The sequence below is a fragment of the Corvus cornix genome, chromosome 10 (genome assembly GCF_000738735.6).
Source record: "Corvus cornix cornix isolate S_Up_H32 chromosome 10, ASM73873v5, whole genome shotgun sequence".
In the NCBI taxonomy this organism is placed as follows: domain Eukaryota; kingdom Metazoa; phylum Chordata; class Aves; order Passeriformes; family Corvidae; genus Corvus; species Corvus cornix.
The window spans coordinates 6974598-7045050 of record NC_046340.1 but is presented as its reverse complement, the minus strand read 5'-3'; the positions used below and the strand labels follow the sequence as shown (position 1 = coordinate 7045050).

Here is a 70453-nt window from a genome sequence, read left to right as displayed (position 1 = left end):
TCCAGGCTGAACAACCAAGTGCCCTCAGCTGCTCCTCCTATGGCCCCTCTCGACCCTTCCCCACCATCGCAGCCCCCTTGGATCCTCTCTAATAAGAGCTGGTCGTGCTGAGCGAGAGAGCAGCGCCGGCCCCAGCAGCAGCGGGGCCCACGGCAGCGGCGGAGCCGCGAGAAGCTCCGGGGGCGGAGGCTGCGGAGGCCCCGGCCCCGGCCGTGCCCGGCCGCGGGGCCCCGGCGGCGGCGGCGGGAGGCGGTGCCTCTCGGGGGGGCGGGGCCGGGCCGGCCGGCGCTGCCTTCCGGGGCTCGGTGCGGCCGGAGCCGGAGCAGCCGGAGCGGGCAGGATGCGCCCCGCCGCCGCCCCGCTGCCGCTGCTCGCGGCCTCGCTGCTGCTGCCGCTGCTCCTGCCCGCCGCGCCCGCCGCCCGCGGTAGCCTGGAGCCGCCGGCGGGCAACGGCAGCCGCCCGCCCGCCGCGCCGGGCCCCGGCAACCACAGCGGGGCCCGGCTCAGCCCCGTGCCCGGGATGCTCCGCGACCTCTCCGCGCTCAAAGCCGCCGTCATCGGGGCCTGCGCGCTCACGGCCGCGCTCATCGCCTGCCTCCTGCTCCGCGTCTTCAGGTGGGGACCGCCCGTGGCAACCCGGGACCCGGCGGGGCAAGGGGGGACACCCGCGATGGGGGGCACCGGCCGGAGGGCCGGAGGGCCGGAGGGGGGAAGCTCCTCCTGTTTTATTGTTTTATTATTTATATATATAATACGTATCTTATATATAATCATATATAATCATATATTATATAATAATAGCGTGACCTGCCCGCTAATGATGCATTCAAAGCCCGGCCCCAAGCGTGTGTGGCTGGCCCAGCAGCCCCTGGGGAGCCGTGCGGGGCTGCCGGCCTGGCAGACCCGCGCCCTCCTCCGCTCCTGCAGGAAATCAGGGCAGGAGTTGGGTTCCAAGTGGGATTTTCCAGCGTGGGGTACACCCGCTGCGTGCGTCCGCGGTGGGCGCCGGGACTGGAGTGGGCACGGAGCGAAACGCGTGAGACTCCGCTGGAGCATTTGGGGATGCGTGGGGCTGGTGGTGGTGGTGGTGGGTCACTGGGATGGGTGCCCAGGGAGCCATGGGGTGCTTCACCATGGAGACACACAAAGCCCAGCCGGAGATGCAGGCCCAGATGGCGAAGTGTCACGGCTCAGTGTCCGGTTGCTGGGCAGGGGCAGCCGGAAAGAGACGGGAACAGCTGGCGCTCGGCATCGGGAGGAGGCGAAGCCATGGCTCAGGTGACAGAAGCAGTTAAACAAGTGGAGTTGGCAAATTCTTCCTTGTTCTGTCTTCAGGCAGCTCCTTTGTGCATGGCTGAATGCTCTGCTTCTCCTGCTTCGAACTAATTCCATGAAGGAAGGGCAGCGCTCTCGATGGTAGTATTCCAAAGTATGGTCTATAAACCCAAATGATCAGGGCTGGTACTTTATGAAGAAATTGACATTTAACTGTATTCTACTTAAGTGTGTGCAGCAGCTGGCAAAGGCAACGCAAATAAATGTGCTCGTAAAGTGAGGTGGTTTGGGAGAGCCCAATAAAGTATTGAAGAGATTTTTTTTTTTTTTAATCAATATATTTGCTTCGCAGCTGTACAATGTTGTCACGGACAAACAGCAGAAATGGTAGAGGTTATATGAGCTAGAATTAGGAAGTCTATAACCAAGGTTTTTCATTCTGAGCTAAGTTTCTACTCCTAGTTCTGTGTCATCTTGGAGACTTTATTTTCTTTGCCACAGTTTCTCCAGAGTATAAAGCAAGATCTTGTGTCAAGGAGACCTGGCGTAAGGCTGAGTATTTGTAGCCAAAGAGGGCAAACGTATAACCTTTAAAGGCCTTCCCTATACCATTATCAGCAAAAACAGGTCCAGGTTAAAGTCACCTTGGGAAAGATGGATTAATTCTCCCGTGCCAAAGTTGTCATTATACAGCTGATCAGAGTTAATGCAGCATTAAAGATACGTTAAAATATGTTAAAACCCTCTGAGATGTCTTGTATATCTTTGGTAGAACCTGCTGGGGAAGTGGAAAATTAAGCTATTGGCTTCTGAGTATGTTTCTTTATCTGACAGAGCACTTGTTTGTAAACAGTTATCCCAGTTGCAGACGAGACAAGAATACCAACAGGTATGTTTGTACAGCATCACACTCGTAGCTGACAACACAGATCAGTGGAGATTCTGTTGCAGCAGAGATAAAGGATTTACTCTCAGTAAATGTAAAGCTTTTCTCCGTCAGAATAAGAGCTTTGTTCACACTTAGTCAAAAACATTGCTATTTTTTTTTCTGAAGAGTCATGGATTCCTATTAAAGAGATTTTGCTGAAATCCGATCTTTGATTAAACTTTCACTTTGAAATTGTTCTGGGTTGCTGGAAGTAAATTATCCTTTTATGTATGGGTTGTAAAGATGAAATAAACCAATGAGTGGCCAGATACTCATCACAGGCATTGGATTAATATTTTATACATTTTTCATATACATCTCATTTTTACATATTTTTCTGTTCATATTATTTTCCTTTTTTGTTTGAGCAGGAATAGATACATTTCTCCAGTTTTCAGCTCAGTTCTTAAGGCAACACTCAGAAATTCCTCTTCATTCCTTTTCGAAATGTTATATTTTGAATTCATCTGATGGTTCTCTAGTTCAGAATGTGGTATCACCCAAAGTGGTCTGAATTTCCTTTCTCTTTGTGGCTGCTGGGGTCTATGAAGGCCAGCCAAGACTTGGCTATTTGTCTGCATGTGGCAAGGTCTAATTTGCTATAGTATTTATTTATTTATTCTTTTTTGCAGGCTTGGTTCTGGGTTTGCTTTCTTTCCTGTACCCGCGGGCTCTGCATGCCCCCAACCCAAAACCATTTCCACAACAAACCAAATTCCATGTTATTCTCAATCAAATAGTTGGGTAGTTTGCATTACTAAGAAGCCCAGTGTCTTGCAACAGATTGTGTGTGGCTGAACTCACTCTTTGATCTGTGTTTTGGATTTTGCCTTTTTACCTCAGTGTTCTGCCCTGTTTCTCTCTCCTGGTGCAGCTCGGTTCATTCCATTGCAATGCAACTCTTGGGATCAGCTCACAGGAAACACAATTTTTCAGATGTGGCCAACTGTGCTGGTAGACCATGTGCCTTCTAGGGAAACCTGATAAGTTGCTTTTGTTCCAGTGGGCCAGCTGAGAGCAACCCAAAGCTTTAGTTGCAGAAAAGTCTGCTCTATAAGTGTGTGCTTCATGTCTTGACCTGCCCTTGAACAAACAGAATCCAGGGTGGAAAAGCTGCTGTATATCTAGATTTTTAGAGAGAAGCTACCTGCTTATTTTGCATCTCCTTGCTTTGTTATTTTTCCACTTGTTCAATTTTGATTTCTTCCTCAAATACCATTTTTAGCTTAGTTTTCCAGTAATAGCAAAACTGGTATAAATGACTGAGATTGAGGAGAGAGGTTCAAGCATATGATCATAGGATACAAGACCCTTTGTTCTGTGAGCTGGACAATTGCTTCGGGCCATCCAAGGCTTAACCCCAGAGAGTTTTACTGATTTAAAATTAATTGTGTTATAACCAGTTAGAGTACTCCAGCAAAGACAAGACTTCTGCCAGCAACAGGAAAGAAGAACTCAGATTAAATTACATTAAATGGAGAGGGAAAAAAAAACCCAACACAATCAACCAAACATCCAACCCCAAAACATATTTGTGACCTATGTTGAAAGCCATGGGCAGGCAGCACCATTGACTGTGGAATCGTGGAATCACAGTTGGGGCTGGAAGGGGCCTCAAAGATCTCCTCATTTCAACCCCCCTGCATGGGTGGGGACACCTTCCACTAGACCAGATTGCTCCAAGCCCTGTCCCACCTGGCCTGGAACGCTTCCAGGGATGGCACAGCCACAGATTTTCTTGGCAACCTGTGCGAGGGCCTCACTACCACCCTCACAGTAGAGAATATCTTCCTAATACCTAATTCAAACCTGCTGTCCTTTAGTTGGAAGCCATTCCTCCTTGTCCTGTCACTACATGCCCCATCTCCAGAAAGCACGTGAGGACTTGGCTAAGTGCTTCAACTTTGCTGTATTCAGCACCATCCAGAGAGCAGAGATGCCCAGAGAGATCAACAGTAATGAGATATTGCTGATCTAATTCATCAGCTGGTAGGAAGCCTGGAGTTTCCTGAGGTTTATAGTTCATAATTTTTTTTTTTTTAACTGTTAAGTGAGTCCATTAACAGGAAATAAACTGGTCCTAATTCCATTCCAGGTATAACATTGCTTTAGTTCTAGGAGGGACTGGATTAATCAGACTTCCAGTAAGCACCCTACTTAGAGGGGATAAGGGGTTTTTTGAGGTTTGGTTTTTTTTTCCAGGGGATGGTCCCCTCCTTCTACACCTCTTAGCAGGAGGTAAGAAATGCAGAGACCTCTCTCTCTGGGTCAGGAAAAGAATAATCCTTGAATGTCAGGGTTGTGGACTAAAATAGATTAGAGGCGTAAATAATACAATGAACCAGTGAGTTGATTCGAGCACTTACCCCACCACATGATGCTTCAGAGAGGAGGATGAAGTGCTGCATGTGACTGGTGCTTGATCAAAATAGCCCCCGGTCAAAGTACAGACACAAAGTCAGCGTTCTGTCTCTGTGTGTTGTGTTTCCCTGCAGTCTGGAGAGGGATGCACGTCTCATTTCGGATGGACCAGGCAGACCCTGCTGTGGTGTGTGGTGCCTCAGCACTGGGTCTGCAGTCAAAGGTTAATATCCCTGTTTCCACTTAATTTGGGTTTTCTTTCCTCAGAATTCTGGGCAAGAGCTGTAGGACTCCCTCCTAATTACAGGGGGTGGCTGAATCACTAGGAGCAACAGGATTTTGTTAAGTAGAAGATGGTTTTCTCTGCTAAACTACCCAGAACCACTTCTACCCTGGCTGAACCACTTGAGGAGTGCATTGTCATTGTGCTAGGGCCACACTCTGACCACAGCTTCCAGCATGCTTCTTGTTTGCTTTTAAAAACCCCCACAGAATGAATGTGTCTGGAAAGGAGATGGTCTGTTTGCCCATGAGGTCTCGTGCGTCCTGATCCTGTCCAGGAGGTCTCCAAAGTTCATGAAACATTTGTATTCTGTAGTTCCTGCCCTGTGCTGCTCCGCTGACTCTGTTGCCTGGTCCCACCTGCTGAGTAAAATGGTTTTTAATTTTTGTGCTGTTGTTGCTGATGGTTACAGGGATCCCACTGAGGTTCAGGAGTTTTAATGTGAAACAGTTTCCTGACAGGCAGCCTTATTATGTGTGCATGTGGGGAAACTCCCAAGGCTTTCCTGCAAAGTTAGCTCGGGTAATTCTTCTGGTGTTTATGAAGCCTGGGGGAGTTGTTCAAATGAGCAAATGAGAAAACGGACAGCTGGAAAGCAGATTAATGACAAATTAGCTAGATAATCTGGGGTGGAATGGATTGAGAAAGAGGTGGCAAGGAAAGACCTTTTTGCCTTATCAATGGCAAACTGGTTGTAGCAGCTTAGCCAAAAACCAGCAGCAAAATGAGCTTTCTCCCTATCCTGGATGAGCACCATCATTAAGTGAGGTTGTGGGGATTAATAGGTCACTGTACAGTGAGTTTTTCTCCAGGTCCTCTTGAAAGTGTAGCCCAAATAGACTGATTAATGAATGGCTGAAGGCAAAAGGATTCTAGTTTCCCCTTTCTAAAAATATCTGTTCTTCAGTAATTTCTTCAACCACTCCTTTATTAACTGTTTTAAGATGAAGTCTGTGGAATAAGTTATGTTTTGTAATGGAGGAAATGAGGGAGGATGGGTCTCAGTAAAGTGGGCCTGATACTTGGGTAGGATCTTAAGAGGAATCTATGGAAACCCCTTGTAGCCTGTATGGGAGTGCAAAGTGGTAAAGCTGTGCTTGGTTAATTCTGACAGGTTAGTCTTGGTCTATATTTAGGCTTCCCAGCATGAGTAAATATTTCTTGTAAAAACAATGCATTACTTGCAAGAGGAGACCTCCCTGGATCACTTTGCTGCTAGGTTTTAGCAGGGAAGCAGAGTAACAGAGAAGTGGTTTCAAAAGGATTTTCAAGTGTTTGGGTTAAGAGTCCTGCTGCCCTGGATATAAAATTGCTTGTTTCAACAGAACAAACCACCCTGTGCTCTGCGTGACACAGCAGCACAGATCGCTCTAAAGATTAGACCAGGAGGTGACTTTCTCCTCACTCCTGATGCAACCTCAGCCTTCAGAACAGGGAGGAAATGCAAACTGCTTCCCAAGTTTGGGACCTGTTTGTTCAGCCTTGGACTACTGCCCAAAAGCAGTGCTTGGCAGAGGTACTGAGATTTCCACATCAGAGCTCATCACTGATTTAAATTTCCTTAACTTTAAGCTTGGAAGGGACCATTGTGGTAGAGATGCACACTCAGGGCTGGAGTCCCAATGTCTCTGCAATGCTCACACCCCAGTTCCTGTGGCTGTGTAACTCTTTTAAAGACATCTTGAGGCAAAATTTGTGCTTTTGAATCCAGCACAGCTCGCATGACATGCCAGGGCAAGGCTTCTTGTTGGTGAGAGTACACTCGTGACGTGCTGACTGCTCAGAGCACTAGCTGTGATTACCAGAAATTAGGGCTGCTTGCTTGTGCCTGCACTAGCTCCCTTCTCATGCTTGGCAGGTGCGAGTTTTATTTTATAAAAGGCGAAGGGGAAAATTCTGCATTTTGTTAACCAAAACCACCCACTTTTCTCCCCGAAGGCTGGCTGGGTACACAACACCTTCTTGAATGTGTAATCACAAAAATGCATTCATGCATGAGCAGTGTGACCTTCCTAGTCTGCATGAAAGCAGTAGGTGAAATTAAAAAAAAGGACCCATGCAGTTCAAGCTAGAGGCAGAGAATAAGTTGAAAAGCCACACACCAAGTGTTTGTTAATTGAAAGTGTTAGAAAATAGATCTCCCAAAACCGTGGGATGTGCAGGTGTGTGAGCATCTCCATTTCCAAAGGAAGGTGAGGCTGGTGTCTGTGGGAGGAGGGGTGGTAGGTACTGTTAGCTTTGAATGATGGCTGATTATTTTTCATAGCACCTACACAGCATGGAGCCTGAAACTGCTCAGATGAGACTCAAGGTTGTTGCTGTGGGAATCCTGAGCTTGGCCTGGTTGGGAAAGAGAGCAGGCTATTTGTACCCAGACATCATCACCTCCTTGCTCCTAATCCTGCCTAGAACATTCCCGTGGCTCAGCAGGGCTTAACCTGTGCTTTCTCATCTGAACATGTTCACTAAACCAGTGGCTGCTTCAGCTGATTAAGCCCATGTCTCACTTATTGAGTGTGGCAGCAGGAGGATGTGGTGGCTGCAGCGTTCATGTGCCTGCCCTGTGTGCCAGAGCATCTCGGGTTTGTCAGCAGTGGAAAGACTGACGTTGATCTGGATTGCAGCTGACGAGAAACTGCTCCACAGACAGGCACAAACGGTGGCCTTGGAAAGGCAGCAGGAGGGGATGGAGGCTGGTTCTGCAGTGTTCCTCTTGGGAGGGTCTGAATCAGTCAGAGCTGGTGGGAACAGCTCCAGCCTCTCCAAGGAATACTGTATAAAGACAATCTTTCCCACCTCTGTGTTTCAGGTCTGGCAAGAGGATTAAGAAGACCAGGAAGTACGACATAATCACCACCCCGGCCGAGCGGGTAGAAATGGCTCCTCTGAACGAAGAAGACGACGAGGATGAAGATTCAACAGTGTTTGATGTGAAATACAGGTACTGCTGCCATCCATCCAGTTAGACTTGCTCACTGAGCTCTTGTTAATCGAGACAGCTCCTTTATTTCTCTGCTGTGCTAACTTGGCAGGGATGCGGCAGTCACAGTCTCCCTCTTTGCCCCAAGCATTATCCCTTTCCTTTGCAGCCCCTTGGCCTGTTCCCAGCACACACAGCTCTGTCCTCCCCTGCTCCTGCAATAACCCTGTCACTGCCCCCGGGCTGTCTGCCCTCCTCTTTCCCCTGCAGAGCAGCACAACGGGATACACGTGTCCCAAATAGCTGACAGGGTTTGACGGACTGAACTTCCCCTCTCGGGCAGCTGCTGGCAGTTGTTCTGTGTGCTCGCAGTGGATGGAGGGCTGTGGATCAAGGGTCGTGGATCCAGGGCTGCTTTCCCAGGCACTGCCGTTGCTATGAGCCTGGGAGAGAAAGGAGAATGAATCGGCACGAGATTTTTACCAGCGTGCTCCCGTGTTGGTCTGTGACACAGAGAGGACTGTGGGCCCTCACTGATGCTGTTAGCACTTATCCCTTAGCAACGAACTTTCCTTAAATATGTTTGTCTTTTTGAGATGGAAGTGGTGTGACAACCCAAAACTTCGGGTGCCTATTCTTGGCCTGAAGATTTATGGCAACAATTCAGCACACAGAGATGCTGCTTGTTGATTTATGGCATCAGGGTATCTGCATCTCTTATTTTTATTTGCATCAAGCCATCCACACTATTCGAGTTGTGTTCTCATCCAAGCAAGGCCTACTCTAAAATCTGTCCTACTTTGGCTGAAGTAAGCTCTCCTAATTATAAAAATGCAGATCTTGAGAACTTCTAACTGGAGATTTTACAGACTTTACTCACACTGCCCATCTCCTGGCTTTGGAAAAGGGGGAACACCACATCTGCTCTGAGCACATGCGTGCCAACATCTGAACCACGCACCACTGTATGCTCCATTGGTTGTTTCCAAAATCACTGCATTAGTTCTCTGTGAAAATCAGGAAATAGTTGGGAGCCATGAAACAATGAAGGGTGTGAGTCAAGCCTTTATGTGTAAACAACTAGTTCTTGATTTGGAAGACTCCTATCAGTCCTTACCTGACTTTTGCTGTTCCCTGTAGCTGCCCTGTGTTTGCTCTAATAATTTCAGCTTGTGCAGTTTGTACTTTGGGATCGAGCTTTGTTAAACCCAGAGTGCAGAGATCTGAGTCACCATGACCTGCTCAGATAGCCAACATCTACCACCCTTTTCCTTTTAACTCCTACTTTCTCTGTGAACTTTTGGAAATGGGATCAGAGGGGTTTTTTCCCAAAGAGTGAGAACAGAAGAATCTCAATCATGGCAGTGCTTCAGGACAAGATGTCTAATAGTAAAATACTGGATGAACAAAGAGAGCTTTCTGGAAACCATTTGTCTCTTGAGAGGTGTGTTCGTGTTATCTGACATTGCTTCCCTGGAGCAGGCACTCCACCGCTATCACCGAAGGTATCGGCTCATCCTGGCTCCCTGTTCTTGGCCACCCAGTCCTCTTTTCAGCTGTGGGAATTCCTCCTTTCTGCCACAGTGCAACAGCTATTAAATTCCACATTTTCTGCAGTCCTTGCTGTTTCAGGCATACTTTTATTTAGCTCAAACAGAGCTACTCACTTTAGAGGGGGAGATCATCTTACAGGCAGCCCCTTAGCACTGCTGATTTTGGGAAAGCTTCTTTGGGGATACATTTGCTGTAAAAGGTGTCAAGCTCTCTGTTTTTTTGTGCAGCTTGGAGAGTATATCCCAAACAGTTCACAAATCCTGTCTCCAGTAAAGAGACTTCTTTGCAAATTTGTTTTTGAGTTTGTTGCTGAGTTTGACCATTGACAATCCCATTAAACTAATCAGGAGGTTCTTTGTAGGTGCTTGTGTTCAGATAGGAGGAGAGGGATAGAGCTGCAGAAAGGGCAGCTCAGACTTGCCCACAGTGAGTCAGGGAACAAACTTTTAACAGGTCTTCTGTTGGGGTGCCTGCCCCAGTCCTCCCCTACCCCCAAACTGGCATTCATGGTGTGGGAGGCTCTGGGCTGGTTTGTTTGAGATCCCCTCCCATTGCTGAAAGACCTGTGCTTTCACTTGCATCTGTGTTTGGGGGAGTAATTGAGATTCTGTGGTCTCTCCCTGTGTAATGCAAATAGCTCTCTAATTAAAAGGCAGTTGGTGTGGAGCAGCAACAGGGGAGAAGCCACATTTACCTCTCCAATTGTTCTTGTGCAGTTAATTTTCTTTCCTTTAGTGCTTTGTCCTTGTGCAGATTTGTTTCCAGTCTTACATGAGGCATCAAAGAACAGCAGACAGTGTAAATTGGACTGTTGGGTGAAGGTTGTTGCTATTTTTTCCTTTTTTTTTTTTTCAGGAGGCTTTAAGGTTTTAGCTCCCGGTAGATCCTCCTCCCCCCCCCCCCCCTCCCCCAGATTCCTTTGGGCAGTGGAGCAACAAGAAATAACCACCTTCCTCCAGTAAGGCAGACTAATGAGACCACTTCAAAATCTTACCCAAACACAGCCCTTTCTGTGCATATAAAAGCCACCCACTGCTGCCTCTGTCGAATGTGTGCTGGATCAGATCCCCTCTTTGCAACCTCATTCCAGCAGCAGGGAAGCAGCTCTGTCAATGGCCTCTCTAATGCTGCAGGCACAATTTCTGTGTGCCAAGAGGGGGAAAGTATAAATCAAAGATTGTCGCAGAGTAAAGGTGCCAGATCACTTGGACATTGACACCTCCTTAAAAAGCTTCATGGAAACCACTGGTTTAATATGTATGTTTCTGTACGTATTTGCTCTAGTATTGAGAGAGGCATTTGGATAAAAAGTTCAGGAATTGTTCTGAAATTATTATAGAGCTACACAAAGAAAGCAAACTGAGCAATGGAAAGAGTGTTTGTTTCGTGATAACCAATTCAATCTGTGCTGGAGGCCGAAAAGCATCCTTGTCCAGTTGATTCCTGAACCATATGAACTGTATTGGTCATAATTTCCCAGATGTCAGATGTTTTTTCAAGTTTTATGATGGGATTTGCTGCACATCTTCAAAAATGAGTTAGTGGAAAGCTAAATCCCATCCTCCAAATGTGCTCTTTCTCATCCCATAAATAGATCTTGATTTGAAGATTTCCCTCTCCTCTTTGCTCCTTCAGAACTTTCTTTCAAGAAGGCAAGGGGAATTTGCACGGGTTCTGTGATCTCCGTGATGGAGCTAAGCCTTTGATTCATCATTTGGCACTGAGTGATACTCGAGTAGAGAGCAGTGAAGTAAAATAGGTTACAGGCAAATGTCCCCAACAAACTGGTGTCCATCCCCCACCACAGAACACTCTGCTTGTTTTGTGTAATAAGAGAAAAGAGATTAAAACAGCTGCAAAGAGAACCAGTTTCTGAAAAGGTAAATAAAATTGTTAGCTTGTTAAGCTTATTAACTCTAGTGTAGCTCATTGGGGGATTTCTTGTCAGCTTCAATAGGAAACCAAAAACAAGTTCTGAATAAATTCTGTGGCACCTTGTACATGAAAGGCTTTGAAAGCGCTTCAGTAATCTGGGATATCAGCAGTGACTCCTCTCCCTGCTGACTTGCAGCTGTTGGAGGCAGCAAGTTCTGCTTTTGCTTCGCTTGCTGAGCCCAGCTGGGGGAATTTCACAACTGTCCAGGGCGATATGTGCCATGTGACAGCCCAGAGCTGGGGAAGGAGCTTGGAATTTAAATGCTAGTCCTGATGTCAGGCTCCTAAATAAATACTGATAGAAAGTTTTTCTTGGGGCAGATTGAAGCCTCTGTCCTTCCTGTTGGCTGAGTAAAATTCCTCAGTTTGTTTTCCCTGTGGATTGTCATTTTTCCCTCTAACAGCAGCAGCAGCAGAACGCAGAAGCAGTTTAGGAATGCATCTTCCAAAGTGCTCTTGAAAGGAGAAAGATTTATGTGTAAGGAGCAGTGGCAAGCTGAGGGAAGAGGACAGGAATATTTATTCAACCATCGTGGGTCTAAAGGGCTTTTGAGAGAGTGCAGGATGTTTTAGGGGAAAGATGCACCACATGTAAGGGCTGGATTCTGGATTCATCCCTTTTTCAGGCACTGATAGCATTGAATTGGATAGAGACATCTTCAGCACAGTTGCAGGGTTCAGCCTTTGATGTACTTGAGCCTTGGGAGTCTGTAAAATACGGGTTACACTGTTGGTGTCTTCTCTAGGACTACATCCTTTCCAGATCCTGACTGCCTGTGCAGCTCTGAATGGAGCATGGAATTGTTCCGTTTGTTACTGCGAGGTGTTCACTCTCAAGGGAGCAGGTCTAATGGATTTTTTTTCCAGTGAAAGCTGCAGGCAATTCTGGATGATGCCAGGTGAATTGTACTGGGGTTTATAGCAGCTTATTTTTTTTCCCCAGCAGGCAGCAGTGACAAGTTGTGTGTAAATGGAGGGGTATCATTTATCCTCATCTGAAGGGAGTGCAAATCACCAACACAGGCAGCAGCTCACTATAAATACAACAAATTGCCAAAGCTTTGGTGCTGCTGTTAAGGATTTCCCAGAGGTTTCACAGCAGGGGAGAAAAAGAGATAGTCAAAAAGCAATTTTTGCTGGGTTTTGAAGGCCAGTTGGTCCCTGATGCTGCTGTAACAGCTGTTGCAGAGCACACCCTGTTCTGCTGCTCTGCAGTCCTACCGGAGGGCTCTCACCTCTTTCCTGGAGTGTAGTAAGTTCCTATTAAGATTGTTTTTTAACCCTGAAGCAGTTAAGGCAGTAGGGTGTCAGGAGGAGCATCCATAGCAAGGAGGATGGTCCATGTGTGTTGATGGGTAAGGGGTGAAAAAGCTGTGAGGTCCAGAATGGGTTCCATGTGCCTCCCTGTGCACATTCCCTTCTCTGCTCTGCACAGTGACTGGCCACAGGATCTTCCAGCGTCTGGGCTTTGTCTCATCTAATTCTGCTTTTGTCTTCCCTTGGTGTCTCTTCTCCTGGCATGGCACTAACATCCCATCGGTGCCACCAGATACGTGAGCTGCTGGAGGGGACCGGTGGCAATCCCAGTGAATGATGCTGCCTTTTCCTCTGTGGCCATTGGGATTTTTTTTTCCACTTCACATGTGGGTTCTCATCTCTGCCTGTGAGCTCTTTAATTGCAAATCTCCAGCTGTACTAATTCTTCTGCTTTCCAGGTAAAGCAGCTCCGTGGAGCGTCGGTGCCCTGCAAGATGTCATTCTGCTGTCGAGGGACCTGCTGAACCCATAACTGTGAAAGGGAGGCTTTCATCTCTGCAGCATTACAACCAAACCAAGCCTCACCTCCTCGAGGTGCTGTTTGTACAGCAGGCTGTGGATCTTCTGACTAAAACAGCACCATTTGGTTCCCTGGTGTCCCGACTCCTGCGTTGGAATGGCCAAAGTTCCTCTTTGCAAACTCGGCTCTCTTGCTTTAGGAGGGCTGTAGTGTCACCAAAGCATGACAAGGTGCAGCTCCTTACGGTCTAAATAAGTTTTGCAGAAGGAGGAAGACAAGGAAAATTAAACTGAGCTGCCCCAAGGACTTATTTTCTGAAATCCTAATTCAACACCTCAGTCACTGTTAAACTTTGGTCATTGTTAAACAGATCATGTGTTTAAAAAAAAATCAGGAAGTATTTTTGGGCCTTACAGAGGTGACTTAGGACTTTAAGATGGTAAAAATGTAAGCCATGCTGAAATGCCACACTATGTTTGGTGTAGGGTTTTGGGTGGGAAGGGGTTGGGACATTGACTCATGTAGGAAATTTTCTTGACTTGCTACTGATTTTTTTTTTTTTTTTAACAACAATTGCACTAAGTTTTCACTATGACACTCTCATTGTCCCAAGGAGCTCTGATCAGACCAACTTCAGTAAGTGAGACCACAGGGAAATAGGAAGAATCAGACATGCTCTAAACTACAACAATCTTGGATTAAAGAAGATATATTTTTGTAATTTTCTGCCCTTCCACTGGGAGTAAAACCAGTGTTTTGTACTGTTCTGTGCTGACTGTAACTTGTCTACAATTCATCTATATTACCTTTTTCTAAGCAAAGTAAGTCCTCATGTGGAATGATTGGATTGCAGAGAGACCATGTCTTATTTTTCATGGAAGCTTCATGTAAGTGATCTTATTCTCTGTCAAACTGGAAATTTTCCCTTACTACCTGCTTGACAAAGCTCATTTAACCCAAGGACACATTTTTACCCGTTGCTCCCTGCTGTGCTTTGTGCTGCAGAGGTCAGAGCTGTGGGATGACAACTGTGGGAATTAGATTGCTGCATCTGGAAAGGTCGGGTTTGGGAGACCACAGGCATCCAGGCAGCAGGGCCAGCGGTAGAAAGGGCAAACCTAACTGGGTTAGTTTCTCTACTTTGTGGTTTTCCTTTAGAGTAACCACAGATGAAGTTCAGACCTTACTGTTTACTGCCCTCCTTAACACCTTCTATTTTGGGTTTTTAAGCTGGCTGGAACCTTGCTTTTCTTGGGGAACACATATTTTCCAATTGTTTTAGGATTGTCCCACTGTTTGCTTGACCCTCTCCCAGCCTTGCAATCCCTCAAGGAGACTGCAGTTTCTGGCCAAGCACCAGCCTTGCAGGAGGCTGCCACTTTTGGGATTTTTATCTTTTTTTTTAAAGCCCTGTTGAGATTTGAGGTTTGTTGAGAAAACCAAACTGCTTTGTCATGATGTCATGACCTGCGCCAGTTCTGTGTGGTTCCCCTTGGCCCTTCAGTCAGTAAAAGGAGGTGAAGGGGAATTTTTTTCCTTTCCAGCAGCCTTGTGCATTCATCCCAGCAGCTGCCATACCACAGCTTGCTTTCCCTAGCTGTGACTCAGCAAAGGCTTTGCAGACAGCCAGCTCAGCCTGCATGGAAAAATCCCAAAGCAGACTGTTGTGTTAATATTAGTCATCAAGGCAATATAAAATGCTCTGTTATTTTCATTCATGGAATAGTTTGAGTCATTCTGTGCCACTGTTACCAAGCAATATTTGACATGTCAGCTGCGAGGTGAGGATGGGCTGGGCAGGTTGTTCTTGCTGGTAGGAACCAGAGCAGAGAGTGGAACGGTGCTGCAGGTTGAGGTAAGGTCTGGAGCTCTCTCCCCACCTCGGTAAAGCAGGTTTCAGACTCTAGGCTGGATGCTTCAGAAGGAAATACTGAGTTTCTTCAGGGCTGCAAGACTTTGAAGGCTGGGAATTGAACTTCTTGGGCAGACCAAGCCCTTTTGAAGTCAGAGAAGTGGCGATGCTGAGAGGAGAAAGGGAGGTTAAAAGCTTCTGTTGGTGTTTGTGGAAGGAGGGGACAGGGTGAGGTGGCTGCCCTGTCTGTGCAGGCACCATGGCAACATATTCATGGCCACTGTCCTGCCACGCTCATTAAACTGAGCATCAGGCACTCTCCGAGTGGGGGACAGGGAGTGAAACCATCTCTTTGCACAAAAGAAAGGCAAGACCAAGTTATGTAGGAGAGAGATGAGAAGAAAAGATGCATGAAGGGCACTTCTCCCTTCTGAGGGCAAGTCAGTTCTTGATATCAGTTTTTCCAGCACCTTCAGGTCACTTGTTGAGTTAGGCTGGCAAAGGCCTTCTGCTCCCCTTGCTTGTAGGTAAAAAAAACTAAAAAAAAAAAAAAAATCCCACTGTTTTCACAACATGGCCAAATCTCAGTGGTGGACAGGGACCAGGTATTTAAGATGTTGAAGATGGAGGTGCTCAGTGGCAGCTGGGATTTCCTGGCTCCTCGGGGAAGTCCCAAACTGTGTGCCATAAGCTAAAAAGTGCTTATAGGAAGACAGCAGCTGCTTGGTGGAAATAAAGGGTCAACCTGACCAGTTGCTCATGGTCATGAAAATAATTGGAATGCTCTTTCTGATACTCAGTTGCTGTTGCAAATGTGAGGCAATGTTTACCTCTACAGAACTTGCTGTATGTGATTTAAAGTGTCTGGTTAAATATTCTATAGCTATATTTAGTTAAGATTTTAAGAGCACTTGATGTGACTCATCTAATAGGATATATATATATGAATATTTTTTTAATAGTAGAAATCAGTTTAAAACATAGTTTTAATAATTTGAACTGTTTGGTTCAGGTAGTTGGAAGGAGTTCATCAGAGAAGAAATAGCCATTAACCACTACATGAGTTTTTGACCTTTATGTTCTGTGTATCTCACACTGCAGATTTAATCTGATTGTGACTGTAACATGTCTTAGTCTCTGCTGCTAGTTTGTGTTGCATAGTCAAACTTGCTTTGTTCAAGAGCATTTTTAAAGGCATATTTTTTGTTACAGAAAATGAAAACAGAAATGTTATTACAGCTGTCTGCCTGTAGCTCACTTACTGCTTACAGAATACGCCGACTCCTGGTTGAGGCAAACAGAGTGTGTGAGTCAGAGGCTTTTCCTTTGTGCATGTGGAGGGAAAACCCTGCACAGAATTGCAGCTGCTTTGCTCCAGGCACAGCCCTGTCACCAGAGATTACACTTGAGAAGCCAGAAGTCAGTGTGCCATGCTTACCTGCAGAACTAAGTACACAGATAGCTTTGTATTTGCATTTTCTCCCCTTCTGTTCCCTGGAAGTTGCAGAGATGACTGCAAAAACTTGTTTAGCACACTGACTTTGTAATCCCCTAGTGTTTATCTTAAGGCCAAATTTACGTGTAGGAGTTTACAGGCACTAATGAAGCTTGAACACATAGACACTAATTAACTCAAACACTTTGTTTATAACTGTTCCCTCTAATTCCATGTACATGGTATAATCTCTGCAGGGTGGTAGGCTGTGGTTTTTGTTAAAGATTTTTCCTTGTTAGATGAGTTTCTGCTGCTGCAGTTTGTGTGTCAGGAGGTATCAGGACCATGTGTTCGGTTTTGTGCAATTGCTTTGAAGTTTTTTTTTTATAAAAGAATTTGTCATTGTGACCAAAGCTTCTTTTTAAGAAAAAATTGGTTGCGTTTGAATGGACTTCATGTGTTTCAGTAGAAACTGCCATCATTAAACATGTTCTTGAAACCCCTGTGCTGTGTGTTACGTTTATAGCAGCAATGGGAGAGGGGTGTTGCATTTTGGAGTGAGGTGCATGTGAGAGCACCTGTGTGATCCATTTTAGCAGTTCTCAGAGGACTGTTTTCCTCCTGGTTATGGAGAGCAGATGCTCCTGGGCTCTGGAGCAGCTACAGGACAGACTGGTCCAGCACCCTGTGCAGGAATTAGCTCTGCCTCTCTCCTCTGCCATGTACCACATGATTCCTCTGCCTTCATGTCTTCATCTCTTCAGGAACAGTCTAAGAGTAATTCAGTGCTGCAGACAAGAGGCAGCTGCTGTTCCATCTCTGCATTTTAAACTATGTCCTGCCAGTAAAGTAAACCTCAATCTAATTCAAAATACCCAACAAAATGCTGTCAGCCTTGAGTCAGCTGTTGAGCAGCAAAGCTGGTTTGTGTAGGAAGGTATAAGACCATTCAAGGTGAGCCCCAGCCTAATGCTGGCTAAGCAGGACAGGCTGCTCTTAGCACAGGCTGCAGGAGTGAGGATGGCACAGAACAAAAGGCAGAGGCTGCAATCGCTGGGGTACTTACCTTTCTGATGAGGTCTCAAGTGGAAGATGAGCAAATGACCAAAAATCTCGGGGGAATTATTACCTAAGTAAGAGCTGAAGAGCTGAGTTTGATGAAGGTGATTGCAGCTGAGGCTGTGTGAGGCAAGGACAAGACTCAGCTTAACCCTTTCTGAATTTTGACATGGGGAAGCCCAAAGCTGCAACAAAGGTTTTCTCAGGCAAGTCTTCATAATTTTTTTTTTTCTAAATGGATCCCATTAAAGGGTTATTTCTGCAGTATCTAGAAGAGTTCTGCATGGGCCAGTGTACAACACAGCTTCCCCTCTCCCGTGGGTGGCTGTTACCACCCTCGTACAAGCTGCTGCTCTTATTAGTGAGTCTGTGTGCAAGAGTGAGGTTAAGTGAACAGAGCTAATTCACATTTATAACCCTGGGAAAGGCGGGGGGGGGGGTGTCTTCATTGTGTCTCAGTGTTAGTGATCTCTGGATGCCTTGATACTGATAACTGCAAAATTGTCAGCGATGTGTGGCAAATGCTATCGGAGACAGGAGCTGAACACTGAGATGATTGGAATCATGCCTGACAACAAGCTCTATTAAGAGTATGAAACAGCAACAGCTCTAATTGCTTAAGACCAAGTAGTCTGTAACTAAGCTGCTCAGAAACATTGAGGATAGTTAAACTCCCTATCAGGTGGCAATTACCAGTTTTGAAGAGGCCAGAAATTCTTCTAGCTCTGGTTTCAAACAGACGCCCACTCCAGGTTGGCTCGGTTCTCCCGTGGCCATTTGCTCACAGCATGTTAGATGAGCCAAATATATTTCAAAACAGTACTTGTAATTCATGGAAAACAACTCTTCAGCTCAAGAAAGCAGCATGGAAGGCGTGGCCATTGCTTTTAAAGCTAAGAAGCAACAGGGATTAAAAATCCAGATGCAGTTTTTGATGGCTTAGGAGGCATAAAGCTGTTTATTAGGCTTTTCTCTCCCCTCATCCTGGTGTCTCCAGCCTTCTTGTTCCCTCCCTTGCCTCCGCGTTGGGGGACCAGCAGCACAGGGGAGCCCAGCTCCCCCCAGCTCTGTGGGGAGAACCCACTTAGGCTGCATATGGACAAGGAAGGAGAAGGCAGGTCCTGAGGAGCTTGAGCAGCTGCTTCAAAGCTTCAACCAGCATGTTTAATCTCTATCTTGGAAGATGTTACAATCCGAATTGCCAGACTTCAAAGGCTGCCAGCCTTGGCTTGAGAACACACTCCTGGTTGTTGCCTGTCGCTGCCCAATCCATCCTGCCCAGTGATGGAGGGAACCCACTGATCTGAGTGTGAAACAAAGACTCAGATTCCCTGGCCAGGGCAGCTCTGTCATGTGCAGATGCGGACTGTTGGTTTGAAGGATGAGGAGGGATAAGGATTAGGTGACCTACTGCACCACCTCAGCCAGGACAATTTATTTTACGGCTTTTCTGTGAAGGGTAACACATCACCTGCTTACAGCTCGTCCTGACTCCTCTGGCCTTCTTGCAGTGGCTCTTTGTAGATAATTTAATTCAGTGCACATGTTGTTATTGTGGCCTATCAACAGTCTAGCACCAGATACCTGCCCAGGACCTTTACCGATTCCAAAAGCCAGATGAGGCAGTTTAAACATCTTCTCTGACTTGTGCTGAGCAGCACAGAACATCCTTGGGGACTCCTCTGCCAAGTCTAAATGCCAGTGAAATAACTGTGGCAAAATTCCCTCTTACATCCAGGTTGGAAAGAGACTCTCTCCAGGCTGTAGGATCACAGAAGCCAGCCTCCCTTCCAGACTCACTATCCCTGCTCACAGTGAATCCTCAGCTGTGAGTTTCAGATGTGCATTTCTTGCCAGGGAACAAGTCTGTTAAAGGGGCCTGTGTTGATGTGGCTGGTCCTCATCAGCTCTGATGCCAGCCCAGAATAACCACTGTGCTGCTGCTGAGCAAAAATAAACTCTTTGTCATCAATTCCTTGAAGCATCACTTCCAAATCCTTTGCCTCCCCCAGCTGTTTCCCCTCCACGGATTTCCAGACTGTGACTCGATACAAACATATTTATCTGAAGAGAAGCTCTTCTTTACAGACACATTTCTCTCCCTCTGCCCTCAATTCATAAAGGTTTAAGCTCAGGTCAAGAACATTTGACATTTCCCCACTTCATTTTTGCGTGGCTGTCAGCAGAGTTGTCTCAGTCGCGCCTTTTGGGCAGTGTCTGAAATTACCTGGTTCTCTCCATCTCCTTGCATAAGCACTCCTACAGTGCAGATTCCAGTGGCACTGAGATGATTCTCAGTTAAACAGAAAAAACTCCAGTCTGTTTAGGCAATTTCCCCTATTTCCTTTACTGTGTATTATAACGTTTTTTGGGGTCAGACCAGTTCTTCTTGCTGATGGTGCAGCAATGCTTTCAGAGCTCAGCAGTGAATGCAGTGGTCCCTGGCCTTCTTTTGCCATCCAGCTTCCCGTGGCATTTCTGCCACCAAATTCCCAGTTTCCTGACTCTCGTCCCCGCTGTGCATTACCTGTGGTACAGATTAACAACGCCCTTGTGGATAAAGCTGTGGCAAAGGAGAAAGAAATCTGTTTATTTTGGACTATTGAGGCAAAACATTGCTGCAACAACCTACTGATGAGGATGGGTCTTGCTAGAAAGACAGGTGTTATCCAGAACAATGCCGAGATCCTCAGGAGCTGGCACTTCCCATGTCTGACTCAACAGACCCATCGAATATACATCAACAGAACACATCGCACACACCCATCGAGCTGCATGATCTTTAAGGTCCCTTTCAATCCAAACCACTCTGTGATTCTGTGATTCAACGTTCCAATCTGAGCTCCTGTAGTTAAGAGGGAGGAATATTTAGGTGCTCTTAGCACTCCTGAAGCTTGCTAAGCTTAAATAAAAGAATGGTACTGCTCAGGATGCTCGAAGACAGGGCAAGGCTCTTGCTGAAGAGCTTCTATTTAATGAGCTGTTCAAATGAAGGACATGCTCTGTCCCTCTGCTCATACATAATATTTTAAAAATCACATATTTGCAGTGCATTGTTCATTGCTGTTCAAGGAAACAAATGATTTGCTTTTAACATAATCACTATCAGAAATAAGTTATTCAGCATTTACTGCTTGGAAGTTAAAAAGGGAGTCTGAATTTCTTTTTAGTTCCTTCCTCTTTTTTATAATAGATATACAAGCTGCAGGGCACACTTTTATGCTCCTGTAGCCAAGATTTTGTAGAATTGACTAATAATCTATTTTGCATATTTATAAACACTTTATTATTTATTAATGGTGCATTTCAGGAGCAAATTTATAATCCTGCCATGTGATCTCAGCCTTTTAGAGAAAAATGGTTGCTTGTGTCAAAGAGCTGGAAATTAGAGGTAGCGTAACAAAGAAATGAGTGAGAATATCTCATTAGTGTGAGAGCAAACAGGCAGGAGCCTCCATGAGGATGAATACACGCACACGAGGTGCACGCAAGGAGATATCAAATACAGAACACAGCACTCAAGATGTGTCAATTCCTGCTCTCTTTGCTCTAAACCCACCAGAACATAGCAGAGCCCTTCAGTCATGTGAAATCACTGGCTCAGTACACCCAGAGCTCACTCTCCAAGCTGACATTAGTGCCCTTGGCCACACCACCTCCAGGTATTTTAAGCTTCAGGAATTTGAAGAGTCCTGATGTCCACCTTGGTGGGTTCAAGCCTGAAGATCAGATACAGGTGACCAATCACCTCACTACTACTGGAAGTCACCGATCCCTCACCCATTTCCAGTCTCAAATCTGGATGTCTCAGGCATCCCCTCTTCACCCTGAGCATTATCAAACCACTTGGAGAGGGGTACCAGGAGCAAACAAGCACACGTACAAATGTAGTGTCTGATACCACCATTATTTCACTTAAAACCAAAACACCTTCTGTGTGCTCAGAACAAATATGAGCTACTTTTTCTACCTTACCTGTCTCTAGGAAGCCTCTGGAGATCTCTCTGGTGAGGTGTGGAGCTCTGCTGGTCTCCATGAGCTGGTGGCTAACAAAACACCTCCCAGCCACCTTGTACCACTTGCAGTGATTGCTCCACCTGTGCCCTTTATCATTTTCTGGTCCTGACCCTTCCTCCCTCCCGTCTCATCAAGTGACCAAACACTTGCCAAGTGCTATCCTTCCTAAAGCTGCTCCTCCCACCCCAGTCATTATCCATGAGAACCAGGTGGAGGAGGAAGCCCGATGAAGAAGGCACAAGGCTGCTGATCCAAAACAGAGCTGGCAGCTTGTGTAAAGACACAGCATTGGGCTGAAAGTTTCTTGGTTGTTCAGATTCACCAAATCACACCCCTTTAAGTGCAAAGATGCTGAGGCTGCCCCAGTGCTTGCCCTACATGGCACCGTGGCTGTGCTTCTGGGGAAACATGTCATTTTTGGAACCTGTGTGTCCAGAACTTCCCAATACAAAACCTTCCAGCAGCTTCAGTGGTGCTGTGTGCATTTCTTACCCCTAGAAGATGCTTTCTCCTGGCTCCTTCCAGCCATAAAATGAATGACACTTCCTTCCCCCATGCCAGGGCAGGGTTATTCAGCCATTTAACTGTGTGTTTGGGCTTGGAATCGCTGCACGGCTGGCTGGCTTTCCATCAGGCTGGGCTTGCAGCTTGTGCCAACCTGGGCAGCCTGAGCCACAGGAAAGACCTCTCAGAGCTCCATCCCTTCACCAGGGCTTCACAAGTCAGCCAGGGCATCACCACCCTGCACAGAGGGCTGCAGAACCCAAAGCTCCCACAAACTCTGGTCAAAAGCCTGGGAACCACATCTGCCTCTTTTTGCTCCGAAGCTGGCAAGCACAGAGTGTGTAGTAAGGTCTCTCTTGGTAAGGGAGAGGTGATTAATGAGTCTGGCTCATAGAAGCTTGGAAGGAGAACTGAGGAGACCTGCCAGGCTCTTCATCAGCAGAACAGGCAGCCGGGCACAAGGTGGGTCTGCTCCCGTCATGGGGAGCTGCTGTGCAATTTGCCCTGTGCTGGAGGCATCAAGGTGCTGCTGCTGCTCTGGGGCAAAAGCCTCTGAAAGGTGACATTTCCTCTGCTCATTTTATTTTATTTTTCTGAAAGGAACTCGGAGCGTTTGGAGTTTTCTTTGATAGGATTTTCAGAGGAAGCAGAGCAAACCGGCTGTGCATCACCTTCTGACGGGGAACAGGTGGGGATGAGCAGAAGTGGAGGAGAGAAGGTGAATGGAGCTGCAGTTTGGTGGCGGATCCGAGTGTAGCAACTTGTCATTAATGCCATAAAATTGTTCCCTGCACTTCGAATAATGTGAAAAGCATTAGCAGTAATAGCAGCTCCGTTATGTTCCTGTTTTGATGTGCTGTCTAAAAAGGTGAAATCTGAGGAAGGACATAAAGAACATGGAATTTTAGGCTTCCTTTGGCATTTTCTTTTTGTGCAGAACCTGAAAATACTTCATTGAAGCCTATTAAGGGCTAATAAAAATGTGTACAAACAGAGGAAACCTTTATACAGCTCACACATATCAAGTGTGCAGCAGGTGTGGGGTTAGTCAGTGGTTTTGGTGCTGCACTGAGCTTTTGTACACCATGTCTGTGACCCTCCCCAAAAAACAGGAGCTGCTAGGTCAGAGACCAACAGCCCTTGTTAGGAGCTACCTTTATTTAGCAGAACTAATTCTGCTGGCTTGGAAACCTTGTTGGGATGGAGGTAGAAGGTGCAGGGGACACAGCCTGGCTTGAAGCACTGAGGGAAGAATCTGTTCCTGCTGTTGTGGAGGTCAGCTCAGCCCCTGGTGACGCATGTTTGACACGGCCAATACATTAAATCATCTGGCTCAATGGCTCCAGCTCTCTCCCCATCACACTCCACTGGCTGGCTTTCGTCACTGGGGTGATTGGAAATGTGGTGTGGCACCTCCAAGCACCCAGAGGATGTCACAGCTTGGTGTCCAGCCTGCGTTAGGCTTCGGTGCAGCACATACTGACCACAAGTGAGGGAAGGAGGAAGGGTTCCTGCCAAAAATGCAGCTGGTTTAGCTGTGGCTCTGCTGAGACAACACAAAGGAGGCTTTCCTGTGCTGCCAGCTCCCAGCAAACAAGCCCTTATTTTGTTCTCAGTACATGGACATGTTGTTTTGATTTTTTGACTTTGCCCACCCAGCAGTAAAAAGCCAGAAGGGTGGACCCTGCTCCTGCTGCCACCAGCACAAACATGGAGCTTCCCCCACTGCTTGCAAGAATTCAGTGCCTTGTGTATACAAAACAAACTGATTTTTCTTTCACTCCAGTGCACAGAGGAGAGACACACCTAGGAGAGGTCTCAGGGGCAGTGGGGGTGGTGGATGGGTGGTTGCACAGAAGATATTCAGGTGAGGTGCTGGAGTTTGTCACCCCTCACCCCCTTTTCCTGCCCGAGGCAGCCTGCAGCCCGCAATGTTCACCCTGTCACAAGGTGTTTGCCATCACTGCTGCCAGGAGATTTCCTGACACTTGCTGGGGAGCAGGGACTCGCTGAGAAGGAAGAACTCAGTGTGGCAGCAGCCCGGAGCGATGGGAGGTGAGAAAATCCTCTTGCACATAAGGCAAGAGGCCACGCTGAGATTTCACAGTTTGCTGAGGCATGGTCTTTGCAATGACCTACAATCGTGCATGATATATGGGATGCAAACATACACAGGACATGATGGAAGAGCTGGGGAAGGGCAGGAGTGCTGTGTGATTCTCAGGAAGGCTCTGGGAGGCTGCGCTGGTCGGAGCCGGACCCTCAGGGTTGGGATCAGTGCTGCGCCAAGTGTGCTGGTCCTGAACCCAGCCGGGGTGCCTGGCCTGTTCCCCATCAGCCAGTAACAGCATGAAACCAGTGACAGATATGGCTCTCCCTGGGCAGCCTCAGAAAGCTGTGGGAGGCAGGAAGAGGAGCATCGATAGTGATTTGTCCAAAGCGCCTCAGTCTTGAAATAAACAGTTCAGGAGAGAACTGGGGCTATTTCTGTTCCCCCAGCTGTTCAAGCCATGCTGTGTCCCTGATGCCAGGCTACCCAGGATTTGGAGACATTCCCAGGATGAACATCATTGTCCTTTCAGATGCTTTTGTGTCACTGAAAGGCCACCAAGCTCAGCTAGGTGACCTGGGTGGCCGCTGTGAGCTATCACATGCCTTCCTCAGGGCGTGTAGGCACCAGGAATAATGGGTTTTTTCCATGCCTTGTCTCCAGAACATACAAGGATGCTTCCTCTTCTTTCTCCCTTTTCTCATGCCATTCCTCCTCCTTCAGATTTTTTTGTCTTCTCTTTCATATTTAGCTTGTGAAAGGAATTGCTAATAATAATCAAGAACCATTTAAAATATCCTCCCAAACTTAGGGAAAGTAACAGGCATATGAGAACTTTTCCTTTCTCCCTGTGCACAAAATCCAGTCAGTATGACTCATATTTTCTGGGTGTCCTAGGTGTAGAGGTGATGTGATGGATGGAGTGGTGACAAGGTCTGAAAGGATCAGTGAAAGTGGCACTTTTGTAAAAGACAGATGAGGCATACAAAGAACTCCCTTATGCACAAAAAGCATCTGACAGGTTCTTTTTCCTCACCTATGTGAAGAAAGAAGAAACCTGGAGTGAAAAACTTGCCTCCAGTGAAGACAACAGCAGGATTGCTGCCAGTGGCAACCAAGGCAGGACATTTTTGGACGCACAAAGATGATCTGAGGGTTGGAGCAACTCTTATACAAAAACAGGCTGAGAGAGCTGGGGTTGTTCAGCCTGGAGAAGGCTCTGTGGAGACCTCATTGTGACTTTCCATACCTAACAGGGGCTTCTGAAAAAGAGGGAGACCGACCTTTTGCAGAAGCAGATAGCAATAGGACAATGGGGAACGGTTTTAAAGAGGAGAGGTATAGATTAGAGAGCAGAGATATAGATTTACAAATTCTTTATTGTGAGGGTGCTGAGGCCCTGGCACAGGGTTGTACCATCCCTGGAAGTGTTCAAGGTCAGCCTGGACGGGGCTCTGAGCAACCTGTGATAGTGGAAGGTGTCCCTGCCCATGGCAGGAGGATTGGAACGAGAGGATCTTTAAGGTCCCTTCCCAACCCAAACCACCCTGTGATTCTGGGATTCCACAATCATTGCTGGAGCTGCTGCCTGCCCAAGGCTCTGCCCAGAGTGCCATGTGTGGGTGCACTTTCCTCTGCTCGTGCCAGCCCCATCCAGCACACTAGAAAGACAACAGGAATGCTAAAAGTCCTTTTGTTGTCCATCCTTCCCCTGCAGGGCATAAGTACAGCTAGTCCTGAGTAAGGAGATGCTTTTACAGAGACTTGAGTTTGCTGTTGGCTCAGGCAGGGCCTCGCTGCAGCCATGTGTGCAGGACATGCATGGTCTGAGCAACATCTGCTTGGGCACGGTTATAACTTCCCTCTTTGGACACCCAGGGAAAGCAGGGCACTCGTGTGTGCATTCCAGATTCAACTTGAGGCTAGAAAGCATCAACACTGGCAAAAGGGGCTTATTTGGAGCTGTGAATGTAGGTCATGCTGAAGATCAGCGACCCACATTTCCCAGGTTTGAAACAGCAGAATAAAGAAAGTCACATTTGTCGAGCTCCACAACATCCTGCTACTGTCCCTGCCATGGGGGAACCCAGCCTTGAGGATCCAGAACAGGAGGGACATGGCCTGTTTTAGGGAAAACTGAGGTGCACTGGGCTGGTTTGAAAGAATTAGAGTTTGTAAGCCTGTATTGTGTTTGTGCTGAAAGGGCTGTGAGGAACCCAGCGTCTTGGTGGGAGTTGTCCATCTGATCCTTCCAGCAACAATCAAGGCTCTCTACTATGGGAAAAGTTAAAAGTCTTGCCCGAGGCCAAGCTGGTTGTCTTTATCACAACAAAGAAGTGAACCAGGAGCTCTCCCCAGGGATCATGAAATGCTGAGCCCTGCTCCTCTCTCTGAATCACAGCTCTGTGTTTACTTCCCATATTTCTTCCAGGCCCATGTTCTGCCCTGCTGCTGCTTCTGCCACTCCTCAGGCTCTCAAGCATCCAAAAGTCAAAACATTGGCTTGAAAGCATTTGAAAAGATCCCAAATGAGGCTTGTTTGTTTATTCATTAGTGCTTTATTGTGTTTTATATAATGTTGTCTCCTAATTAACTTGAACGTCTCAGTGGACATCTATTTACACACTTCTCTGCACACCCTGCCACCTGCAAGGTCTTTTAGTTTGGGGTTTGGAAGTGAAAAATGAGCATGGACTCAGACTCAGGAGCTGGAGCTGCAGAAAAAAGCACTCTTTGAAGGCATATGAGGCTCAGAGGAGGATCACAGTCTTCTGAAGAGGTGTGCTCAGGTTGTAAGGGCACCACATGAGAGCCAGTGCTACCCTGCCTGCTCCAAATACATCCTCCTGGGGCGTGCTTGATGCTGTAGAGCTGGATGACGCTGGATTTCAGGCTGTGTGGAGGTCAGGAGCCAGGGCACAAACAGTGTTCTGGCAGGTTTGGGCAATTAGCAGCCCCTTTTGAGTTCCCAGCAGCGTGTGCTGCTACCTCTGTGCAACCTGTGTAGCCTCATCTGGCTTTCCAGCATTTGCAATTGCCAAAGCTTTAGCAGGGGATCAAGTGTTAGATCCCCTGTTCACCTGCCTTGACGTTAAGTGAAGAATTATTAGTATAATAAACATTTAACTTGTTTTTTAAGCCTTTGGTGCAGAACATTTTGTAGAATTTGACTGCAAATCCGAACCCTGTGGCTTTTGTCAAAATACTAAATACTGAATTCTCTGCTTGCCTCCCTTCTGACATCATTAATGATAATAATCATCCCCCACAGCTGCTAATCCTCTTTGCAAAACGCTCTGCCGAGAGCCGAGCTGAGTCTCTTCTGCCCTGCATATTCTGCAGTCATTTGTATCAATTCAACGTGACCATGGAAATGACCTGGTGGGACTTCAAACTGAAGGAACTGACCATGGAAGATGGAGGGCAGCAGAGACGAGCACACTCTGGTCAGGGATGGCTTAGTGGCCATGGAGTGGCTGCTGCCCTTCAGTGTGGGGATGGCACAGCCACGTCCTGTTCTTCATGTGAGGAAAACCATGGCAGAAGGCACTTACCAGAGCAAGGATTTCCCCTGCATCCTGTCTCAAAGTTTCAGACATCCTAACTTGCTTTTATTTTTAACATGGGCAAAAGTCTGGTCTGGTTGCTGTGTCAGAAACACACCCAAGCAAACAGAACCTGGTGATTAGCCTGACCTCCCGCCTGAGAAACTGATTTATTTTTTACATCTATCTCCTCTTCATGTGTGGGTGTTAAGTCTCAGCTCATTTCATGTTCCCCTTTAAAATCACCTCTGAAGTGGTGAGTCTCCTTAGATTAACACTGAAGTGGTGATTGCAATATCTCTGGGACAGCCTTTGCCATGGGCTCACATTCATCAAGCACCAGTTATGGTGCAAATTCAACCTCAGAAGAGAATGGCAAGACCTCAAATACACCCTTGCACAATGGTAACAGGGAGCTTTTATTTAATGTTCTCCAACAATCCCTCCAAGAGCTTTAACAAGGTGGACTACTGTTTCTCTCCTCCTTTGGAAAATCAGGAGCTGCAGCAGAGATACTAAATTATGTCCTCAAGTTCACACATTTTAAGGGCTGCCTAGCACCACTGGGGAAATAATTCCCATTAAATATACTTTTGATGAAATTTTCAGTTCTGCGTGCCTGAAGTTTTCCATGGGAATGACATGATTTTTGGAGGTGTTCTTGACTGGGAAAAAATCAAGATGACCCAAACTGCACATTTCAGGCATGTTTATCCAATCTGTCAGCTGTCTTGTGGACCCCACAGAGAAGGAGAGGAGCACCAGGGTATGTTGGATCCAAACTGGGGTGCCAGTCGGGCTTTTCTCCAACATGTGGGCGGATGTTGGACAGGCTGGAACCTTTTTAGTCATTCCAAATTCCCCCTCCCTTATGTGTATTTGTGTCACTTTCTCTTCTGTGAAGTGTGTGGCTTTTGTTTCCGTTCCCTAAAAAGGCAAATGCTGAGACACTGCAGTGGAAATGCTCTTCTGCCTGGCGGTAGAATGGTATTAATGGTATTGAATTGGCAAAGGGATGGAGCACACAGATTTTCCTGCTCACAGGTCCCCTGCCTCCTGCAAGTCCGTGGTCTAAAAATTGCAAATTTGTGCCCTCTCTCAAAGTTTTGAACTTCCCAGTTGCTCAGCTTTATGATAATTACTGTGGTGTCCAAAGGGAGATAGCTTTTCCTTGTCGTCTGTAGAAGATTCCCAGTCTTAGTCCTTTGGCACAGCCTTTCCCCATTCCTCCCTCCTGGTTTATCACAGCCCTGAGACGAGGCCTACAAGGCCCATTCTTTCTTTTTTTCTTTATGAAATGCCTTGTGGTCCTTTTACCAGCACACTGCAAAACCTAATCATAAATGATTACAACTACAGCTGTCAAAATGAACGGCTGAAGTCCATTTTGGCAATGCTATGAAATATTATCCTACCAGGCTTTGCGGGGGCAGTTGGATTTTTGTGTGCTGGCAGCCGGAGCCTGGCAGTGCCCTGTAATCAGCAATGAGTTTCCCAGTCATTAGTTCAAATTAGAGCCGCTCAGATGACAAGTCAGTGGCAATTCCAAAGGCTGAGCAAGGTGCAGGCTGACCCTCCTTGCAAGCAGAGCAGAATGGTTTGTTTTGTCCCAATTTCTGAGCAGAGGAAGGGCACAAAGCACTTGCGTAACGCTGTGTTCAGATGGGTTGGCAGCCAGGAGGGCTGGGGCCAGCAGTGAGCACGTGGCTTTGGTCAGAGAAGCAGAAATTTCAGCAGGAGCCAGCAAACTCCTGGGGTCTGGAGAGGGCTGGAACTTCCACGTGTTCTGCAGACCATGGTCCCCCATTATCCTTTCTTTGGGCTTCATTTCAGATCCACCCTTTCCTCATCTTCTCCTTTCAAAACAAAGCTAGGGAGACATTTTTCCTGCAAGTAAATACATGTAGATTTGGACAGATCCAGTGGTGTGATTTGTGCGGAGGGGTTTGCAATGTGAGCATCCAGCTTAGAGACCACAGGGCAGGGTGGGGCAGGAGTTTCCATTTGGGTCTTGCTTAAAACTGCTGTGGGAGGCTCTGGCTGTCAGGGTCTCTGCTCCCACCAGTACAGCAGCAAGAACAAGCTCTTAAGATCTCCTGATCTTCTGGTTTCTCTCCCAGCCATCAGGCTTACTCCCTGGCTTCTAAGAGTGAAGGTCCTGACCCAGGAGCTGCAGCCATGGAGGAGATGAAAGTAAGCTGTGGGTGAGAGTGGGATGTGAGCTCCAGGTAAAAGCTGAGCTTTGCAGGAATGGGGAAAAGGGGTGCTGTGAGCTTGCACTACTTTCTTTTTTCACAGGGCATGCTATTTGTGGGCTTTTTGAAGTCACAGCTCTTGAACCTGAGATTGTTTGGCATGCTCAGCTTTCATTAATACAACAAAAGCTGTGAGTTTCTAGCCCTCGTGGTTACAGGGGAAAAACTTGAAAAGAAACCCTGAGAACCAGAAAAAAACCATAGTAAAATTAAAAATAGATGGCATACAGAAAGATTCCCACAGATATTACTCCAACAGAATTCCTTGCCACTACCTTGCTGCCTGATCTGTGTTGGGTCACTCAGACCAAGCCACCCCAACCCTGTAATGCCGAAAATGTCATGTTCCAGCACTTGGCCAAACTACAGAGCAGCTGCTGTCACTCCAAGCTGTATTTTAAAATGCCTGGATTTAGCTGTGGAGATGACAGCACCCCCCTCCACGCCTCTGTTTTCCTTTTCTGTGGCATGAGGATAATAGCATTGGCTCATTGTCATAAATCACATTGAGCCCTTCGTCTGAGGTGGGAGGGGATGCTTCTCGAAGAACCTCAGGCATTTTGGAAGCATAAGTCCTGGTGAAAATCAGTTTGCAATTAGTCTTAGATGATTTTTGAAATTATTATTTCTCTGCTGGAGGGTGTTATTGCTTTCACTCTGGAACGGGAGCTTTTGCTTGCAAAGGTTTTCCCCAGTTCCTACCCAGCTGCTAAACAAGCCCTTCTCCAGGTCCTGGAGGCCTGAGGCTGGACACACATTCATGGGTCCAGTGCCCTCATAGGAGTGACCTCTGGGCACTGCTGGTGCTGCTGCCTTCTCAGCCAGGAGCTTTCCAAATCACTGCCATTCTTGGATTTCTCTCCCTTCATGGCTCTGGCTGAGCCCTTTGAGTGGCTTTTAAATGCCACCTCCCCTGGGACTTGTTAAAGTGCTTTATCAGTGCCCATCTTCCTCTGCAGGGATGACCTTTAACTCATCCCTGCTGCTGCTACCTGACTCAGATCACCTTGGAAGAAAGGTTGCCATGGTGATTTCATATTCAGCTCAGCCAAAAAAACCCAGCTTCTGTATCTTATTAAATGCTGTCTTTTGAGGACCCTACACATGGAGAGCCAAGGCCAGGGGTTGCCTGCATTCACTACAGCCAGGAGTTTGGTCACCAGGAGTTTCCCTGCCAGCCAGCCTCGCTGTTCCTTACCCCCTTGCCAAGCCAATATGCCTTGTTTTGGGTTTGGGTTTTTTTCCCGTGCTAGGTTGTAAGCTGGGGGTTTGAAGCCATTAGTATTACTATGAAAACACTCCTCTGCAAAATGTCAATCTGCCTTTTCAAGGGGATTTTTCACTGCTCTAATCTAAACCGTGCTGTCAAATGTCAGGAACGGATGTTTAATGAGGATCAGTTGGAAGCCTTAATTGGATGAGTATTCAATGGGCTTCCCTTTTTTGGTTGTTGTTTTATCCTTGGGACTCTGTTTTCACAGAGATCCTTGCTAAATTTTAGAAGCTAATCTCCATTTAAACTACAAGCTCAGGGAACTGTGGTCCTTGGGGGCTGCTGGGAGCCACGGCTGTTGTGGACTTTCCTTGAATTTTTCTGGAAGGCAGAGAGAAAACCCATCCAGAATGCTTCTGTGGGAGCAGTGAGGACCAGCTGGGGGCATAGGCAGTTCTCTTCTTGCAAAAAACTAAGTAGCACACATGGAGAAAACAGTCTAAAGGCATCAAGGTCGTGGAGAGATGGAGAAGAAGCCCAGGAGTGTTGTGGTGGCTGGCCCAGGGCTCCCTTCTCCACTGAGAATGTGAACACAGAGACACGAGGAAGGGGACCAGCTCACAGACATGTCCAGATGCATTCATCTCCAGATGGATTGGGTACCCCAGTAGTAGGCAGCAAACCTCTGATCCTTTCCAAGGCCAGGAACAACTCCAAACCCTCATAATCCCTTGAAAACAGCCAGAGATGATGTCTGAGTGCCCTGCAGCTGCCTCTCTGGGCCTCATTAACTCCCCTCCATCCTGTTCCATGTTTTCCTGCTGTCACCTCTGTCAGAGGCAACAGGTGCTGCACAAAATGATTTTAGTGTGCCTGTCACTAAGCACAAAATGCATCATGCTCTGTCGTCTCAGAAATTACAACTGAAACTCCTCTGAGCCATCCAAAGATCATCCCAGCCCAAATCCAACATCCTCCTCATCCCACCTCCTGGCGTGTGATCCTGCTCCCAATCCTCTGGCATGTACCGTGTTTCTGGCAGACAGATGTACCTGATGGGGAAACAGCCACTTGGCAGATGCCCACAGCAGCCTGGAAGCCCCCCTGCACTTTATTGTCTGTGCAGCATGTGCTTCCTGACAGGAAAACCTTTCCCAGAGGGTTTATTTCTCCATGTGAACTCAGTGTCCCGAACTCCTTTACACGAACAATCGTTCTTTGATTTTCTTTCCCCCCCTACAAAACAATTTATAACAGATGATTGTTAAAACATCCTGGTTTCCTCTAGTCGTGCCTTTATTGTGTTTTTAATTAAAACCTTGGGAAGACCACAAAAGGCACATCACAGATGCAAGTGCTTCCATGCCCTGTTTCACATTAAACACCCATAAATACCCGCACACCCCTTCAGCACCTCCCAGCCCCCTTTGGCCTGTGGCACACTCAGGGGTCTACATTTTTAACAGACCATTTGGCTCGGAACTGGCTCCTATTCCAACACACATGCAACACCTTCTCTCCACCCTAATTGCCTTTCATTTAACACATACAACTACCGAAATTGCTTCTTCCAAAAATAAACCACAGAATGTTCAGAGCTGCCTTGCTTCTCAGATGTTTTTTGTCCAAGAAATTTGTGCCCTCCTGGTCTCTCCTGAGAATCCCAGGAGGAGGCTGGCATGCTTGTAAATTGCCCCTTCCATAAAATCCTGAGAAAAGGTGCCGTGAAACCCATGCTCGAGGCAGGTGAGACGCACAGGTTACAAATCACAACGCCTGCCCAGTCATTTCTAGCCATTTGTTATGGTGTCTTAAGTCAGCAACCTCAACAACTCCCCTGGTCTCCAGCCAGGAATAAAAGTGCTGAAGGAAATCAGGCCACGGTAATTTCCCCAAACCCCAGAGCTAACATGCATGGCAATTAATTAATTTAGTGGAGAGAGGGTTTTTTTTCTGCTATGAGCTCTCCCAGGGGCTGTCACAATAGCCCATCTCCTTGGCGGTCATCCCATGGCTTTAATCATGTGTCCCACACAGTTCTGCAGGAAAATTCAGCAGAAATGTTTCCAGCATGGTCCCTGAAATTCAGCCTCTGGGGTTCATCTTTCAAAGCAGAAATGTGACCTGAAGAAGCAGATGAAATCGTGGTGCTGCTGGGCTGTAAGTGCCTCTTGATTTCAGTGAGGTCAGGACAAGTCCCACCACACGCTGGCTTCTCAGTGCAAAAAACAGCACAGCATGCTAAGACTTGGAGTCTTTTGGGGCTAATTATTTGTCTTAAAAGAAAAGAAAACATCCAAGTCTGGAGCTTGTGGTTAATAAAGAGCTTGTAGGAGCAAAGTTCATTTTCCCTAGAGTTGTTTTAGTCATGGAAGAGCTTCAAGAGATCTTTCCCGAGCTTCCTTGAATTTGTCATTGAAAGTTGCCTGAATTATGCCTGCAAACCTCTTTAAATCTGATCACAGATGGAGCATAAATGCCATGTTATTGAAGTTGAAGGACACAGCTTACTTTCTGGGGAATAATACATTGGAGGAAGCTGATACAGAACCACTAGGATGATTCTTGTTTTGTTTTCTTTTAACCGTGTCTCCTTCAAAGCTTCCATACACAGCACAATACTCACCCATCCCCGTAACTAATTCATTATTTTACAGCAAGTAAAATCAAACAGGAGACAAATGATTGTTGTTTAGTGCCATTAGTTTCAATGGCTTTGCACAATATTTGAGTCATTGGCTCTCGTCTTCCTTTGGAGGAATCCCAAATCTGGATGAATCTACGCGCATTATAAACCATCCATGGGGCCAGGCCAGGCCTGCCTAACAGATGGACGTCCATATGCTTTGGCTCTGCACCCATATGGAACACTAATATGCAGTCCAGGAATAGAGCATGCCTCTTCTCCTCTTCCTAGCAATCTCCAATCCAAAGTCCTTTCCAGACACAAGCCGAGTTAAGCAAGTTCATCTGGAAGCAGTGCAGCAAGACACTGCAAGACTGATGGTCCAAACATAATATTTTCCTTGCTCTGTGGTTCCTGCTGAAGCCTAAATTACAACATTTTCTAGAAAGCGGCACATCAGGCTTTCCGGAGCAGTGGTTAAAAACCTCATTACGCTGCTCTAATGTGCTTTAACCTTTGCTGCCTGGGTCATTCGAGAACACCGAGTGCTCCATCAGCCCTCGCTGGAGCAGCTTCTCCAGGCAACCAAGCCAGCAAATCGCTGAGGGTATTTCACAATGCCTGGGAGGCTTTGTTTGCTGGAGGCACAGGATTAGTGTCAGATGGCCTGCCTCCATCTCAGCACAGGGGGACTTAACTTGTGTTGCTGGCAGCGTTCCTCCAGCAGTGCCGTGGGTTTGTTCTGGCCGGGCACTTTGAGAGGGGACAACGGTCCTGGCTGCTTTCTGGCCTTCAAGGACAGTGTTTTTTCCTAACCCATGCTCAAACTCTGTGCTTTTCTCATGGATACAATACAGCATATGCAGCTCATTTCTGTTTTCAGCATGTGAGCAGTAAATTCAGCGCACTGTGCAGTCTTCAAGGAGTTTGTTATCTCCTTTAGGATGGCATCTCTCTGACCATCCCCGGGGTCTGTCCTCCTCCTGCCTGTGCCTTCTTTAGGGGCCTGGAGATGGCTGAAGATTCCTTCATTAACCAAGCAGGAGATATTTCCATCCATGTTGTTACTTCATGTTTGTTCTCAGCTCCTGCACAGTCACCACAGTGGGAAGGGTCAGTGAGTGCTGATCCTGGTTCTCATAGGGGCACTGGTAGATTTGCTTGGAGAGGATGTTAAGCAGCCAAATGAATTTGCTTCCAGCTGGGCTGTGAAGGGAACAGGTCTGTGATGGCTTTGCTCGTGCATCGGGCTGGGTTTGATGAACAGGAGTTCATCAGACAGGAGTTATCCCAGCTGGAAAAGGAGCTTATTGTTGAATGCCTTGATGTTGCTAATACTGGGAAAGAAGTCCATCCTCTTGGGTGGATGATGATTTTTTTGGTTATCATTCAGGCCTCTGTCCAAGGCCTTTCTCAGTAATTTCCTTGCCTACATGGGTGATGTGCAACCATCTGGGGGGGCACAAATAAGGCATGGAGTCCATTCCCTGCTGCTGGTGGTATCCACAGTGAGATCACCCAATGTAGAACTTGGACATGAGCACTAGGGGAGTTGCAGAGCAGATTTGCCAGCTTGTAGGTGTCCAATTGTTTTCACAGAGTAAAATAAGATTAAGTAGTAGTGAAGAAGAAGGGGAAGAAGGAGAAGAAGGAGAAGGAGATGACGGCAACGACAATGACAGCTATAAAGTGTTTAATGTGGCCAAAAAGGTGACCCCAAAATGAAATTCTGCTGTCTGATGCTGAGGGTGATAGAGTAACACTTAGAGATAAATGAGATAGTGATATCTCTAAGAGATAACACTTAGAGAAAATACGTGCTAATAAACCATTCGTAAACTAAAATTTAAAACTTAAAGCAACCAAAAGAATTGAAAAATGTATGGTTTGACAAATCATTGCATTGGCGACCATGGTTATGTGCCTGGTTTTACATCCTGACATTGAGGGGCACTCTGGAGGAAACCAAACAACTTCCCTGCCGTCCCCTGTGGGTCTCTCAAAGCTTTAAGCTTTAATCTCCATAGTTTCAAGCCTCTCTAGCATGAAATTGGATTGTTTAAATTTTGAAAAGGAGTGGTGGATAAAAAACCCAATATCTATGTCATGATTTGTAGATGGTGCAACCTTTTTGAGACTATTTTGCACAAAATTAAAAATTAATTTGTTTTGGGATCAACTGAAATAATTTGTATCATTTGAGACTGACTGAAGTACTCAGTGTTATTCCCATGAAGTATCCAAAAAGCAATGTAAAAGTGCAAACAACTTTCATTACACCTTGAATACAAAATATTGTGTCTTTCTGGTTTGCAAGACTGGTGTCTCAAAAAAAAAAAAAAAAAAAAAAAAGAAAATCTGTTTTTCGTAGGACTAAAGAAACCCCTCAGGCAGCTTGAAAAGAAATTAAAAGGTAATTTGAATCACAGTGACTATTTGCACTTTGCTCGCTAATTATCTGGGCTGTGACTGAAGCAGAGGGTTGGTTATCGACCTGCAGCAAGCCCTGGCTGATGGAGAGTTTGGGGGAAGGGGACTGTCCCTCCTCCATTCCTCGCCTGTGGGGCTGGGAGGGAAGTGGTTCCTCAGGCAGCCCTGCCTGGGTGAGGGGCTGGGGAGTGTGGGAAGCAGCCAGGGGGATCCTGTGCTGCAGTTCAGAGGAGCTGCTGCAACTCAAACCACCCCAGTCAGCTTTAAACAAGGCAGCACAGGTATTAATTATAAAGGATGTTGGCAGTGGAGCCTGCAGACTCCGCAGTTTGACCAGAGGAGATGTGCTCAGTGCCAGGGACAGATATGGGCATGATGTCCCCCAGCAGAGCAAGAGCCATGTCACCCTGTGTATATATGTATACATACCAGAGCTGTGGCAGACTCCGAGGCTGGGATGTAACCCAGCAAACCATGGTGAAAAGGAAAAGCCATTCACACAGCTGAGCTTCTCACCCTGACGTGGGGAGTAGGCAACACACAACCCTTATCCCCAAGCTGTTGTACATGGAAAATGCCCCAGGGGCACACGGTGAGGAGAGCACTGTGTTTGGCCAGGAGCGCCTTTTAGAGCATTGCCCCAAAAAGCCACACTGGGGAAACAGCCCCAAACTCTGGGCTTAGCAAGCTGCAGACTCAAGTTTAGGTCACTTCTTACCATCCAGAGGCCTTTTGGCACAAATGTGCCTAACCCGTGGGAGGGAGCTCCCCATCCCAGAGCCACCAGCACCACCAGTTTGGACTGGCCTCACTGCTGGAGGGAGTGGTGGGATGAGGAGGGAAGAGCAAGGGGAGCTGCTGCTGCCATTTAGGGCAGTTAACCACATCCATGGTGCAACATGCACCTGCATCTCTGCCTAAGTAGAATCAATACTCTCTTTTGTTTCACTCTTGATGACAGAAGAGCCTTAATTGGGCATGAAGAAATCCATCAAGCAGCAGCTTGGTGCAGCCGCTGGGTCCCCACAGCATCTGGCAGCTGCTGTGCTGCTCCAGGGCTGGCGGCTGCCCCAAAATAGCCCAAATATCATCCACCCACCCCAAGCACTGCTGCAGGAGGCGAATCTGAATCTCTGCTCCTGCTGCTCATGAACAGCACAAGGGCTTTATGGCTCGCTGGGGCTTGGTGGAGCCAGGTCTCAGCTATTTGCTAGAAACCGAAATGATAAATTATGTTTCCAACCTGAGGACCTGCTCAGAGAACCAGACCAGAGGGCTTCTCACAAAACACTAAAGCAATGGGAAATTTCTAGTTGTTTTTGTGCATATAAACACAGCAGAGACCAGCCTGCATGGCAGCAAGGTGAAATGGGAGCTCAGCCAGGGATTTCAATAGCTGCAGGGTCTTGCTCATGGTTTAATGCATTTTTACAACAGGGGTGGAACAGGACCCATTCTGGGAATAGAAACATCACCAGCAATTTCATCCCCCTGAATAATTCGCTTATAACTGGCCTGTGCTTTGATGCAGCAGCTGCTTCAAGGGCACCAGAAAAAAAAACCCTTCTCCCATCCCCTTTTCAGCCCCCAGCACACCCCTGTTGTGCTGCTGTAGCTTCAGCTCAATAATCTCTGTAGGCACAGCGAGGACATCCTGATGGCTTTGGATGTCTCCCTGGTACAGCACTGACATCCACCCCACGTGGGCAAACAAGCCCAGCCTTCCCCTCTCCTTCACCAGCAAAGGGGGTGTCCCAGGGTTTCCCCATTTAATCCCATGGCACTTCATGGTCTTGCCTCCCCTCTTGCCCTTCTATTCAATGAAAATACAGAATAAAAATAAAACTCCTGCACATTTATTTCATTTCCTCTATTTTTATTTAAAAAGAAGGTTTGCTAACAGCAATCAGTACCACGGCCCAGGCCCCTTGATACAACAGTTGGCTTTAGCAGTCCCTGCAGCTCCATCCCTGCTCTGTCCCTCCCCCGTGCTGGGGACAAACCTGGGAATTATCTGGCTTTAAGAACCACTCCTGAATCACGGGAAACTCCTTGGGATTGCAGATTACTTCCATCCGGCAGTTTTACTCTCTGTCTCTTTCTATCTCAGCTTAAGCTGAGGTTCACAGCCAGGTTTAGCTTTATTGTGAAACTAAAGCCAAGTAAAAATAAGACGCAAAAAAATAAAAAAGCAGCACCAGGTTTAAAAAAAAAAAACATGAAAGAAATAATTTTCTGGTGCTGGAAGGAAACATCCCCTCAGTGGCAGATTAGCCCACATTTATCCACTATAATGTTGCTTATACCTTAATCTTAGCCATCTTCATCTGACACTAATTAGCAGGCTGGAGGCTCCTATGGGTACAGTAGCTTCTACAGCCCAAAACATGAAAGTGAGCTCTTCTTTTACCACTTGAAGCACTCAGCTTTTAAAGAGACAATGTCAAGTATTTCAGCCCCAAACTGCACACTTTGTAACTCAAAAAACACAGCAGCAGGAGGAGGCCCAAAGGTGATGACACCCAGCCATGGCAGCAGTAAAGTGCATGCCTGAGGTCTGCCTGTGCAATGTTATTTACTCTCCCACAAATTAAACCCAAAGAGCCCTCGCTGAACCCTGGACTCACCTGCATTCTTGCACTGAGTGCTAATTAGGAGACAAACAGAATAGGCTACAGAGGCAGAAAATGAAACAGAATCATCAGATCCATCTAGTTGCTTCCTTCAAAACCCCCGAAAATCAGAGAAAAGCAAATGTAGTTATGACAAATTCTTTATATTTTGGTTTCTGTCTGGGAGAAAAGAAAAAAGGAAAAGATTATTTCTATGATGTTCATTTCTAGGCAAGCATCCAATCAAGATCCATCTGACATCCTATTTAACTGTTGAGAGTGAGAGATAATTAGGGCTTGAAAGGACTGACAGAGCGGGACTCCAGGAATTCAGCGCTGTGTGCTGCTTCTTTGGGGAGAAACTGAAAATAAATTATTTAGGATTGAAAAAGTCCCTTGAAGTCCTGTGGTCTTTCTGCTTGGCTGGGTCTAAACCTATCACCCATATCTCGGCAGTTTTTGGAGGGGGAGGGAAGGCAGGCTGCTTAGCAGGTAGCAGTTGGGAATTAGAGGAATTAGACCTGGATGTACTTATGGTTTCCACGAGCCCTGACAGATGTTGAGTGTCTTTGTGGCACAGTGAGACACTCAACACTAATGGTGCTGGTTTGTGGCAGCAAAGCTCCTTCCTGCCACATTCCAGCATCTCTGCTCCTTCCCACATTGCTCCTCAGAAAAGGAAGAGAAATACACGTTCAGCATCCTCATCGGCTCAACGCTGACGCTCTCGTTCTCTGGAGGCCCTCGTGTGTGTGAGTGTCACTGGGACCAGCTTAGCTCTGCTCTCTGCCACCTCCTGGAGACCCAGCTGCAGCCCCGGAGGCCTCTCCCTCACCGCTCCGAAGGCCGTGCCCAGCCCGGTGCCCCGTGTTCGGATGGATCTAAGCACTGGTCCCTGCAGGGCAGTCCCTGGGCTGTGAGAGCCGCCAACAAACCTTCCCTGCCCACCCCACTCCCTGCCCCTTCCCCTCCCCGCCACGAGCACGGGGCCAAGGACGCGCCTCGCTGCCGGCGCCCTTGGCCAAACAAACTAACTACCAACCTCGGACCAGTCACGACAAACGGCTCACGTTTACCCATCACCTAACATACCCTCAAAAACCAAGGCCACCTTCACACCTTTCAGATGTAAGGCAAACACCCTTCGAGTCCAGCAAGCCCCATGGCGAGGGGTCTTGCCCAGGCCAGTCTTGCCAGATGCTCCTGCATCCCTCCTGCCCCTCCCTTGGTGAACACCGAACAGTTATAATACTCAGGTCAATATATATAGGTACCACGTAGATATATTTGTGTCGCTGTCCTGCGCGTTAACAAAGACGACCAACCCCACCAGGCACCACTCGTCCTTTCCGCCCCCTCCCCTTCCTCCCGTGGCTGTGCAGGAACGTGGCCAGGGACCACCCTACGTGGCCCCATCGCACTCCCCCACAGTCAGCTTCAAGGCTCCTTGCTGGTGCAGCGTCTTTAAGGCTTTGAACTCCAAGGGCATGGTGTGCGGGCTGGCCTGCGAGGTGTAGCCGTACTTCAGGCTGTCGTAGTAGTGGTACTTGACCGGGTTCTGGTTCTGGTCCAGGGGAAAGGGCCAGAAGCCGTAGAGATAGATCTGGTTGCAGAAGCGGGTGGCCAGGGTGTACATGAGGAGGCCAGTGGTGGGTCGCTTGATGTGCACCTTGTTGGTCAGCCAGTACCTGCAAAAGGACAGTGGAGCCTGTAATTCACCCTGCACACTGAGCTCGTGTCCCGCACGTTTTCTCTCTCTGGCCTCTGACTGAGATGTATTGGTGATTCAAAGTGAGAGGTTTCTGACTAGCAGAGTTCTCCACGCCAAGAAAGCCTCTCTAGGGACTGCATCCTCCTGCTCTCTGTCTGCTGGTTACATCACACTTGTTGCCATGGCACTGAAGCATCTCATGCCTCGACAATCCTTTATGAAAAACAAATTGCTTGCAACAGTGGCCTTCGGTACTTCAGTCTACAATTATCTTCGAATCAGCCCCAGAGATCAATACTACAGACCAAAGCACCCACATGTCAAGTAGACTCCAACAACCCCTCGAAGCAGGCACAGTCAAACACATGCTGATGACTTTCATTGATGAAGATTTTTACTCTGATAGCAAACACGACAGGGGTGGAAAAGCATCCACCTTGGAACAAAGGGTCACCAGGCTGAGAGAGTTAAAATGCACTGCTGAGTTCCCATTACACCCAGCAACTGCTGCTGTGATCCTGGACCAAGATACATCACCACACCCGGCAGCATGAGTCCATCAGACACACAATACGGCACACTGCAATATATAATGTGAGATATGGAGGTCAGCTGTGCTCGCTGCTGGGAAGCACATTAGTTTTTATGAGGGACAGCAAAACAAACAGGGGAAGGATGTAGTGATGCAAGAGCAGAAACAGTATCAGCCGTGGTATTTTGGGCTGCTGATAAAAGTTACTGCAGCCTCAGCATCCTGTAAGATGTTTCCAGCGCCCCGTATTTATTGCAAAGGCAACTTATCTGGTTCACTCAGCAGGAAAACACTGTCAGAGGAGCAAAATCAGAAAGCAAAAGGTTTGGGGAGGTAGAAGATGTCCCCATGAGGCACACTCCCTCCTCCCCCAGAGTCTCTGATGCCAGCACTGCCCCAGAGCAGGCAGGGTTGGTGCAGGCAGCAAGCACATCCTGCTGTGCCACAGCCTGTCTGAGCCCTTGGATTACTTTTAAGAGGTATTTCCAAGGGCCTGAGCTCAGGTGAGTGACTGGCAGCACCTTGGATAAAAGGCAGAAGGAAGCAGAGCAGAGCACGTGGCATTTCTGTGCTCTCACCAGACATTTGGGATCCTGAGCCAGGTCCTGCTGTCGCAGTGGAGCCCCAGGAAGTGTCCTGCTCCTCATTCGCACTTTCTGCTGGGCTCCTGAGGGTCTGGTGCTCAGATGGCAGGAACCCTTGGGAGAGCTGAGCCTTAATCCTGCAAATTAGTTTTTCACGAAAGCCATTAAAATTTAGCAACCCAGCACAAAACGTGCTTGCTTGTTCTCAGCCAGATAAGAGAAAAAATTGACTTTTCTGGTGAATCAAATTCTGGAATCAGAGTGGCTGCCCTGGCATGTGCAGGAAGAGCACAGGGACAGTTTTTTGGGGTGCCAGACAGGGGTTTTCAAGCACATCGGGCTTTAGCAAAGGATGAATATGATGTTTTGGGAAGGACGTCTTTGCCTGGCTCATGCTGGCATCCAGCATGAAAAAGGAACAAGAAACTGGGGGAGCCAGCAGAGCTCACTGCAGTGCCACGGCAGCCTGCTCCCACAGGTAGCCATAAAGCAGCCTCCTTGATGAGTTTATGGGTAAGCACATTAGACCCCCTGTGTGCAGAGGGAAATGGGAGATTACCACAACCATTTAACACTGTGAATTAGGGTATCCTCATGCAGCAGGGAAGCCACCTGGGAAGAACTGTCAAACCGTATTAACCAGCTGGCTTTGGGGGAGGACAACTGTCTGGGTTTGTCCTGCAGCTGCTTTAGCCTTAAAACTCTCCTTTTATCAATTCACCAGCTGGAGCACACAGAAAAATACTGGTGACCTTTTGCCCTCCCAAAATATTAACTTTTGTATTTTGTTGAGGCTGTAAATGCTCTATGAATGTCCAAGGACCCTGACAGCAAGATGAAGTGACTCTTCCACACAGAGTGACCACCAGTTTCATGCATGTTAACAATGAGAAAAACGACCTGGGTCAGACACTGAAGCACCCTACAGACACATGCTGTACTCTGCAACCCAGCACATACAAAAAACCTTACCAAGACCAAAAAATGTGCACAAGCCACTACCCAAAAACAGCCCTACCACAACCAACCCAGTATGTCCACCACAGCACATGCAGCTAGTGAGCACTCACTTGGCAATATAGGGGTAGGGAACACTGACAATTCATTTTTTTAATAATGAAAATTAAAACCTGGCTCTTTCATCTGTATTTTCCTTTGTTGCAGGCAGGGTATTGCAAAAACCTCGCTCATGCAGCATTATAAATTCTCACCACAGGTTTGAGAAGGGGTGATGGACTCCAGGCTGTCCCAACCCACCCACATGGATGACATGACATAACATATAACATAACATAACATAACATATCATAACACATAATGCCCAATCCACAACACAGCTCCTGCAATTTGTTTCCTGGACGGTGAAGGTGGGAAATCCTCTGGTGAGGTCTGGGAAATACTTTTTAATGACTGGTTTATGATGGGAGTGTTGGAGCTATGCAAGATCTTCCTCTTATCTCTCCCACCACTGTCCAGCTGAGATAGCAACCACAACTCTGGTGCAGGAGAGAACAGCTGGGGATGGAAATAAAACCTAATTAATTCTGTAAATCCAAATGAGGTTGTCTGGGCGCACATGGGATGCTGTGTCAACAGCGCACCTTTAATATGTGAGGTCCAGGATTTTAATTAGGAGGAAAGATAATCTCGAAGCAGGCAGTAATTATTTTTCACATTGGCTACACCAATCACCATAACTATTAACCGCAACATTTTATGGGAAGAGGCAGCAATTAAAAGAGAAGAGCAAAGAGCAGTCCTGAAACCCAATACCTCTGTTCTCAGAGCTGCTCTCCCAGCAAGGACCTCCTTCAGAAGCTGGTGCTGTGTCTGTAAATAAACCCTCAGGTGTGGATGCAGCTCCCAAGATAAGCAGGAGCCTGAGCAGGATGTGGCTCAGAACAGGAACCATGATGCTGTCGGGGAAAAATTGCCTGAGACAGCTCTGGTTTCAGACCATGATAGTGACAGATGGAAAATGCCATCAGATCTTCAAGGCCATCTTTTGTAAGGAGGCAGCCTAGACACAAGCCCTAACACTTTCTTGAATTGAGACTTAAGAAGAGCAGCTCAGAGTGTCTCATCCTACAGCTGGGAGGTGGTTCTGGTTGTTCCTCATCTCCTAACCATCAACTGGAGATGATTAGAAGTCTCCTAAGCAGAACTGCTGCCAGGTGCCTGAGCATCAGTGTATGCCTCTTGTGAGGGGCCTGCTCTGCAGCCACAGGGAAAGAAACTGCTGTATTGGGACCTTAAAGCCCAGTGGGAATCCTTCAGAAGGCAACACTCTGCCCCTAGGAAGCCACAGCTGCCACCCGAGCCAGGGAAGGTGGCAGCCTCCCCACTGCACAGCTGGAGTACATGCCCCACCACACTGACAGAGCTCATCCCCCTCCAGCATCACTGAATTTGGGGAGAAGAGCCTGGCCTGGATTTGGGCTGAAATGCTGGGTGCAAAACTCCTCCCTGAATTCAAGGACTGCTAGAGAGGGCAGGGCCCTGCTCTTGCTTACCAATCACCTCCTGACATGCCTGAAAAAACCTAAAATAACTTGTACCCTCCACGTTAGGGTTAATCCACAGGATAAAATTAACAGAAAATCCATTGCCCTGATGAAATGAAGACTTAGGTCAATGAAGAAATCAAATTTCAGCAGTATCAGCTGCATTATTTAGTGGTACAAATCAGAATAGCCGAAATAATGCAATTTCAGACTCTTTTAAAAGAGATAATTCATAAAAGTGTGATATAAACACAAGCTGTTGTGGAGCTGCTAGTCCTTGACTGGCAGCAGTGTATTATCAGTCTGCCACACACATCCTGCTCCCAGTAATACCCAGGAAAAACCAGGCACAGATAACCAGAGAGAGTGCCCCGGCTGATGTGGGTGCAGATGGGGACAGGACCCGCTGGTGCTGGCAGGGGACAGAACATATCCCAGTGCTGGGGGGATCAGGAGCCCAGAGAGCAACTGCTATCCCCCCATTCAGCTTCTTCCAGCCCTCTTCTGTCCAGGTATTGAGCCTCCTCCTCTGTCACCTCCACCAGAACAGCCAAGAGCCATGTACAGTGATGAGAGATGTGCTGGACAAGCAGGAATGGGCATGTCCCCATCCAGATGCTAACAGTGACTCCAAAAACTGGATCTGGTGTCAGTCAGGCTTTATCCGCAGGCTGGGCAAAGCCCAAACACCAAACCCAGCCTCCTTGTCCAGACTGGATCCATGTGGGACTGGCTCTGGTTTTGGTGACTTGGCACAAGCAAATCAACTCTGAGCCACAGATAAAAAACTCTCTTCTCTGCCAGGTCCTGAGCTCTGCGATGCCCTTTCAAACACACATGGTACTCAACACCCTCAAGTTAAAGCATTTCCAAACAAACACTAAAGGAAAATAATTGAGAATAACCTTATTTCTTTCACCTTTCCTTTCTATGCCCCTTCACTTCTTTTGAAAAAGACTAAATCTTCCTGATTAACAGGAACAAATTAACTCTCTTGGGGCCCCAGGGCAGACACACCACAGCTTGGGTTCAACGTGTCTTAAGTGCAGAAGGGGTGAGAATAATAGCTCACTCAAGGATTTCTTTATGGGATATGCACAGATCTAACCCACACATAGCTAAAAGGGGTGTTCCCCCTATATCCCAGCCCAATCACACACTTGTGAATGGCTGTTTTCTTCCCCTACACCCTTTGGACATCTTCCCTCAGCTGAGCATGGGACCACTGTCCTTAAACCATCTGTGGGGCCACAGGGGAAGGGCTTTGAGGCCCAGGACCCCAGAGCAGGTATTTCAGAGGAGCCCCTGTACACATGAAACACCGTAAGGGAGGAAGCATGAAGTAGCTGGATTAGAAAACCCACAAGTAGGTGGTGCTGGCCAGACACTGCTGGACACAGCAGAACTGATCTTGAGACAGAGGGCGAGAAAAGCTGAGCTGGGAGGGCTGCAGAAAGGAAAAGCAGGAGCTTAGGTTTGACGTGTAGAGAAAAGGAGAGGCTGCGGACGGATGCAAAAGGGTTCAGTCAAAGCAACACGTCAGGACAATCATCTGCACACATCCTGTGTGGCTGCAAGTGAGGCAGAGGATGCTGGAACGGATGTGGCATAATGGAATGGATGTGGCATAATGGGGTCACAAGGCAAGGAGGGACCAGGTGAAGGTTTCCACCACGGCTGATGGATGGGAAAGGCATCGTGCCCTGAAAACTCAGCGAACCTGTTTGGGTGTGAGGGCCCAGGCAGACATCCAAGGCAAAGATGAATGCACCTTGTGGCCTGTCAGGCTGCACTACTGAGTGCATGTGGCACCCTGGGCCCTGGGCAAGGCCATCACTGTCCTGACAAGTGCTCGCCAACTGTCACAGCTGTTTGGATCTTAAAAGTAATGGGAGACCAAGCCAAGGAGCTGCGAGGTTTATTGATTTTTAATTTTGTTTTCCTCTCAAGAAGCCCTTAACAAAATCTTATGGGATTGGAATTGGTTACTGCCAAGAGATCCTTGTGATGGACACAGTGAGAAATGCTAGACCAGATTAGACAAAGTGAAACGTGCCCATGAATTCGCTGCAAGGAGTGACAGACAAACCTCCAGACACAATTATTTTCCCTCTCTTCCTGCACTTCATGTTATTTCTCTAACGAAAGCTGCTTGGCAGTAGGGATTACAAGGTTTTTTGGACACACTAACAGGCAACTAATAAGGGGCTTGCTTGCTCCCCAGACAGATGAGGAGCACGGGGCTTACCAGATGAATCGCTCAGGAGACATTTTATGGAATTGCACACACACCCTGAAACACACAACACTGTCCCCAGGAGCTGGCTCCTGCCACCAAACAACTCCCCTCTTCATCCCCAGGGGTGACTGTGCTTCCTTCTGAGCTCCTCCATTGGAATGCTGAAGGCTCTCTCCCCTCCTGGTGTGAGTTGAACCGTGTGAGAAGAGTCTCTGTCCTATTGCACTGATTACCCAGAATCAACAACACAAAAAGGTATCAGCAAACATTTAAAGCACTCTCACAGCTAGAAAGGTGATGTCTCAAATGATGCCGTTAAGGACAACAAAACCAAATGCTTTTTACTTATCTCAGCAGTGCACCCTATACAAATGCCCACTGAAAATTATAGGGAAAACAAAAAAAAAAGTGGCTCAATTGCCACTGAAATGCGTTTTGGTTTGAGGGAAAGCAGAGCAGGACAATAAATACTGGGGTTCAAGGAGGAGTCAAGGGCTCACAAATGTGTTTTGCTGGTAGTGGAGAAAGAAAAGGAAACACTTCTGTGGCCAAATTGAAATTGGCTGAGATGTCAGCCTTTGTAGAAAGTGCTATTCCTTGGGAAAAAAAAATATAAAGGGGTGCCTTAGCTGAAAGACCTCCCTCATTTCTCATTCCTTTGTGACTTCCAAATCAACTCAGGGTAGATGATAAAAGGTAGTTTTATCCAAAAAGGGAGAAGATGGGACATCTCTGCAACAGCAGCCCACTGCAGCACAGAGGGATGTGCTGTGGGGCTTTGTGGATTATTGACTCTCTGCTGCACACCACATGCCACAAAATGTATTTGTTTCACAAATCTCAGATCTGTCAAACAAAAGTGTAGTGCTCTGCACTGGCACAGAGAGAGCTGGAGACAGAGGATGTTGTTGGAGACCATATCCCTCATAAAGCAAAAATATGGGATGATTACAGGAATTGGACAGCGTCACAGAAGATGAATAAGCAAACTCCTAGTGCTTCTGGTCAGTCTGACCTGAGGAAGGACTCCTTCACCCCAAACCACATATTGTCAATTACCCTGAGCAGATGGTCAAGACAACCCTACTGGTACCTGAGAGACTTCCTATACAGCACCAGGAGCATCAGCCACGTCCCTCAGCTGTGCCCAGTTCATTCAATTCTGCCTGAATCACTCTCAAATCCACCCCAGTCCAAACCTGAGGAGGCTGCACCAAGGAAAGGGTTAACACTGACTCCAGCCTTCCCCCAGAACTGCACAGCCCTTTGCCCCCCAGCCCCAGGTGATCCCTCTTCGAGCTCCTGGGCCAGGCCACAACACACTGGGTCAGTGTTGAAGTGCTCCCATCAATTCTGGCTTTCTGAGGGGGCTGCAGGTTTCATTAGATTAATTGCTAATTAGTAGGCATCCTTGTTTTCCTGCTGATAAGTGTGAGAGCAGAAGGGCAGGTCAGGCAACAGCTCCCTTGGCTTAGAGGGCAATTCCTGACGAGGATTAGCACTGGCCTCTGTGGTTATAATTGAATTAGTGCTGCCAGGAGCCACCTTCTCCAGTGCCCCCAGCATGGTGACCAGCCCAAGGGACAGGTCTTGGCTGTATTTCCAGCCAGGACCTTGGAGTTTGCCATCAGCATCAGCCCCTGTCCAGCCACGTGCTGGTGCCATATTCATCCCCAACACCACCAGCTCACTTCACTTGCTTGGCCTGACTGGTTGCATCCCCCCTGAGCCCCAGGGGGTTTTGAGAAGCCCAAACCCACATTCCTTGCACAGGACCCCAGTAAAGTCCATGGTTACACTAAAACACATGCAAAAAGAAGGCACTGCTCCAAGCCATGGCGGAGAGCGGGTGCACTGCTCCATGCACGAGACAGCACTGAACCCCTGGGCTTCTCCCCAAATCCCTGCATCTCCTCCAGCCAGGCAGGAACTGCCAGCCACAAGTGGTGGCTCCAACACTGCCCTGCTGGAGCTGCACAGGGACAAGCAGCGTGCCAGCCAGTCCAGCTGGACCGCAGGGCTGTGACACAGAAAGGCCAGGACGATGCTGTGAGTTGGAAGATAAGCTCAGCAGCTGGGCTTGTGGAGGCATCCTCCTCTCCTGTGGGAAAGTGATGCCCAACCCTTGCCAACTCCTCTGCAAAGCTTCCTATGGGAACTTTCTGGTACTGGGAATGGTTGCCAGCACAGGATTAGCAGCCTGTTGATTTAGAGGGCTTATTACAGGAGCTTAATTCTATTTTGACAGATGAAAGTAAGTCAATTACAGCTAGAAATAGCTCCGAATTTGGGTTGTGGGATTTTTTTTTCTTCCTGTCTTCCCTTTCTGTGAGTTGTGGTATTATTTCCTTCTCTTTCTTTACCTCAAAGCCAGTGTTTTCTATGAGATGCCTCTCTGGCCCAGAGAAGCTTCTAACACAGGCACTTGGGGCAGATGTGGTACTTGCTCATTACTGTTGCCTGTGAGGCACCACTCCACTCCTCCCAGACCTCCCAGGCTGCCCTGGAGCCTCCTTGGGCTTGCTCCTTGTGGAAATGACCCCAAAACCTCTCTCCTACCCACCCCCAGCACTGACACACAACCTGAGGTGGGACAGGCAACACTCAGCAGGGACTCACTGACCCGCAGAGCTCAGGCTCAGAGGTGTAGGGGAGCAGTGCTCAAAGAAATCAAGGAACATTCATGCTGGGGCTTAGAAGTGGGAGCACCAGCTACACATGGAAATTCCCATCCTGTGAGACTAACAGGGTCTAGTCAGGATCAGAGGACAACTACTGTCATAAGTCATCTCCAGCAAAAGTCACAGTCTGCCTGAACTCTCTAAATGCCTAAGGAATCACAATCTTCCTAGAGAAATAAAGCACTGAAGCAGGAGCCTACCCCATTCCTAAGTTATTTACATGGAAGTCTCACCCTGGGGCTCTCTCTTCTTTATACCCTCCCCATCCCCACCATACCTGTGTCTCCTGTACACCTGAAGATGCAAGCAGAGAGCAGAAAGATCCCTTCATTCCCTCACAGCAAACCACCACCACCTGGTCCTGTTAATCTGATCAGCAGGACCAGAGCACATCACTCCCCTCCCACCCAGGCTGGTACATGAGCTCCCTGCCTTGAGGACCTGCGTGAGACTTGTATGTGCCACTCAAGCACAAGGTGACCAATCTCATTGCTAGCTCAGTGCACACATGTTTCTCTAGGGGAAGCCCTAACCACAGGCTGGGGAGTTACAGTGACACCCCAGGAAAGCTGGAAGACTGAGGCTTGGATATTGCTAAAAGCCTTCACACTCAAAGAGCACAGTGCGGAGTCCCTGTTCACAAGGTGGTCTCCAGTTCTTATCTAGAGACCATGCACCACTCCTCAGGGTCTGCAGAAACAACTTGCACTGTTTTCCTCCAGCACAAACCCATGGATCTCTCTCCAGCTCAGGAAACCCTGGCTCAGAGCACACCAGAGAGGCTCTCACCCTCGGACAGCGTGCAGCAGGCGCAGCGAGGGGTAGGCAGTCCTGACGTTGATGTGGTGCTTCAGGATGAGCTCATTCACCCACTCCACTCGCTCCTTGCCCCCCTTGGCCATGAAGGCTGGGATCCAGAGGATGCTGCCGTTGAGGCTGTGCAGGCGCTGCAGCAGCTTCTCCCTCCAGGTCTCGTTCACCAGGTCCTCGAAGGCGCGTTGGATCACCGAGGGGTTCATGGTCACCAGGTCTGTCTTCATGCCCACGTCCTGAGAGTACTCCTGGACAGGGGCCAGGTTGCACCTGCAAGGGGAAACACCCAACAGCCCTGTTCAGTGGACTGAGAGAGGGCAGTGACAGGCACGAGGGGGGTGTGATGCCAAAAGCCAGGGCTGGTGACAATGTGCCCATCTGCCCTCGCTTTTGGGAGGAAGAGGAGGGAGAATGATTCTCAGCAATAAATCGGTGATGATGAGCTGTCTCCATCTCAGGCCTCCATCCCTCGGCATGATGGCACGTGCACATGTGCCCCTCTGGGACAAGGCTAATGTCAGCCATAACTGTGGTGCCTCGTCAGTGGTTTGTAGCAAGCAGCAGCTCTTCTGGTGCCGCTCAAAAATAACATCAGCAACAAACCTCCAGTCTTTGCTCCCATGGCAGATTTGAGACAGAACAGCCTTTTCCACTCAAGGAACGTGCTTGCCTCTTGATTCCAGCCCTGCTGGAGTAACATTCTCCCAAATGCCTTTTCTCCTCCTGGCGAGTCTCTGCAAACAGCAGACCTGGTGGCACCGGTGGTGATAATGACACCAGCAGGAGGGGGATGCTAGGACATGGTCACCACAGGGCCTGGCTGCCTGGAGGCTGTGACCCTCAAAAAACACCTCTTTCTGTGGTGTTCAGTGGTGCCTCCTCTCAGGGTGTACATGTGGACATGGGCCATGGGCCATGAGCTCCTGTGTCACACCAGCATGAGGGCTGAGGGCCTGTGGGACAAACTGCCAGCCAATCACCCTTGTTAGAGAGTGGTTTCCTACAGCTCCTTGAGGAGGGTAATCTGTGTCTGTGCCACACACATGGCACAGGGCAAATGGCACCGGGAGCCAGCTGACGGGGGGATGCAGAGAGATGCTCCCCCAGCATCCAAAAAACCAGAGGGTACCCATGTGTTTGCACACTGAGTGCTCTGCTGTGGTGTTTGACAGTGAAGTTACAGTATTTAACGAGCAGGAATTGCATCCTAACCATCTGCCTTGATAATCAGCCATTATTACTGTTTTCTCTACTTTACAGACGGGGAAATTAAGGGAATGGTGGGGAGAAAATCCAGCTGCTGGCATGGGGGCCCTTTGATGGACTCATTGCAGGAGTAAATTCACTGAAAATAAACATTGGACCTGTATCCTGGACACAGACCCAACCACTGGTCACTGCCAACCCTGCTGAAAAGGCTGCCTGGATGGAGCAAATCTTCCTCAGGAAATGCAGGTTCCAGGAGTGGCTTAGACAACCTAAGGTGGGAAGTGTGTCTGTGCCAGACCTGCACTAGCACATGGCTGCGGAGAAGTCACTCAAAATCCCCATCCTCACATCCAGAAAAGCTTTTCTCCTCCAATTTTGCTGCCTGACACGAATGCCCCTCACTAAACTTTGCCAGACCACAATAAGCAGTTTATCCCTCTGCTCACTTGTGTTCCACTTGAGGAAAACGCTCTGTCCCCTGTGGACAGGCTGGAGCTGCCAGCAGCCAGGCAGCTGGAGCAGCAGGGTGTGAGCAGGGTGCAGAGGTGACATATCCTCATTCCCACGTCACACCAGCACCGCCTCTGTGAGCTGCTGATGGATTGGCCTGTCCTCATAATAGACTCACCAGAAAACAAATGTCTACACATACATAAATCATTCGTGGATTCCACAGCCTCTCAGCTAACAGGGGCAGCGGGCTGGGAGGGCAGGAGCTCCTCCTCTCCACTTCAGACACCTCCAGTAGTGAATTTGGTGTGTCCCAGCAGGGCTCAGGATGTGCTGCTGCAGGTCCTTGGGGCAGTGCAGCCGCAGGGACAGCAGTGGTGGGGACAGAGGGGACACAGGGCATCGTGTGGTGCATCCTGTACTCAAGGGTGGAAGTGATTTGGGGAAGAATCAGGTTTGTGAGAGCCCAGGATGGGGTTGGGGTTAGGGTTTGTTTGCAAGAGGGCAAACCTGAGAGAAGAGGAGGTTGTGGGGGGTTAATGGTGCACCATGAGAAGAGATGAGGTGCACTTGCAAGAACACATGGGGAGCACTTGGAGATAGATGAGTGGAAGGGTTTGCAGCAGGACACTCGCATCAGTGAACTCTATGGGGCTGTGAGGCCGTGCTCCCCCAGGTGACCAGGACCGCAGCCCCTTGCACTGCTCCAAAGGCCTTGAGGCCCCCGTGGCTGCTCTGTGCTGCAGGGAGGAGTCCCCTCATACCTTATGACGAAGCTGTGAGCGTCGATCTCGGGGCCGCAGCCGCTGCTGAGCAGCACCCCCGAGTTGCCCACGATGGCACAGGTGGGGAACTGCTTGCCCTTGAGGGGAGAGGTGCGGGGCAGCAGCTCGTACAGGTTCTGTGAGACGTTCATGGTGCTGTCCCTGTCAAACACGTAGTGGATGATGTCCCCCGGCTTCAGCGTCCCCTTCAGCACTGAAATGTCCTTCTCTGCATCCAGGAACTTCAAGATCTGTTTCCTGAGGGAAAGGGAAGAAAACAGCCTTATCAGGTGAGGTACAGAGAACTTGGGTGAGAGACATAAGATGAGCTCTTGCCTCCTGGCTGCTCTCACTCTCTGGCCTGTCCCTCTGACCAATGCTCTCCTTACACTCAGCTTACAAAAGGATATCTCCATCTCGCTGCCTGCTCTCTCTCCACTCATTCCTGCCCGGGGCAGGGTCCCGTAGTCAGCCCATCATTACTGAGGGTCCCTAAGTTTACCCGGGGAAGAAGGTCTCCTTCCCTCTGTGACCCATCACCTGCACACATAAATTCCACTTGCCCTGAGGAACAGGGGCTCAAGTGCTCCTTGTTTCGTCGTTGCCAGGCCAGCTGGTTCAGCTGGGAATTCATTTCCAAGCGATTGCTTACAGATATGAAGCCTAGCTCAGCAGGAGATAAGTCTTTTTATTTCTTCCTTGACTTCTTTAGATGATACACGGAGGCAATTTGCCAGCTTGCACCGGAGAGGACCAAATCTGTCTCTTGTCCTATAGGTAATTACCAGTACCTGATCTTCAAAGAGAGTGTCTGGTTGTGTCTCCATTTGGATGAGGCTGGTTTAATGTTGTGCTTAATGCTTTCATTACTTCTGTCAACAACAGCTGGAGACGAGGAGTCATTTATTACTACTTCAGCTCTAGAGAAAAGAAAGTCGGGGAGAGGGAGACAGAATCCGTTAGCATCCCAATGGCACTTCTAATCACCATCTTCAGCTCTGGCTGCTGGAATTCAAACTTCACCAGAAAAGCAAAATTGTAGTTATTAGCTAAACAAGAACTGAAAGCCTGTTCGTATTCTGCTACTCTCAAGGAGGCAGACAGAGGTCCTTAAACACCCGCTTGCTTCCACGAACACAGACTGACAGCCAGGCACAGCTCCACAGAAAACACACTATTACACACTGAGCTGCAGGAAGGCATGCACAAAAACCCACACACTGACAGGCTGACGGATGGGCACTTGCAGACAACACACCCCAATGCCCCCAAAATTCACCAAGAAACTTCCTAGCCAAGGCTGCTGTGCTGTTGCCTTGTGGTCACATACGGACATCCCAAAGAGGAGCCAGGTCAGCTCCTGGAGAAGATAAAAATCCTCGTCAGAGAGGAGCAACCCTCTCTTCACCCAAATTAATTCAGCTGAGCTGCTGGGTGCTGCTTGTGAGACTGGGCTGTGAGCATCCTGTACTAAAGAGGGGCAGGCTGGCATCCCTATCACCTGTTCCAGACCAAGAAAGGAGCAGCAGCCAGAGATGATCACTGGGAGACCCCAGAGTTTAATCCCTGCTCTAAGAAGCAAATCAGCCCCAGCACCTCTGTGCCATTTAAATCAAACTGCATGAGTTGAAGGAGCCTCCAAATATTTGGTTCCAGCCAGCTGCCCTCCAAAAAAAAAGCCAAGCATCTCATCAAGAAGCTGTGTGTGTCTCTGCAGCCCTGAAAAAGCCTTCACACTTCAGAGCACTCTGAAAAATACACAGCCAAAGCACTTGCTATCAGCTAAAGGGGATCTCCCTCTCTACTGCAAAGGGCTTTTTCTAGCTGGGAAATGCTTTGTAAATAAATGCATTTGTATAAAGCATGTAAACCCCAAGGAGGGAGCAGAGTGAGAGATGGGGCAGAGGGGGTGGCCCAGGCTCATGGACAAGCATCCAGCTCCTGGGATTGTATCTCCAGCCCACGGAAAGAGCTCCCCAGGACACACAGTGGCTCACACTGTATAATGTTTCAAAAAGGCAAGGAAATGTGTTTATAAATGCTGGCTGCCAGGGTCCTGGTGTGTGTGTGTGTACAGTACCTCTCCAGAGGCTGCCAGTCTGTTGGATTTGTTTGCTTCTTGCATTTTGCTGCATCACTCATGTCTTGGAAAGCTTACCTAGAAGGTGTCAAAAATCATAGTGGAAGTAGGGTAAAGCAATCCTGGGAATAACTATGATTTTTTTGGTTTTGTCCATTTTCTGTGTTTTGATCACGGGTGGTGACATCATCACAGAATGATATCACTCTTTCTTGCATGGTGTCACTAAGCTGTTCAAACGTGCCACTTGGCAATGCTGGGCTGACAGGGAATCATTGTAAAAAGAACACAGAGGGACACTGAATGGCGCTGGGATGCCAGGGAATGACTCTGCCATGGAGGGATGCACTGCAATAAAACTGAATGGAGTTCTGATCCTAAACACACTGATCTCTCCTCTAATAGCACTTAAAACTATGGAAAATAGCAACTCTATCACTGACTTATTTTCACAATAAGTAACTCTCATTCTCTCAATCACCGCAACTTCCAGATCCTTGGTTATTTGCAAACGATTATTGCACTGAGCTGGAAGAAGGAAGGGGAGAAATGATTAAGAAAATGCAAAGCAGAAGTGAAAAGAAACAGATACATTTGCCAAATAAGAACAGCACTATCCAGCAAAGAGGAGAAGCAGATTAATAGCTGCCTTACAGCAAAAACAAATGAACACAAAATCTAATTTACAAACCTATTAGATTTGCTATGTAAGCTGTTCACAGCTGATCTGATTGTACCTCTGCCTCCAGAACTCCTGCAAGACAAAGGAAATGCATTATTTATAAATCCAGCTCCTTTTTGCCAAGCATTGTTCAACAGTCAAGAGATCCTGCTCTGAAGGGCTCTGAGCAGAGGCACTGCCGCTGCCATGCCACTTGTGTCCCACCCCATCCAGAAGGGAGATGTCCTGATGCCTCTGAAGGGCTTTTCATCCACTGTCACCACCGCCCTGCTGTGACCGTGTCATCATTCTGGCAAAGAACGCCCCGAGCCACCCCAATTAATAATACCTGTGTGATCTTACACCATCACAGACATCTGGTCTCGCTGCCACAGCTGCATTAAATACAGCTCTACTTCTCTTTACGAGTCAGGTGCTAGCAGTGCACAGAGAAGCTCTCCTCCATCTCCAGGCTGCCAAGGGACTTTCCCTGTCCTTTGCAGGTAGGGACTGAACTGAATGATCTGGACAGGATTCTCAACACTGTCTTCACCTGGGCTTTTAGTTGAGAACATCCAATATCTCTATTTTATCCAGATTGAATAACTAGCCTCCTGGTGACTTGTGGAGACCTCCTAGTGTACCTTCTCCCCGCTCCCAGGGACCCAGGCCAGACCCAGAGCTCCATGCCAGCCCACTCCAACCCTGTGAGAACCTTCAAGCCCACTTATCCCTACCTTTGGTGTAACTTGGCTGAAGCTACAAGGCCAACTCACCACAGCCATTCACATGTTGGAGCTGAGACCTGAAGTGACAGCAGTGTCACTCCCATGGCCTGACACTACCACACAAGGACAGATGCCAGACCAGTCTGAGCAAGAGCTGTGGGAATGAACAGCCAAAGTTTTCAGCACCTCTGTGATGCTATGTTGAAGAACAGGTTGGACCAAACCCCTTCAGAAACACCATTCACACGAGCTGTGAATTGTCACTTAAAAATAAATACATACAAGTATCAGTCTGCATCTAGTTGGCTGCAGAGCCCCTTCTTGCTTTAGCTTGCTGTTTTCAAAGGGGGCACAAAGAACAAGCCACCCACCTTGTGATGTCAAGGGAGCTGGGCTCCCAGTCAGGCACATTTTAACTGCTATGTACTCATTGCTCTGTTTTATTGTTCCCATTGCAAAGATATCCCAATGAGCACACTCATAAAGAGAACCAAATTCTCTTCCAGCAGAAATATTGCTACCCAGAAATATATACCTTAATGAAAATGTATCTCAGGAGAATGTATTTCTACCAGTTCTGAAAAAAAATCCCAAATGCATTAGACAAAAAAGAAAGAGCGTGTGTGAGCGTGTTTGGTGCCATTAAAAAGGATTTTCAGACTCGCGGGATGCGACATAAATCCCCTCATTAGGCTGAGCACAGGCCTCTGCACCACATAACATCAAACCCTTGGAAATGCCACGATGGCTTTCCCTTCCCTCTCTCCTGCCAGAGACCATCCACGGCCAAGTCAGAGCGATTCCTGCTCCGGCACTCTCCTCTTCCCTTTGACAGACCTGAAAGCCTGCGAGCTGTTTCATTTTTTGGTGCATCAAGGGAACAGCAGGACTGGCTCATTCCTGGAGCCTACTGGCATTTAACAAGCCTCCACATTAATGGGGTTCACGGCGGGGTGTGGGAGCAGACTGGATTAGTGTGCAAACCACGCACCCGCTCAGAGACATCTCCTCTGAAGGAGCCTTCCAAATGGGATTCACACTCCTTCACACTTGCTGTAGGACAGACAAAGACTAGAGAAAGAAATGTTATTTTTCCCTGAATATGTGCTGGTTCACAATCTCTGTGAAAGGAAAAAAGGGAAATTAGGAAGTAGAGAAGACTATTCCCTAGGTGTTAGTTCCCACCTCATCCATGTTTTGTGGCTGCAGCAGGAAGGATTCAGAGCATCAGAAGGTATTTATCCAGTCTGGCTTTACATGCCCCCAGCGACAGGTCCGTGTGTCTCCTTCTGAACTGAGGCAGGTGTTGGGGCTGGAGATGCTGGACATGAGGAAGACAAGTCGAGAGCACCTCTCCCAGCTGCCTGTGTGCAGCCTGGTGGGGAAGGGGACTGGCTGACAGCTGAGAACCCCTCAAGGACAGTGTCAGGGGTTACCCTTTCCCCCTCGCACACTGTGAAAAGCAAAAATATTGCAATGCAACACAGAGGCACAAAGTGTTCTGCTGTCATTAATGAATACAGAGGGTGCAGCTCACTGGTGGAGGAGAGCAGGGCTATCTCACCATCCTCCCATGGCACTGGGATCACGGCTCTGCTGGCCAGCAGCAGACACGATGCTCTCGTGGACACCTGAGATGCTGGCAAAGACTGCTCCCTGTGCCAGCCCTGGTTTGTCTCTCCAACACAGGGAGACCGCTCAAAGCTGAGACATGATACTTGACTGAAGATCTGAGCTGGTTTAGTGAATCTTAAAATGCTCAAAACTGTCAGTCTTTTGGTGCTTTGTGTGCCACACTACAACTTCAGGGCGTTTTCCCTACAATCTCCCTTTGCACAGTGGAAGGCAGCGTGTGCTGTAGGATGTCGTGGGGTGTGTGGCCCTGTCCAGCCATCCTGCTCAGCTCAGCCCACTGGTGGGTCCCAGCCAGACAAACCAGCTGCTCAAAACACCCAGAACTGAGCCAAGCACAGTATTTTCCAGGGTCTGCCATACTTCCTTACTGACACAGGCAAGCCAGTACCCCTGTATGCCTTCGCTTCCCCCACCTGAGAAGAGGAAAGCATTTAGAAATGGAGGGTACTAATTAAGAAGCACATGTTAAAAAAAAAAACAAGTTAAAAAGAACCCAGTCCATTTTATTATACCTTCCTGAGCTGGAGCTTCAAATCTCTTTGCTTCAAAAGGCAAAGACCAACCTCGATTAAAATAGCACAGATAGCATTGATTTTGAAAAGCTTTCTAGTGCTACACTGTGTTTGGATTGAATTGCCTTATTAATCTAGTTGTTATCAGTTTGATTGTATAGCCAGCTCCACAAAGTACCAACCTGCTTCCTAATCCTATTATTTACAAAACATTTTTCTTTGGGCTTCTGTTGGGATGTTTTCCAGTGATAAGTTGCATCTATATGTGCTAATGCCATCTTACTGACTTAGCCATCTTTTCTCATTTCTGCCGCGATTTTCAAGCTGCATTGCCACTATCTAGGATATTATATAGGTCAAAAACATTCTGTGCTCAGATGTAAAGTGACACTGATTCATATATCAGAGGATATAAAAGAAAAATTATGGTTCAGGTCCAAATTTTCTTGGATGAATAATTCCTGACAAATCAGGTATGCAAAGACTCTTCTATTCACCCCCTGTGAATGGGCCTGTTTAGGGTTTTTGCTTCCCTTTTCATCGCTTCCCGCCTCTTAAATGCATCTCTTAATTGTTGCTAGGAAAGTCTGGTCTCGCTTCGAGCAATTTCGACACGTGAAATCAAAGCTGCTTTGACTGAACAAGTAGGTCACAGAGCCTCGTTGGGCGAGCGGATCTCTTAAGAGCAGACTTCACGTGTCCATGTTCCCAGGCTCACAAATTAGAAAATGTGTTTTCCATGGGTATTTTCAATGCCCACCCCCAAGTCCTGCTTCCCCCCAGCCTTTGTGGCAGGCACAAGAAGCGGGCACAAGAGACAGGAACTAACTGGAAATTTCAGCCATACCCAACCACCCCCTTCATAGACTGTAGAATGATGTGGGTTGAAAAGGACCTTAAAGATCATCTCGTTCCAACCCTCCTCCATTTAACCACATTTGTGAAGCTCATTCCTGGTAGAACAAAACCTCTTCCTCTTCCTGACCTTGGGCAACCCAAGTCCTCCTCCTCTCTCTCCTCCACATAAAAGTTAGGTAATAGTCCCTTGGGGGATTATTAAGCTGAATTTATCCACCTGAATTCCTCAGGAAGAGAGTTCAGAGTGCTGCAATTTTTACCTGAGGGGTTCAAAAGATTAACACCTACTAATTAGGTTTTCACAACCTGCTTTTATGTTAGGTGCATTTTATGATCCTTGTTTTACAGCTGGGACACTGGGGGTGAAGCAGCTTGGCCCTTAACACCAAAAAATGAGTTCCACAAGCCAGAAGCAGGCACTGTGAGCTTCCAGAAGACCTGTCCTCTTTAAAATGCTGCTCTTTACCTGCTGAGAGCGGGTATGGCTCTTGCTGGGTGAGAGGACCCAGGGGACCATGGGAATTGATCTGCAAAGGTTTCACTGGGCCAAGAAGCAGAGGCAGCCAATAGTCTCCTAAGATGGCTGCAGACTGTGCCCATTAAGGCAGTCTGTATCTATTAAAAAAAAAAAAAATTACCACCTATATTTACTTTGCTTTTTAAAGACTGCTCTGATGTTTTCCTCAAGATCAGAATTGCTGTTTTCTATCTGAGGAGCACATGAGCATGATGCCAGGCCTGGCTGGAGACCACCCACTGTCCTCCCAACCCAGGGGCTCTCCCTGAGGCAGCCAAGTGTGGAGGGGATGCAGAGCAGGATGTTCACAGCCCCTCTGCAGGATCCTGTGTTGTGGCCAGCAACCCAGTCACTGCAACTAACAGTTCTGGGGAAAAGGATACACTGCCCAGCCACTGGAAATGAAGATATAGATGGCTTTCCTCCTCCCAAACTTTATAGATCTGTTCCTGCTGATGCTCACAGTGCTGTGAAATATGGATCAGGACACAGGCTTCAATCCTCCCTTCCCCTTCCCTGAAATTCAGGGTTTGTCTTGAGAGCAGCACAGCAGCAAACGCATTTCAGGGCTTTTGGGGAAAAACTGTCACATTTCCAAGTTGTCTGTGAAAGAGAAATAATTGGCTTCCAAATGCCAACCTGTCCAGCCCTACCCTGCAGGGTGGACAAGCAAAGGTATCCCAGGAGCCCAAAGTGAGAAGAAACCAAGGCCAGAATACGAACCAGGATTCCTTGGGTTTTGTGTCCTGGCTTTCCATCAGCACATCAAGGTGTGGCTGAAAAGATGGAAAAAGGACACATTCATTGCTAAGTCCCCTTGTGGGCTTCTCACTAGACACTCAAGTGGTTACTGTGGGGTTTAGGTCAAAATCCACCCAAAACCATCAAATGCTCTGCTGTTCCAAGAGAGACAAATTCAAAGAGGAAGGGCTGGTTAGCCCCACATGTAAATCAACTTGCAAATCAGAAACAAAGGCCAAAGCTAGATGAGAAGCGATGGGATCAGAGATGAATTTCTGAACCTTGAGATCCTGCACTCAGTCTCCTGGCACTGCTCCCCCCTCCAGGAACGCCGCTCTTCCGGGATCCAGCATTATCTCACTTTCCTGCATCCCATCTCATAACACACTGGGGGAAGCTGGGACATCAGACCCTTACAGATCATTCCTGTAACATTTCACCAGTGTCTTTGGAGGCTTTCATCCCAGGATGTGGAGGAGACTGTGATGAAGAGAAGTGGTGGTTGCTGAGTGGTAGCTGTGGTACCCACACTCCCCAGGTGAGCAAAGGGATTAACTGGGAAGACATTTCTAAAGCAGTTGTCTGCTAGGATGGAAGATCCTGCAATACATCTCGATGAGATGTTCGAAATCGCACTTCCATGTGTTTAAAAAATCTCACTTGATTATATTGTCACAGCTTGGCAGCCCAAGTGTCAAAAACTTCCTAAATATCAGGTGCCATTTTTAGTGTTCCAAGCTTAATTCTACCGAGTCATACAATCACATTTGGGAAAGTGTGCCCATATTATGGCTTTCAGAAGCACCACCTGGTCCAGCTGGGGTCCCAGTGCAGGTCTGGTACATGAGGTGCAGCCAGCCTGGCAGTGCAGCATCTTCCAGCAAGCACCAGTAAGGCACCAGCCAATGGCCTCACTGTTGCTCATGCCATTTGTCATGGGAAATGCAGATTTGTCAGTCCCATGCAAAGCAGCCCTGTAAATTTGGTCACCTCCTCCCACACCCCAACCCCACCTCTACAACATCACCCATCCTGCAGGCTCCTTCCTGGGACCACAACAGGATGGGAAGGTCGGGGGTGCTCAGCATCCCTGCCTGTCAGGTGGTGACAGTGGCTCCACATCAGCTCCTGAGTAAATGTGAGCAGGGTTTGACCCTGACATCTCTGTCTGGCTGCAAGTCACGGTGTGTAATCACTGCAAGTGTCTGCTGAGGACACAATGGAATGAAGACACATGAGTTTGCAAACAGACAGCTATTGCTTAATAAGGAGTATGCCAATTAGTCTGAAACACTTATGAGACAAAACCAGTGACAAATCAGCAGGAACAGTGCAGCTCTGACAATGGTTGGACACGAGGCAATGGGAGGGATGCCCGTGGCAGCCTGTCACCAGGACACTGCTGGGGGTCATTCTGCACTGGGATAACCAAATCCCTGTCCCTGCCTTGAGCTCTGGGCCCAGCCCAGTTTGTGCTTTTCCTGAAGCAGAAAAGTGCCTCTCGCACCTGTGGAGTGCAAGCTCTCACATCCACATGCATTTGCCATAATGTCAGCATGTCCTGACTCAATCACCTCAAGAAGCTCTTGTTTTATCACTGCTCTAAGGACAAAATATTCACATGCTCACAGGGCTCAAATGTCAGACACTTCTCTTCTCCCCACCCTGCATACTGGCAGGACCTTATTCCCTACTTCATCTTTAAAACATTACTCCTGGCATCAGCTCTTTTTCTCTGGCTGTGTTAATGAAATAGCCAGCAAAGAAACAGACACTGAAGCAGGCAAAAAGGATGCAGTGAGGGGCTTGGGACTGGGCAGTGCGTGTGTTTGTGTATTTTGTGCATGTTCGTGTAATTTATTTCCCTTCTGGAAGGGAGAAGGTAAAAACCCCAAGAGCCCAGGGAAGACCCAGGAAGTAGCTGAGACAAAAGCCTCACTCCTTACAAAACATGTCTACACTACACATTTGTCCTGAGATAATTTTTTCTAACAGAGCAGAGCTCTCAGGGAACACAAACAGCAGGGCATCAGTCTTTCAGCAGAACCTGTCACCCTGAGCATCTGTGTCCCAAAAGCCAGAAATCCCAGTGGCTCCTGCAGCATCTTGGATGCCACATACCTTGGGAAATGGTACAACATGAAACATTATCACATGGGGCTGTGGGCCCTTGGGCTTATCCTCCTACAGCCCTCTCATCTCTTTTCCCAGTGCTCTGTGCAGCATACTGGAATACTGAAGGTCTCATGTGGTATCTTCTTTCACTGTTGATGTGGATGCTGAGGACCTCTCCTGGGCAGAGACATCCTCCTGGTGCAGTTCTTCTGTATGAGCATCCTCAAAACAACATCTGGTGCCTACACAAAAAGGGCTGGGAGTGCTTGGGTGAGAGCTACACCCCACAACCAGCAACGGAGCAGTCCCAGGGCCTTCAGAGGGATGTAGATCCCAGATCATAATGTCAAGTTGACAAATATTGAAGAGCCCATAGTGTTTTCAGAGCTTGACCTCCTCTCTCCTCCCCTGCTCACAAAGCTACACCATGGAAATCCAGGCAGCAGTAAGAAGTTTAATTAACACATGAGTTCTGATAAACTCACTGATATTCATGTATCAGTGAGTTTATCAGACTTCATATAAACTTCTGATATTCCTGAAGGTGCTGGCAAAGCCTGGGCTGGAGGTGTCAGGTCACAGAGTAAGAACCATCCTTGGATTCAGAGCTGCCAGACACACAGGTGATACCTGGAGCCCACTGGGATGCTGTTTGACTGAGGATGCCTTGAGAGCACTTCAAAACTGTGACAAAATGTGCTTTTCAAAGCAGCCCTGCCTGTGAAGAGCGCTGCTCAGGGAGGGACAGCGTGCTCAGCATGCAGACATGAGCCTGGGGTGGGGTTTGTGTTTGTCTGGGATATTCCCAGGGGGTTTCTGCATGCAATAACAAGGACTTGATTTGCAGTAGCAAGAAGTATTCAGACTTAAGTTTGGAAAGAGCTCTCAGCCCACACCACTGTCACTGCCCTGGCAGGTTTCAGCAGTGCTGTGCCCATTGCCTTGGCTCAGCCCTTTCACTTCCCAATTGGAGCCAGTGCTGCTGCTGTTGATGAAGATGCATCTCCCAAGGCTGCCACCACCATCAAGGCTGCTGCCTGCCAAGACAAGGATTTACAGTACAAATGTGAAGAAAAAGGAACTGTAAAGATACTCTTCTTTTTTTCTTTTCATTTTTCTTTCTTTTTCTATTGCATTGTGAGGGACTGAGCAGCTGACACCAACTCTGCCATGGTGTTTGCTGGAGGACACCTGAAACTCTGCACCTCCAGTGAATTTACTTTGTCAGGGAACTTCCTTGTTTCCTGAGGCAACTGGGGATGGAAACCAGAGAAATGGCAAAATAATTACTGTCTAATGTTGTACTTTGGGCTTATTTCTTGCTGCTGAGGATGACCCAGGCCCAGGGAAAACAAATGAAGGAGGCAATTAGAAGTAGTCTGGTTTGGAACAACTGGTTTTTACAGCAACTGTGCCTGTGGATGTATTTAAGTAATGCTATTCTCAAGGATGAAAAAGCAAAATACCTGTAGAATCACAGAATTATAGAATCATATAGATTAAAAATATCCTTTAAGATCATGGAGTGCAACAATTAACCCAACACTGCCAAGTCCAGCACAAAACCATGTTCCTAAGAGCAACAGCTACACATCTTTTAAATACCTCCAGGAATCATGACTCCACCACTTCCCTGGGCAGCCAGTGCCAATGCTTGTCAGACCTCTCCGTGAAGAACTTTTTCCTACTACCCAATCTAAACCTCCTCTGGTGCTACTTGAGGCCATTTCCTCTTGTCTTATCATTAGGACAGCCTGAAAGCTCAAGGAAAGATAAAGGCACTCCTGTTAAATACTTCTCCTGGAAGATCAAAAGCCCATCTGCCACGAGAGAGAAAACTGACCCCTTGAGTTCGCCCATGCCTGGGAAAGGCTGGGGGGGCTGGTGATGCCTGGGAAAGGCTGGGAGGGGTGGTGGCAGTGGCAGGATCTGCTGTGTCACTGCTGGCCGAGGTCCCAGGGCTTGGCTGGCATTGCACAGAGGAGCAGCGCCGGCACTGCTGAGGCTGAATCGCTGAACTCACCGTTAGCTGCTCAACAAGCCTTCGCTAAACGAGCCAACACTCACAGCTCCTTGCTCTCTGCTGGGACAGAAGGGCTTCCTCTGCATTCCCAACTGGAATTGTGCACTTGCAGGGTTAGAGGTGGGACACAAAAAGGAAACTTGAAGCACTTCTGGGAACTGCTTTGTTGTCTTCACTGCTCTGGTCGCATGAACTGGCCTGGCTACAGCAGTACTGCATCCAAGATGGGCTGGCTGGTGATTTGCATCCTCCTGCCACAGCGCTCCTCACCAGCAAGCTCAGAAATTCCCTCCTTGGTGGTCTTACAAGCTGCTACACACAACTGGACTGAGAAGTAATTTTTCAACAGATGCACCTGAAATCCCTTAGGTTATGCTCCCAGCACTGGGTTTTCTTTTTGTTCCACTGGCTTGCTTGGGGGTCTGTGAGTGCTTCCCATCCTGCTGCTCCCAGCCGTCCCTGCAGGTACCACTGCTCCTGACATTCCCTCAGAGCTTAGCTTAAGCAAACAAGCTGTGGACATTCATCTCCTTCAGCCTGCTCCAGGCAGGAGAACAGAGGTTTGGATATGTCTTTGTGGCAGCCTGCCCTGCTCCTGCAGGGCAGCAGGAGGTGAGGGAGTGTTTCATGGGGAGCACAGCCAACCTGAAATGGGCTGCTTGTGCTCCGGTTATTGTCAGAAGACTTGCAATCAAAGCCTACCCTGAGTATTTTGTTACTCAAATCAGTGCTCCAACATTGCTTTTATTTTCCAGCCTGATGTGTCAGGGAGCTTTTATTAGAGCCCTACCATACCCAAGGAGTACAAAGGTCTCCTTTGGCTCCATTTATATGAATACTTCCAGGATGTCTGGGGGCTCCTGTCCTGCGGAAAGCTATTCCTCCTCCAGCCTAACCTGGACAATTGTTGGCTTGTGCACACCCACTGTGTGAGCGCACAAAAGCTCTTGTTGATAGAATGCAGCACTTTCTCCAGCAAAACTTTCTGGTGGAGAGCAAGTCTTAGACTAACTCTGGGCTAGGAGCAGTAAATCACAGCCTGGAAGATGTAAGCAGGACATTTACACCCCATGGACCAGCCCTGACAAGGAGCATTACGACTACAGCCCGCTACAGACCGCTCATAGCAAGCGCAGCAGCCTCCATAAAGGACACAAAATCTCTCTTCCCGAGCCTTTGAAAGGCAGGCCTTAGAAAAGGGCACATGAGGAGAAAGTGCCAATTTACTGACAAGCTCCCAGGCAGGCAGGCCAGCAATATCAGAGCCTCCAATTCGTCACTTAGAGAGAGCAGAATATAACTCCTCTTGTAATCAGGATGGAAAGGCATGTGGTCTGGGCTAGCAGGGAAAAGGTTGACTCATATTAAGACCAACCCATTACCAAGTGTCAAGTGCTCCCTAAGATGGCTCAGACGCTAATTCGAGAAGTCACCTGGTGGCAGCGGGTCACCAGCTCCCTCTACAGACAATCAGGACACAGCCGGACCCCTGCAGAACTGCAATAGCAGGCGCAGAATAACAAAGAGAATCCCCTTAAACCGGAGCAGAATTTTCCTCCTCATCACCGGCAATAATCACCCCACTCGATGCCAAGCCCTTTGTTTTCCTCTGCGGGGACAAGTCCGTCCCGCTCCCCTATCCCGGTGCGGATGAAGAAATGGCTGCGATGGCATCAGCGCTCCCCAAGACAGACGGGAGCGTGTCTTTTGTTTCCTTCCAGCGAGACAAAGAGCGGGAGCGGTGCATGGAAGCACAGGCGCCACCGGGCTGCAGGAAAAGTTCAGCAGCCCGGAACCAGGTGGCTGTTCGGAAACAAAGTGCCAAGACCACTCACCACAGCAATACTTCACGGTGCAGCACAGGCTGGCGAGCGGGGCGAGCGTGTCTCTGCCCGCCAGCATCCTACCAGCATCCCACCAGCATCCCACCGGCATCCCACCGGCATGCCACAGCTTTGCCGGGCACGAGACCCGAGCCACACACCCATAGGTGACACGTCCAGACACAGACAAGGATGTAGCAGGGGCAAAACCCGAGCACAGGAACAGGCTAAGCAAGAGCGACGCAGCATCAGGAGCAACAAACTGCTGAATTTTCATCCTTGCCCCAAACACCTCTTTGTTTCAGCATCTCCTGGCTGTGGGAGGTGGTATAAGGATGTCTAGAGGAGTGAGATGGGACTGTGTAGGGCACAAACATCTTTCTCAGAAGCCTTTGGCAGGCAGAGCAGCTCCAGCTGCCCTCAGCTCCTACCTCCCTTCACCTGCGATGCGGGGAACTTATTGTCCAGAGAAACAGCATGGCTTTGGGTTTTTTGTCCTTTTGCCAGTAGTATAATATACTCTCTTACCTTTTACCTAATGAACATTCTGCGTTTTCTTTGGGAAATTTCTCAGTGTTTGTAGGTGAGAGAAATCTGCCCCCTCCCACCCTGCTGCCACCCGTACGAGGTACGTTCTTCCAAAGACAATCCAAATCACAGGCAGGGGGCAGGGTACGTGTGGAAGTGGGCAAGCTGTTCGCTCCTCACAGTAATTAGAGAGTGTTTTGATGCCAAGGAAAAAGAAGAAAAGAGTGGCACCTGCCTGTGTTTCCCAGCCCCCCTCAGAGCCACGAGCCTGCCAGGGGACAGCTGGGCAGCTCCTTCCTTCCCTGCTGCACTGACCAAAGCGAAGGTCTGTGGGGTTGTGAAGGAGGATGCTGAGCCACACAATCCAACAGCCGAATATTCCTGGTGTGGGGGAAAGCTGCACAAATTTACAGCATCTCCCAAACCTCACAGAGAGGAGCTGTTCCCTCCTGGACACACAGAGAGCTCCTGGAAAACTTTGGAAGGGTCCCTTCTCTACACTGCTGTGCATTTTTGCTGTCACACAGTTCCCTTTACCTACAGGACCTGTTAACAAAAAATGCTATTACGTGGCTCCCAAAGTTGAAAACCCTCTGTCATCCCCTGACCTACTGCAGACACTCTGTTTTTTCATGTCACCCCAGCAATCCATTTCAGCCAGGTTGGAGCATCGTGTTCACCATTCCTGGCACCATGGCAGCACACAAGGATGAAGTGCCCTTTGTGCCAGGCTTCTGTACAAGGTGAGCTTTGTTTGGTCCCTTACTATGTTTGGGATGCAGGAGCTCATCAAACCCAAAGCGCTCCAGAGATGCAATGGGGAGTGTGTGGGAGAGGACAAAGCAAGAGAAAGGTTCAGTTTGCCCGACTTCATGATTAAGTGATATATAATTAATACAGCAGGATCCCACCTTTGCTCTGTTCATCCCTGCATGGGAAGCACGGCTGATGTGGGCACTGATGTGTGAAAGGTCTGGCGCTCATGTGTATCAGAGGGCAAGGGATGCAGGGCTCTCCTTCACCCCCTGGATGCAGGGTGCTCCTCTCCTCCGCCAGTTCCCTCCTGCACTACCATTTCTGAATGCTGTGTGGAACAAGCTGCTCGCTGTTCCTACAGAACTCATCTGACCCTGTTGCCGTCTCTGCCGCCGCACCGCTTGGCAGTACTTCCTTGGAGGAACTACAGCAACAAACTCAGATGCCAGGGTTTGGAGATAAGCAGCCAGCAAACAGCCAATTTCCATACAATGTACAGAAAAGAGAGGAGAAAAAAGACACAATACTGGGAATCCCTAATGAACCAGGGTGAAAAACAGGACAAGTAAGTAACAAAACAGAATAGATTTTCAAGAAGGGCACAGCAAGTTCTAGTGGGTAGATCTAGCAGATAGGTGAGGAGACAGAAGAAAGAATAGAAGCTGGAAAAGGAGATGGGAAGAAAGCAAGGGGATCAGAGCAGCCTGTCCAATGGGGAGGATGCATCAGAAGATTTTAATTTCCTTTATTATTATATAGATAGTGCCAGCTCATCGCAGAGCAACAATTCATCTACCGTGGTAACCTACAGTCTGGTGCTGGATGTTTCTGGACAAGACTACTGATCTTTAAGCACTTCTTGCCTGTGGCACCCAGTATAACAGAACAATGAAACAATAAACAAGCACTACTGCATTTTATGTATCATTTCATCAAGCTGTTTGCTTTGGTGTAACACAGTGGGCAAAACCAGCTGGTCCCAAACAGAAAGACCTTTGTGTCATTTGGGCACCCCAAGTGCACACCTCATTACTAAAATTAATTGCTGTAGCAAGTTCCTTAAGTTAATGCAGACCCTCCTCTCTCCATTTGTTCTTTTCATCCCCTAAGTTTCCAAGCAGACCTCAAGAGATGGGGTTTATGGGGTGGAAAGGGTGTTGTTCCTCAGACTGAGGGGCTGCTTTAGCCCCTGCCATACATGGCACCTGCAGGTAAACACCGACCATGACAGTGATCAGTAAGGGGTGGCTATGAAGCCCCTAATGCATCCCACAGGGACACACCAATGGGTTAAGCTCTCTGGTCCATCACCCCCACCCAACTGATCCCTGCTCAATCTCTCCCATCCCACAGACTGGTCCCTTATCCACCTGCAGACTGGTCCATTATCCATGACTCCCATCAGCTGGTGCCCTCTCCACCGCACCCATCTGGACCAGCAGTGGCACCTAAGCCCCGTGAGCTGCAACTTGCTTCAGCATCTCTGTCCAGCAGACCACGCACACCAAGAGCCCACTTAGGGACCTGCTCCATGTGTCCATCAGCACCTGAGCACTGCCTGTGCCAAAATCCCTCTCTCCAGACCAGGATCTGCTCCAACATTTCTAATCAGACGAGTACCCACTCCAGCATCCCTACCCAGACCTGTACCTCATCGAGAATCCCTGGATTGGTACCTCAGCCTCTCTAAAAGGACCAGTACCTCCACATCTCTAATGGGAGCGGTACCTGCTCCAGCATCTCTGCCCGGACTGGTACCTCAGTGCCTGTAAAGGGAGTGGTACCTGCTCCAGCATTCTCACCCGGACCAGTGCCTCAGTGTCGGTAACGGGGCGGTACCTGCTCCGGCATCCCTATCCGGACAGGTATCTCAGCATCCCTAAAGGGACCGGTACCTGCTCCAGCATCCCTACTCGGACGGGTACCACCGCGTCTCTGGCGGGAGAGGTACCTGTTCCCGCAGCCCTGCCCGGCCCGGCGCGGCTGCCCCCCGGCTCCGTGCCCCATCCTGCCCCGTCCTGCCCGGCGGCGGGGCGGTCCCGCCCGGGGCTGCCACCGGCCCCGCGGAGCTGCGCGGGAGCGCAGCGCGCTCCCTTCCCACTTGGGCACGGCAAAAACCGGGAGAGCCGGAGACAAAGAAACTGTCCGGGCGCCCGCCCCCTCCGCCGCCGCCACCGCCTCCTCCCCGGTCCCCAGCACGGCTCCGCTCCGCGCCCCTTCCTCCGCGCGGGGACGGGGGATTTACCCGCTCTCCTCCTCGATCTCCGAGATATCGGCGAAGATGAGGAAACCGACGAGCAGCGTGAGCAGCGCCAGCGTCCAGCCCCGGCACGGCAGCGGCATGGCTCCGGGGCTGGGCCGGGCTGGGCCGCTCCCCGCCGCTCCGCGGGGTGCGGAGCCCGGCGCCGCGTCCCGGCTCGGCGCCGCCGCCGCCCGGCGGGGCCGCTCCGCCCCTCGGCGCCCCCGGCCCGCCCCGCCGGCGCGGGGAGGGTGCGGAGGGGGCGGGCGGGGCGGGGAGGGGGCGCTCGGGGCGGGCTCGGCCCCGCCGCCCCCCGCCGCTAAAGTTTGCGGCGCGTCCCCGCGGCCCGCGCGTCCCGCAGCGCCCGCGCCGCGTCCCGGGGGTGAGCCCGGTGGGCCGGGAGCCGCCGCCCCCTGCGAGCCCCCTGCGAGCGCCCTGCCACCCCCTGCGAGCGCCTTGCCACCCCCTGCGAGCGCCCTGCCAGCCGGCTGCGCTCCTCGCCGCGGTGGCGTCTCCTCCCCTGCGCCCACCGCGCGGTGTGGCGGGGTCGGTCCTGGCCGGGGAGGGGGTGGGCACCGCGCAGGCGGGGCGGCTTCTCCCCGAAAGGACAAAAACTGTAATAAAATCAGACAACGGGAACTCCCGCGCGCGGTGCGGTGGCTGTACCTTCTCCTCCCTTGCGAGGGACGGGCAATAACAGAGCTTTTGGCATGGAAAACACTCCGTTAAAAAAAAAGCTGAATAACTCATCACACCAGTTCTATTACTATCAATTGCTATTTTAGCAACAATGATCCCTTGCACTCCTATAAATACTGACCGTCATAACCACACTGGTCCTGCCACGACTCTAAATCCCGTTGGAGTTTGAGCAGGCAGAATTTATTTAAGCACAAAACTGTGCAAGGAAGGTGCTCTGCTTCTGAGGTGCTTGGCTGCATCTCAGCCACATTGCAACCCCTGCAAGCATCCTCCTGCAGGCTACAGGCACCGTTGGGTTTTGTTACGGAGAGAAAAAGCTGCAGTTTCTACACAGAAAGTGTGTGAAAGCTGGGAAAAATGAAAAGGTACTGGCTGGACCAAAGAAGCCCCAAAAACCCACCAAGAGGTGCTTTCCCT

General features: G+C 48.6%; 2 protein-coding genes across 4 annotated transcripts; one reads left to right on the top strand and one right to left on the bottom strand.

Moving 5' to 3' along the window:
• Positions 1 to 325: 325 nt before the first annotated feature.
• FAM174B (family with sequence similarity 174 member B) lies at positions 326 to 16823 on the top strand. Its single transcript, XM_039557764.1, has 3 exons — positions 326 to 615; positions 7657 to 7788; positions 12972 to 16823. Exons 1-3 carry the CDS (start codon positions 341 to 343, stop codon positions 12973 to 12975), a joined length of 411 nt encoding a protein of 136 aa, XP_039413698.1. The 5' UTR covers positions 326 to 340; the 3' UTR covers positions 12976 to 16823.
• A 21055-nt stretch (positions 16824 to 37878) lies between these two features.
• On the bottom strand, positions 37879 to 69514 carry ST8SIA2 (ST8 alpha-N-acetyl-neuraminide alpha-2,8-sialyltransferase 2). 3 transcript variants are annotated; one of them, XM_039557893.1, is made up of 7 exons: positions 69341 to 69514; positions 54890 to 54952; positions 52910 to 53038; positions 52119 to 52376; positions 49672 to 49965; positions 41453 to 41595; positions 40227 to 40319 (listed from the first exon to the last, which is right to left on the bottom strand). In XM_039557893.1, exons 1-7 carry the CDS (start codon positions 69436 to 69438, stop codon positions 40309 to 40311), a joined length of 996 nt encoding a protein of 331 aa, XP_039413827.1. In that variant the 5' UTR covers positions 69439 to 69514; the 3' UTR covers positions 40227 to 40308. The 3 variants fall into 3 exon arrangements, with proteins under 3 accessions (XP_039413826.1, XP_010389319.1, XP_039413827.1); XM_039557892.1 differs by lacking the exon at positions 41453 to 41595 and having other exon boundaries at positions 37879 to 40319; XM_010391017.4 differs by lacking the exons at positions 41453 to 41595; positions 69341 to 69514 and adding an exon at positions 59833 to 59882 and having other exon boundaries at positions 37879 to 40319.
• Positions 69515 to 70453: the final 939 nt, after the last annotated feature.

Excerpts from the sequence above, each read along its gene's own strand:
- ST8SIA2 (XM_039557892.1), bottom strand. The coding sequence starts at position 69,438 with ATGCCGCTGCCGTGCCGGGGCTGGACGCTGGCGCTGCTCACGCTGCTC. Across the intron at positions 54,953-69,340 it reads GAGATCGAGGAGGAGAGCGG|GAGTTCTGGAGGCAGAGGTA; the intron begins GTAAATCCCCCG and ends TTTGTCTTGCAG. Across the intron at positions 52,377-52,909 it reads ACACTCTCTTTGAAGATCAG|GAAACAGATCTTGAAGTTCC; the intron begins GTACTGGTAATT and ends CCTTTCCCTCAG.
- FAM174B (XM_039557764.1), top strand. The coding sequence starts at position 341 with ATGCGCCCCGCCGCCGCCCCGCTGCCGCTGCTCGCGGCCTCGCTGCTG. Across the intron at positions 616-7,656 it reads CTCCTGCTCCGCGTCTTCAG|GTCTGGCAAGAGGATTAAGA; the intron begins GTGGGGACCGCC and ends TCTGTGTTTCAG.